At 36.3% G+C, this 71,120-nt stretch overlaps 7 protein-coding genes across 8 annotated transcripts; 4 read left to right on the top strand and 3 right to left on the bottom strand.

Moving 5' to 3' along the window:
* Window positions 1-17,983: 17,983 nt before the first annotated feature.
* On the top strand, window positions 17,984-21,870 carry LOC110904771 (serine/threonine-protein phosphatase PP1 isozyme 3). 2 transcript variants are annotated; one of them, XM_022150626.2, is made up of 4 exons: window positions 17,984-18,324; window positions 19,558-20,117; window positions 20,194-20,416; window positions 21,627-21,870. In XM_022150626.2, the coding sequence occupies exons 1-3, from the start codon at window positions 18,147-18,149 to the stop codon at window positions 20,380-20,382; spliced, it is 927 nt and encodes a 308-aa protein (XP_022006318.1). In that variant the 5' UTR covers window positions 17,984-18,146; the 3' UTR covers window positions 20,383-20,416; window positions 21,627-21,870. The 2 variants fall into 2 exon arrangements, with proteins under 2 accessions (XP_022006318.1, XP_022006319.1); XM_022150627.2 differs by having other exon boundaries at window positions 21,622-21,870.
* Window positions 21,871-26,072: 4,202 nt separating this feature from the next.
* LOC110904770 (probable glycosyltransferase At3g07620) lies at window positions 26,073-27,345 on the bottom strand. Its single transcript, XM_022150625.2, has one exon. It carries the CDS (start codon window positions 27,284-27,286, stop codon window positions 26,231-26,233), a length of 1,056 nt encoding a protein of 351 aa, XP_022006317.1. The 5' UTR covers window positions 27,287-27,345; the 3' UTR covers window positions 26,073-26,230.
* Window positions 27,346-29,943: 2,598 nt separating this feature from the next.
* On the bottom strand, window positions 29,944-31,071 carry LOC110906229 (ubiquitin fusion degradation protein 1 homolog). Its single transcript, XM_022151435.2, has one exon. It carries the CDS (start codon window positions 31,005-31,007, stop codon window positions 30,072-30,074), a length of 936 nt encoding a protein of 311 aa, XP_022007127.1. The 5' UTR covers window positions 31,008-31,071; the 3' UTR covers window positions 29,944-30,071.
* Window positions 31,072-41,471: 10,400 nt separating this feature from the next.
* On the top strand, window positions 41,472-42,741 carry LOC118486762 (ubiquitin fusion degradation protein 1 homolog). Its single transcript, XM_035983496.1, has one exon. It carries the CDS (start codon window positions 41,631-41,633, stop codon window positions 42,564-42,566), a length of 936 nt encoding a protein of 311 aa, XP_035839389.1. The 5' UTR covers window positions 41,472-41,630; the 3' UTR covers window positions 42,567-42,741.
* A 3,245-nt stretch (window positions 42,742-45,986) lies between these two features.
* LOC118486761 (delta-1-pyrroline-5-carboxylate synthase-like) lies at window positions 45,987-51,847 on the top strand. The gene is made up of 19 exons (XM_035983495.1): window positions 45,987-46,184; window positions 47,084-47,155; window positions 47,300-47,403; window positions 47,475-47,577; window positions 47,693-48,132; window positions 48,226-48,376; window positions 48,448-48,612; window positions 48,694-48,771; window positions 49,185-49,274; window positions 49,386-49,472; window positions 49,550-49,636; window positions 49,730-49,826; window positions 49,920-50,023; window positions 50,553-50,628; window positions 50,704-50,854; window positions 50,930-50,998; window positions 51,082-51,148; window positions 51,248-51,318; window positions 51,414-51,847. The coding sequence occupies exons 1-19, from the start codon at window positions 46,125-46,127 to the stop codon at window positions 51,493-51,495; spliced, it is 2,154 nt and encodes a 717-aa protein (XP_035839388.1). The 5' UTR covers window positions 45,987-46,124; the 3' UTR covers window positions 51,496-51,847.
* Window positions 51,848-53,335: 1,488 nt separating this feature from the next.
* On the top strand, window positions 53,336-55,350 carry LOC110886498 (CASP-like protein 5B1). The gene is made up of 3 exons (XM_022134312.2): window positions 53,336-53,636; window positions 54,494-54,626; window positions 54,804-55,350. The coding sequence occupies exons 1-3, from the start codon at window positions 53,506-53,508 to the stop codon at window positions 55,002-55,004; spliced, it is 465 nt and encodes a 154-aa protein (XP_021990004.1). The 5' UTR covers window positions 53,336-53,505; the 3' UTR covers window positions 55,005-55,350.
* Window positions 55,351-55,665: 315 nt separating this feature from the next.
* On the bottom strand, window positions 55,666-60,003 carry LOC110886497 (mannose-1-phosphate guanylyltransferase 1). Its single transcript, XM_022134310.2, has 5 exons — window positions 59,790-60,003; window positions 57,908-58,033; window positions 57,751-57,813; window positions 56,991-57,230; window positions 55,666-56,498 (listed from the first exon to the last, which is right to left on the bottom strand). The coding sequence occupies exons 2-5, from the start codon at window positions 58,016-58,018 to the stop codon at window positions 55,827-55,829; spliced, it is 1,086 nt and encodes a 361-aa protein (XP_021990002.1). The 5' UTR covers window positions 58,019-58,033; window positions 59,790-60,003; the 3' UTR covers window positions 55,666-55,826.
* Window positions 60,004-71,120: the final 11,117 nt, after the last annotated feature.

Genomic DNA, 71,120 nt, shown 5'->3' with positions numbered 1-71,120 from the left:
TTACCGCATGAGGGAAGGGTTTGCCGCATGAGGGAAGGGTGCCGCCATCTTTTTTCACCGTATGAAGGGGATTAAAATCGGTGGATGTTCACCGATTGTGAAAAGAGAGGAAGAGTGTGGCCCACTAACTTTTCAACCAATAATATGTTTTTCTTTTTTAAATGGTTTTCCCTCACCTCATGAGGGGTGCACCCCGTACGTTTTTTAGACAAGAGGAAAGTTATAGAGGGGAAATGACATGGCAACGTATGATTGGGTTAAAAAAAGTTTCCCCTCACCTCATTAGGGGGTGCCCCCTTCACCCTCAGTTGGACTGTTGAACAGGTCTCATCAAACCTCTTTGTTCATTCATCATTTGAACCGGTTGGATCGGTGGACCAATGAATCGGACCAGATGGTCAGATTAGATATCCATTTTCTATAACTTTTTATAAATATTATTTCCATCAAAATCTCATCTTCTTATTATTTAGTACTCGAAACTTCATATTATGTTTATTAAAGTTTTCATATTTAACTAAAATTAAAAATTATCTACGTATACTAATTCATATATGAGTAGTGTTTTTTTTTTTTTTTTTTTGTGTGTGGTTTTTTTATAGTAAGCTTTAAGATTTTTTTTATTTATAATAAAATTTTGGTTTTTTATTATTTTACTACAAAAGTTAAATGAGTTTATTTTATTTATTTTTGTTAGTTTGTTTTACGTTTTTTCTCAAATTTGATAATTGTTCAGTTGCTACTTAGCACGGTGTTTAATGGTCACATTTGGTCCTTCGAGTTTTTTTTATTACCTCGATTTTTTAATACATCTCGCTACAAATTTAACTTTGTCTACGTTTTACGTCACATGAGCCACTTGGTGTTAGAAATTCGTGTTTTTTTTACGTTTTTTTCCGGTTTTGGTCGTCGTACGGTGACTACTTAGCATAATTTTACACCCTCTCACCGCAACGCGGGGGACAATGACTAGTTCACACCAAAGCATAAAGTAATTTCATATTCAATTGTTTTTTTACTAGATATATGTATATAATTTTAATTTTTATATTATATATGACATAATTCGGTAACTAATATGGTTCAGTTGTGTCCGTCCTGTTAGATGTCGTTTTGAAAGCATTGTTAGAATGGTTATTCCCAACTTTATTTTATTAAATATTTATTAGACAACAAATGTGTGAACAACCAAAAATAAATTAACTCGACAAAGCCCAAAAGCAAATGGAAACCTTGATGATGACCATCGTACAAAGACCTTAGTGGCCGTCAATGTTGGTCTTTATATGTATTTTATACATGCGTTTTCAAATAGCATTTCGATGGTGAAATGATACATGCCGACATTAGTTAGGAATTAATACTCTTGATGTATGTTCCGTTTATGTCCGGTTTCTATCTTGCTAGTTTCGATTGTATTATAACAAAAAGTTAGGAATTAATGTACGTCAACTATTCGATCATTTGACGACATATCAGAAGCAGAATAGTCGACTAGAATAGAATACATGCATGCATGCATGTTTGATTCCTTGATCTATGAGCATATATGTTTACATCAACAGAGAATATGAATATAGTGATAAAGACTATACATACATCGGTAAATCATTTGTTCCCACACCAAAGTCGTGTAATATTGTTAACGTTTAAAAGCACAAAATCTCTTTATATTATAGTTGTTTCTAAGACAGCACATTTAGTCATTAGACCATGCGCAGTGGTTGGGGTGAATAATGTCTCACCCTTGGGCATTGTCCGCCACATGTCGTCCTAGTCAGCAAAGGCGTTTTTCTAAAATGGATATAGTGGGGATATAGGCATTATGTTAAAAGGTGTGTAAATAATTAAAAAAATAAAAGAAAATAAAAAAAACCATGAAAAAATTGATTGGCCAAAGAAGGAGGGGTTAGATGTGATTGGTCAATTAAATCCCCCATCCGGCATGCTTTATTCTACGCTCCAAACAATTTTTCGCAAAAAAGCGCCCACGGGGCCGAGCTTGGGCGTGGTTGGGCATAAAAACACCCGAATTAGAACGAGTACGGGTGGTCTTAGTATCAAAGAGCTTCCTATCCCAGTGGTAAGAGGCCTGGGTTTTTCAATGTGGATTTTCTAGGTTATACACACGCCGGAAAATCCAAGGTTTCGCCGGAGTTTCCAAATCGAAGAGGCGAGGAAGAAACTATTTGGGCGGTGGTTCAATTTCGAAGTTTTGTGCTTTCACATGTTCAGCCCTTGAGGCCTTTGATATGTTTAGCTGTTGCACCCCTTCTAACAAGCCTAAAGGAAATATATAATTAATAACAAAAATACTCCCCCTAGTTATTAAAGGGTAGTTTGGTCATTTTAGCAAATTCAAACGTTAATACCTAATTTTGCAACAAAAAAACTCTTAGTTCCTGACATTGAAATTTGACAGAAACCATAAGTACCAACGGTGTATTTTTTTCTAACAAAAAAAAAAGTCTATCTATTAGGTGTCGTTTATCGCTTTAACCGGTCCAACTAAAAACTGGACAAACTAAATAAACTCAAGCGGTGCTAACAAATAACAATATTGGATGGGAATCATTATTGGAGCACAATCAACCTACAAATAGAAATTGAAAATGGGGACACCATGCTTAAAATTACAAGGTTATAAATAAAAGTGTTATATTGTTGTTCTTTATTCTCTATGTCTGCCTATGAGTATCATAATTTAAAAGAATACTTTGTTCAAAAGCATATGTATAATACTATAACTAAGGTTTAGTAACAGAGACTTAAAGAGCGAATATGTGTGCAGGGGCGGATTTAGCATGGTTCCATGGGTTCCCAGGAACCCATTTGATTCGAAGAAATGGAAAAAATTAGTGACTTTGAAAATCTCTACACTTCTGGTTTTTTTTTTTCGTACCTTGAAATAAAGCCAACAAAGGAGGATGATGGAGGAAGGGTTGAATGCAAATTTCAATTTGCAAAGCTGTTCCTTAAGTTTGTTTTAATTTTCGATAAAACACCTTAGTATTTGGTTTAAATTTTAATATACCCAAAAGTTTGTTTGTATTTTAACAATAACCTTAAACTATTTATAAATTTAATATATATTAGATTCGAAAATATTTTAATGATTTAAAGTTTGGAGTAAATTGCAATTTTACCCCCTGAGGTTTAAGCCAATTGGCACTCTGACCCCCTCCATGGAAATAATTGCAATCCACCCCCCCCCCCCTCAACATTGATGTTATGTCGCAATATTACCCCCTACTGTCTAATTCTGTTTAAAGTCAACATAAGTTATTAACGGTCAAATGGTATAATCGTCTTTTCCACACTTGTTTTATATCTTACTCAACATAACACCCTAATATATCATATTCGCTGCAATCTTACCCCCACCTATTAAGCTCTCCTTCATTTCTTCTCCGGCGACATAACGATGAACAGTACGGAGATGGCGAAGGTTTTACAGTCGTTGGTGGTTGTCGGAGAAAGTGTACAGTGGTGATGAAGGTGATTCAGGTTGTAGGTGTGAGGAAGACGACCGGAGATGGTGATAGGCGATGGTGATTATGGTGAACGACGACGAACAACGGTGACTGGAGATGATGAACGATGGATGGAGGTGGTCGTCGATGATGACAGTGATAATGGATATTGACGATGATGAAGGTGAACGTTGAACCGTGATGGTTGGAGATGGTGATGAGATTGTGAGTCGAAACCGGTAATGAAAATGATTGCGACTCGAAAACTATGTCGAAATCGATGGTAACAACCTCGGTGAATCGAAACCACAATCGGTATCGTCGGAGATGATGAAGGTTGATGGAGAAGATTATAGATATATTTAAGGTGATTACGATTGACGGTGATATTGCTGTGGTGTTCAGTGGTTCGAGAACGGAGATGATGACAATGATCAAACTCGAAACCGAAAACTTAACTCGGAACCTCAACTCGAAATCAGAAGATGATGAAGTGAAACAGAGGTGGTTATGATACCAACGATGCAGTTGATAATGATGATCAGACGATGGTGGTTGCCGGAATGGTGAAGATGATCGGAGTGGTTGAGTAAATTCCATTATTTTCGAATTTCCATTATTTCCGGGATATTGTTCACTGTTTTGAGTCAAATCATTGGGGGGTAATATTGCAAAGTAAAACAAACCATAAGGGGTAACAAGAAAGGTGATCGATGTCGTAAGGTCGGTCAAAAATAAAGTTAAAAGTGTCCTATTCACCTTTTACTAGTAAAGGGCAAGTAGGGTGTCGAATCCACGGGGAATCAGTGGAAAGTATGAAAGTTCGTTGCTTTAATTACCATCTACGTCTAAACTAATTGCTTTTTGCAGTTTTTTGAATGATTGTGAAAACAAAATAAATTAGATTTGTAAACAATTGTGAGAAGATGGACCAATCTCCGGGTTTTCAGGTTGTGTAGAAACACGGGTAACCTAATTACTACCAATTGGAAATCACATAGACATGATTTGCTAACTACTTGTTTTGATAAATAATTAACAGATAATATATTTGATTGCAATGATCCACGATCGAAACCGAAAGATTGATGCAACTGAATAGTAACCTAGATAATTACCAATCCTAGATTTCATAAACATGAACAAGTTCAATGGTTAAAGGTTGAAGACAATGACAACTTAGAATTTAATCCCAATTGTTGATGAAAAAAACCAAATAACTGATGAACAAGTATGCAAATGATAATCCAACAATGTTTAATCAAAAACAAATAAACAATAAAGATAAACTAACCGAATGATTAGTCAAATCTCAATCCAAAAGTTTGTAAAACTAAGTCAACCCGGTTCCTAACACAAACCCTAGTCCCGGAGATGATCACGGGTGGTTTAGCCGCTCATGTTCTTGATTTGATCTTCAATCTTGATGAGGAATTGCATGATTGATGATTGGATTGAGGTTTGGAACTCTAAAATTCGTCCTTGGGAAGTGGAAAACGGCTAGGGTTAATGATAATTTCGTTTGGGGAATGTTTGTGCTTAAATATGGTGGGAAAACAAGAAATTCGCGAGTCATATCTGGCAGTCAGCGCCCAGTGCGCTGAAATCAGCGCCTAGTGCGCTGAACTATGATTTCCTTCTGTGGTGCGCTGAAATCAGCACCTAGTGGCGCCGATTGCTACCGAACTTCCCGTTTTTCATATTTTGGCCTTCAAACTTGTGTGTATGCTTCCAATACTCCATAATGTTTCCGAAAACCTTCCGTCAAGCTCCAAAAGCCATCCGTTATGCTCCGAGTACCTGTAAATCAAAATCAACCCAAAGTAAACCGTTTCCATACACAAAATCATATAAAGCCTCATAATTAAACACTTTAAAACACGATTAAACACCCTCACATCACATCCCCACACTTACCCTTTGATTGTCCTCAAGCAAACCAATACGGAACTACGCACCATAGTAACAACACCTCTAAGCTGCTTAACCAGTTCAACAATTTAAGTCCCAAGTCATACCCGTCCCATAGACTAACACAATCGAGATTGACAGTCCGACAAGCAATTGATGCAATTTCTAAAACTTAAGACTTGTTTACTCAGAACTAACATGCTTAGGATTACAACACATGCTACACGCCCCTCACAATAAACTCTCCTCTCGGTTTAAAAACTGAACTAGCGTGTAATGTGCTAGTATGTATAACACTCAAACCCAATCATGAAATTCTGTAAATTATAAGCTTGTATGACAATCACACCTCCACTGTATCATATAACACGGCACATATCAAAAGGACTTTCGGTTTTGGGCTTTGGCTACGGGTAGGAGATTTTTTTGCTTATATTTATATTTTTATGTGGCGAACAAACAAACGACCAAACCGTGACAACTTTATTTGCAAACATCATGGGTTGGTTTCTACCCAAGAACATAAACAATAATAAGAAAACTTTCTTTTTTTTTTTCTCTTTTTTTTTTCTTTTTTTTCTTTGTTTTCTCTTTTTTCTTCTTTTTTTTTCTTTGTTTTCTCTTTTTTTTTCTTTTTCAGTTGTTCATAATTTGTCGTTCACGGTCGGTATCAAACAATTCACATTAGGTGGACAAACGAAAAGGTAACTAGGCTCAACAGGGCTACTAAGGGTGATAACTAGGTAAACATAAAACGAACAAACAGGTGTACGGGATATCCTAATGCCTTTATCATTTACGTGCACATGTTAAACCACAGTCTCAGCATGCATCAAATCATACAAGTTCTAACACAGAATAACATGCGGCCTGCTCTCAACAAATGAATTCAATATGTAAAGCATTCTATCATTCTACAGGCTCAAAATCTCACCAAAGAAAAGGTAAAAGGTTGCCGACACGTAGCATATGCAATCTAAAGCATGTTACCCCTAAATAGACATCTTTTTTCAATTTTTTTATCCTAAAAACACCTGTCGGACCTACTCTCATGAAACTTAAAGGAACGACCATGACAAAGGACTATGTTAGTTTACTACCGGTAAGGAACCCATTAGTGATTGAAACATTCGGTTTTCATATCCATTTAGTTCACTTAAAGCGATGAAATTTTTCAAAATTTTCAATTTTTTCAATTTTTCATCGTTTTCAATCACTTTCAACCTCTGTCAAGCTCTCGTCCCAAACCTTTCCCTTCCCGGGTTTCCATATCCCCACACTTGGGCGACATTGTCCCCAATGTATAGTGTTTTTAAAACAAACCCGGGAATACTAACTAACAAACCTCATGAGCGACCATTCCTAACACAAAAGACATAAACACATTCCCTAATACATAAATTGTTTAACACCACCAAGAACATGAATAAAAATGAAATAATAAAAGTGGAACAAACTCCCCTGGTTTAAAGCGTAGAATCGTCATGTGTCATGTTCCACCACGACCGTATAGCATTTCATTCGCGGCCGTGTCTAACAAGTACTCGGGTCAATCTCTACAATTAGTGTTCAAATCATCCCCGTCCAAATGGAGATTGAGTATGGACAGTTTTGACTGAACTTTAATTCGTGCATTGTCCACCACTGCAACTAGAACGTGTTGGGACTTCACCAAACATCCCCACACTTGGACCATTGCATCCGTAGAGATTAATAACCTGATAACCTGCAAAAATAATCATGCAAAAACAAAACAAATACACACTACTCTACATCCTCGGGCTGCCTCCCGAGAGCGCTAAGTTTATAGGTCTTCAGCCAGACCGTACCTGATATACCCTCATGGTGGTCGAGTGGGATGTTTGCGTCCCATGGCCTCTAAGTAGGTACCCCGCCAATGCTCTACTAAGTCGTCCACTGTATTCCATATTGGACCGAATAACTTTAACCTCCGTTTTGCATTATCATATTCAGGCGGTTTCTTTTTCTTCTTCTTCCCTCGTGGCTTCCCTTTTTCTGTCTTGAACTCCTCATGAGCCACACTTTCCTTTTTTCTCACCGCTTTGCGTTCTGCCACTTCAAACCTGTCAACCATAAAACACTCATGTTTGGTATGAATCTCCTTTGCAGGAGAAACATTTTCTTCACCACTTTCAGCTTTTGAGTGTTCACCTGTAATAAGAGGATCAGTAGCATTTGAAAACACATTTAACCGCAATTCGCGGTCACCAAACTTCATACTAACCGTTCCATCAACACAACTGATAATCGCATGAGCAGTCGCTAAGAACGGTCTACCCAGAATGACTGGAGAATGCATGTTCTTTGAACTTGTGGCACAATCCAGCACTAAGAAGTCAACTGGGTAGTAACAATCTTCTACCTTCACAATTACATCTCTTACAATCCCCCTCGGACACATGGGAGTCTGATCAGCCAACACCACGGTGGTGTTGACTTTTTGTAGCGGACCAAAATCATATTGGTCATACAGACTCCCTGGTAGAATACTAACACACGCTCCAAGATCCAACAACGCCCGTTCTATTTTAAATTCACCCACTTGCACGGAAATAATGGGTGCTCCTGGATCTTGGAGTTTTGGGGGAAGGGTACCCAACAAAACAGCATTCACATTTGCAGTCAAATCAAGTTTTTTAGGAAACTTGTGAAGCCGTTTTTGGGTACTTAACTCTTTCAGAAACTCAACTTGATCGGGACTCTCTTTAATCGCATCAAGTAAGGGTAGATTAATTTTAGCTTGTTTAAAGCTTTCCCACCTTTCATCCCTTGGTGGGTCCCGATCATGTTGAGAGTCCGATCTATTACCAACATCCTCCACCACCTCCTCAACTAATTGTGATGGTGGAGTAATTGTGACACTACCAAATTCAGAAGTTGGAAGAATACTTACCGCGTTGATGTGCACATTTCTTACATTTTTCAAGCTAGATGACTGATGTGTTGGGTTGACTGTGGTAGTGCTTGGCAACTTACCTGGATCTCTTCTCAGCTGAGCTAGATCTTCTGCTAGCTGCCCCAACTGCTTCTGCATTGCTTCAGACGTTTTGTCCCGAACTTCATTCTCTTTCTGGACGTCCTTCATGAACTTCATAATAGCATCCAATTTGTCATCACTCGTTCCACCACTAGCACTTGAGGAGTTCCCTTGCTGAGTACCCGGATTATATGGGCCCTGATTTTGGTAATTACCTTGCGAGTAATTACCTTGACGACTCTGATACTGCTGGCCTCCTTGCATAGGTACCTGAAAATTAGGGTTCATTTGATTAGCAAAATTACCGTAATTAAAATTGGGGTGGTTTCGCAAACCTGGATGATATGTATTCGATTTCATATCATACTGCTTTCGTTCACCGAATACTTGGTTCACTTCTTCTTTTGGACCCATCCTTGCGAGACACTCTCCAACCTGGTGTCCTAACTCACCACAATCTGTACATACGGCGAATGCATTAGCTGCCCTAACTTCAGTTCCCTTTCCCAACTTAATCTGAGTTACCTGTCGCTCTAATAGCAAATTCTGTTGTTTTAATTTCTCAACCCGTTCTTCAGCTTCATAATCAACTGATCTCGCTGATGCTGATCTTGCTCTCCTGCTAGACTGTGCCTGTCTCTTAGAAGTAGCACTCTGTCTCTCCAAATATGCCCAATCTGCAGCTTCTGTATTCGTGAGAAACGTCCCATTACTGATAGCTATGAGATCTCTTACATCATCAGGAAGTAGCCCATCGTAGAACGCTTTAATCAATTCCCATGTCTGAATGCTATGATGGGGGCATTTACTAAGCAACTCCTTAAACCTTGTGAACGCCTCATGGAACGCTTCCCCTGAATGTTGCTGGAATGCTCTGATTGCATCCCGAGCTTCACTGGTTCTATTCATGGTGTAGTATTCCTCCAAAAACACCAGCTGCATCTCTTGCCAAGTGTATATACTACCTGGAGGTAATGTCGCGAACCATTGTCGAGCTTTGTCTTTCAAGGTGAACTGAAACAACATCAACTTAACTTCATCCTTTGTAAACCCCGAAACCCCAATTGTTTGGCAAATTGAATCAAAACTTGCAATGTGCAAGTATGGTTCTTCGGTCCTTTTTCCATGAAACTCGGGCAAATGGCCTAAGTATTGAGGCCTTACCTCAAAAGGTCGGTTATTATTTCCCACTGGTGTAACTATAGCTGACGAGTTCGGTACTACAACTGGTCGACAGTGACCTTCAACGCCTTGAATGGGTGCCCCTTGAACGACTTGTGGGACACCATCCACAAACTGTATCTGATCGCCCCCAACCCGATTAATAGCTCTTTGATTCCCCGCATTGAATCGTGGGACTCCATGTTGAACTAGATTTTGTGGAATCGGGCGCGGGATGTGATTTCTTTGGTTGACTTGTTGTTGTACTGGGTGTCCTTGATTCACGTTGTACCCCTCATCGTATCTGTAATCCGCGTACCTCCCATCATACTGATTCTGATAATCATATTCTTCCCAACCAGATTCCCAAGTATGCACACTGCCTTCTCTGTGTTGAAAACCCTCATCATACCCGTGTTGATACTGTGGTTGGTTGAGACGAATAATTTCCCCATGTCGAAGATTCAGATTTCCCGGTTGGTTTTGTGGGCCTGGGTTGAATTGTGGAAATGGTTGTGGTGGTGGTTGATTCTGGTTTTGGTTATTGGGCTGGTTTTGGTTTTGAGGGATTGGTGGATCTGGAATGGGCGGGATTGGTTCGTTTTGTGGAGCTTGGTTTTGTGGCTCTTGGTCAGCCATCTCGTTAGCTGCTTGTTCAAGGTCTTGAGCAACTGTTGACGACTGAGCTTTAGCTTTTATTGCTGAACGTAGAAGAACGCGATTCTGTCGAGCAGTCTTTTCTATCTCTAAATCAAACAAAAGCGGTGATGATTTCTTGGAAAACCTGGTATGCATGCAACACGAGAATCACCTGCACACAGATAAACAAGAAACCGAGCGTAATACTGAACGAAACAAATAAAAGACAAACAAAAAGAAATATTTTTGGATTTTTTGGGTTTTTTTTTCTAATTTTTTTTTTCGAAAAACAACTAACTAAACTAAGCGCACCGATTCCCCGGCAACGGCGCCATTTTGATCGATGTCGTAAGGTCGGTCAAAAATAAAGTTAAAAGTGTCCTATTCACCTTTTACTAGTAAAGGGCAAGTAGGGTGTCGAATCCACGGGGAATCAGTGGAAAGTATGAAAGTTCGTTGCTTTAATTACCATCTACGTCTAAACTAATTGCTTTTTGCAGTTTTTTGAATGATTGTGAAAACAAAATAAATTAGATTTGTAAACAATTGTGAGAAGAGGGACCAATCTCCGGGTTTTCAGGTTGTGTAGAAACACGGGTAACCTAATTACTACCAATTGGAAATCACATAGACATGATTTGCTAACTACTTGTTTTGATAAATAATTAACAGATAATATATTTGATTGCAATGATCCACGATCGAAACCGAAAGATTGATGCAACTGAATAGTAACCTAGATAATTACCAATCCTAGATTTCATAAACATGAACAAGTTCAATGGTTAAAGGTTGAAGACAATGACAACTTAGAATTTAATCCCAATTGTTGATGAAAAAAACCAAATAACTGATGAACAAGTATGCAAATGATAATCCAACAATGTTTAATCAAAAACAAATAAACAATAAAGATAAACTAACCGAATGATTAGTCAAATCTCAATCCAAAAGTTTGTAAAACTAAGTCAACCCGGTTCCTAACACAAACCCTAGTCCCGGAGATGATCACGGGTGGTTTAGCCGCTCATGTTCTTGATTTGATCTTCAATCTTGATGAGGAATTGCATGATTGATGATTGGATTGAGGTTTGGAACTCTAAAATTCGTCCTTGGGAAGTGGAAAACGGCTAGGGTTAATGATAATTTCGTTTGGGGAATGTTTGTGCTTAAATATGGTGGGAAAACAAGAAATTCGCGAGTCATATCTGGCAGTCAGCGCCCAGTGCGCTGAAATCAGCGCCTAGTGCGCTGAACTATGATTTCCTTCTGTGGTGCGCTGAAATCAGCACCTAGTGGCGCCGATTGCTACCGAACTTCCCGTTTTTCATATTTTGGCCTTCAAACTTGTGTGTATGCTTCCAATACTCCATAATGTTTCCGAAAACCTTCCGTCAAGCTCCAAAAGCCATCCGTTATGCTCCGAGTACCTGTAAATCAAAATCAACCCAAAGTAAACCGTTTCCATACACAAAATCATATAAAGCCTCATAATTAAACACTTTAAAACACGATTAAACACCCTCACATCAAAAGGGTAATATAGTCATTTCACACCGGGGGTGATATTGCATAGTAGAACAAACCATAGGGGGTAATATGAAAGGGTAACATAGTCATTTTACGTTCCTTTTAACAGATCTCTTAACTTATATGACGGCAGGGGGTAAAATTGCGACATAACATCAACGTTGGGGGGGTAAATTGCAATTATTTCCATGGAGGGGGTCAGAGTGCCAATTGGCGTAAACCCATGAGGTAAAATTGCAGTTTACTCTAAAGTTTAATTTAAACTGAAATAGTTTAGCTTTGAAAAAATATATAAAAAAATGAGACGACACCGCATATTATAGGGAAAACTAGGGAAAGTAAATTAGGGAAAAAGTTAATGTGTCGTCGACACGTACAATATGGTACAACTCCTTCCACCCTTATAATTTGGTGATGCAATACTTATAAGTTTTTGTTGGTGTTTAGTAAATTTCCAAGCTTAATCTAAAGTAACATGTAACTTTGATGGCTGATCGTCCATATGGTTATTAAGTTAATTTGAATGTTATTAGAAAACATGTTGCATGGTGACTAGTTTGAGATTTGTTATGTTCTACTTTTTTATATGTATAGATCGAAGTTTAAAAATGCTGACAACTTAGAAGTTTAAATTAAGGTATATATTGAAATTCCCATCCACTTTGTACATTACAATTGTTAGACTGGTATTAGTTAACTGTCCGTATAGAAGTTATTATTGGATCATACTACAGTCCTAGTATTGGAGCTTTATTATTTTCTTTTAACGATGATACCCGGAGACCTTTTGGGATGAGGACGCCAATACCAAGAAATCCTCTAAGCAAAACCTCTAAACTCCTTCCTATATATGCATTGTTCCTAAGTTTCATTAAATGAGGAAAAAGAAAAGATTTGAAAGGAAATTATTTTTAGTTGTGTTCCAGAGTTTCATTAAAGGAGAGAAGAGAACAGAAAATGAGAGGTTTTTTTTGCCTAAACTTAATCTTTCCAATTTGAAAAAAAAATTGAAAGAAAAAAAAAAAGAAAATGAAAGAATCCTTTCTTTCTCCCCTTAACTTAACTCGGGAACACATCGTTACTTAAAAACTTAAAATAAGATCCTATGACCTTTCACTAAAAGACAAAAAACCAGCCGAAACTCATTTTGACTTGGAGCTTTAGTTCAATTGCAACATTTTATATTTGCTTCTATAAAATGATTTGATTTTAATAATAAAAAAACAGCTTTTTTGATTTTTATAAAATGAAAGTGGTTCAAAAACCACGTCATTTGTGACTTTTTGCTTTGAACGATCTTGAGGAATTTATGCTCACAGAAGATCTACTCGTTTGGTTTCTGGAATTAATTCCAATTTCTAATGCGAAGTCTACTTTACTTTTTAGGCCGTCACTTCCTATTTTATATACACACTACTTTGCTTGATCCAAGGTATTATAGCATATCTTTGCCATTCCAGTTTGACAAAAAATTATTCATTTGGTGAAAATGTTTAATTATTTCGGCTCAAAAGTTTATTCAATACCCATTATAATTATATTACAGAGTTAAATACCATTTTAGTTTTTGTGGTTGAGTCATTTTGTCGATTTAGTCTAAAGGTTTTATTTTTCATCTGTGGGACTAAAAAGGTTTCACTTTTACCATTTTTTTGTGTTTTATACCTCAATCAGTGTTCAGTTAATCGGTTCGGTTTATCCAGTTAGATTGTTGGATTTTAGTTTAGTTTATTTTCGTTAATAACCTAAACCAAACTTAGACTAAAATTTTTGCTTAGAAATACCTGAAATGAAGGTATAAATACATGAAATTGAGGTATAAAGCATGAAATAAATGAAATAGAGGTACATATAACATGAAATATATGTAAATATGAATGATTTGGTTCGGTAGATTTCAGTTAGTTAACCGAGGGTACAAAAAGGGTGATAGCTTATTTTCGGTCAATTTGATGTCAATTTCACATGTTTTCGGTTCGATTTCAGCTAAAGTTTGCTTATTGCTCACCCTACACATTGTTAATCATGTAACATGTTATTTTTTTGTTAAATTAAGAGTAAATTACAAGTTTTGTCCTTTATGTTTACATCAAATTGCAGGCGCTGTCCTTTTCGCCAAAAGTTTACAGGCGGTGTCCTTTAACCTTTTAAAATCTTGCACGTTTTGTCCTTCAGACCAAACCTAGTTAGAAATCTCAGTTAAAAACTGTCATGTGCAAGGCACATGAGGGTAAAATGGTAATTTTCCTCCAACACTTTCCCTTCTTCTTCTTCAATGATTTAAACCTAAAAATCCCCTTCACAACTTCATCCAGTTGGCTGCTACTCAAAACTCTCTCCCCATCTCTGCAATCACCCACCACGGCTATCACCACCGTCTTCCACCTTCAGCCACCACCCCGATTTTACCTACCTCCGCCTTCCACCATCGCCCTCTGCCATCACCGTCACTCACCACCACCCTCCGTTCACCACCACAAACACCACCATCATCGTCGGCCACCAACCACCATCACCTTCTCCGATTCTCCATTTTACGTCACCCATCACAATCACGGCCACTGAGAACCACCTCTCCACCGCCGTAACTGCCGTCCGAGTCCTCCGATCACCACCATTGATTAACTTCATCCATCATCCACCCTCGATTTAACCCACCACCATCACTTACACCACCAACACCATTCATTACCATCCCACAGTCCGCGGTTGGAAGACTCCAACAAGTTCAGATTCACCTCGATCTTCATTTCGGCATTTAGTGTAATGATATTATGGATCGTGTGTGAGGATATATATTTGCAATTGTTTCATGATATTTTTGTGAATTTTTTGGATCTGTTTGTGTTTATTCGATTCCTGATCTGTTTGTATTAGGTTTTAATAAGTTTGATGACTGAATATTCACAGGGCATTTGTGGTTAATTGATTGCGTAGAATTTAAGAGGATGTTGTTGTTGCTGTTAAATCGAGTCTAGAGATGTACTGATTGTTTTACATGATCTGTGAATTTATTGTTCATGGACCACTGGATATGAAATTTAGGTTTTGTTTGTTTTTTTGTTGGTGTTGAAGACTTGTAACATTTGTGGTTAATTGATTGCGTAGAATTTGAGACGGTGTAGCTGTTGAATCAAATCTATGTTATGTTTATGTTTGGGTTTAAGATTGATGATGATTGATGATAATGTTGTTGCTGCTGCTCTTATTGTTGTCCCATTTAAGAATTTGCAGATCATCAATCTTGAAGAAAGAGGGAATAAATGGGAAATTGAAAGGGTTGAGATGGAAATTACCATTTTACTCTCATGTGCATTGCACATGACAGTTTTTAACTGAGATTTCTAACCAGGTTTGGCCTAAAGTACAAAACGTGCAAGATTTTGAAAGGTTAAGGACACCGCTTGTAAACTTTTGGCCAAAAGGACAGTGCCTGCGATTTGATGTAAACATAAAGAACAAAACTTGTAATTTACTGTGTTTTTTTGGGGGGTGGGGGGGAGGGGGTTAGTGTAATTTTGATAATTACCCTACAGTTTTGATAATTACCCTACACGACCAAAATTACTCTACATGAACATTTACAATGGTTTAGGTTTTTTTAGGTTTTTGGGGGGTTGGGGGGTGGGGGGTGGGGGGGTTGTGTAATTTTGATAATTACCCTACAATTTTGATAATTACCCTACACGACCAAAATTACTCTACATGAACATTTACAAAATTACTCTACAGAAGCTCAAAATTACTCTATTAGAGTAATTTTGAAGTTGCTGATAATTACCTAAATGACACCGCCACTTTTTGTTTTTTCCCTCAATTCGTAGGTTTCGTATGTTTAGTTTATTTTTACAAGAACTTAACGCTATACAATATTGTCATGTTGATATAGTAGTAGTGATTAAAATTGAGTGGACCCTTTATTTCTGGGCCTTGTGACTATCAGCCCATCCTATTTTCTATTATATTCCTAACACTATAATAGTAATGTAAAACCAACATCGTGTAAGAATATAATCATACCATACATTAACCTTTTAGTAATCATGTTAAATAAGAAAAGCATTTACAATATAGTAAACATAAAATGTAAGTTTATTTGCTTAATAAATAATCATCTATAAGTTTATTAAGCCTTATATGACTAAGGTTGTTTAAACAACGAGTTGATGCCAGCTCTACTCAAACCAAAACTAATGTTACAATTAAGTCTAACTATTATATTTTAATAAACTATAACTGATTTAACTATATCTAATACTATTCGTAGTTGGAGTGGGAGAAAATCATACGCTTAGACAGACCGGAGCACCCAACAATTCATATATTGGTAATAAAATGAACATATAATCTCGAAAAAAAAAAGCAAAATTCATAACAACTTAAACAATAAGAAAACTATGTGGTGAACAATGACATGGATGAGTTTAAGTTCACAACGACGACAATAAGAAGCACAACAACAAAGCTATAGTGATACTAGTTATAACTGCAACGACAGGGGCTAAAATTAGTGAAGACTTGATGACAACAAGAGATATTAATGAACCCTACTCTATGGTAGCGTTCGTTTCATGGAATGGAATGGAATGTAATTAGGAAGTTTTTCTTTGTAAAATTGATCTTGGTTGGTGGAGGGAGGAATTTGAAATCCTTCACTCTAATGAAATTTGTGACTATTTCAACATTCCTTAGAAATCCTTCACTCTAATGAAGGAATGGAATGGAATGGAATGTTGAAATAGTCACAAATTTCATTGATTAAAGAAATTCATGGGATTTCAAATTCCTTCCTCCCCCAACCAAGATCAATTTTACAAAGAAAAACTTCCTAATTCCATTCCATTCCATTCCATGAAACGAACGCTACCTATATACTCGTAAAAGTCGTCAAATCACTTGTGAAAGAGAGAGAGGACGAAAGTAAAGAAGAAGACAAACATCTATAACTTCTAAATATTTCCATATAACCTTTTTGTTCTTAATATTTCCATATAACCTTTTTGTTTTTATTTGTTTTAATAGAACTTCTAAATGTTCTACTTAAACTTTTTAATTTTAATATTTTTTTCTCACTACTGGTATCCAAGCGATAACTCAGATGTTTTGTTTTTATTTGTTTTAATAGAGTTTCTTAATTTTTTACGCTCCATTTGCGGTGTGCACATATCATGTATATATATATCGGCCCTCGAGGGACAAAATTGAAATTGTACAAATTTTAATGTTATTTTATTACTTTCGTGAAAATAACGTTAAAAGCGGCAGATCATGCATCGTATAGTTGGCGTTAATAACCGAAAGACAAAAGGATACATGCACTAATCGACCTTTATCCCGATTGCTGAGTTTTATGTGTCTTATATCCAATGTTTGATGCAAAACTACTATAAAGCCAGAGGTTCCAGAAGCAGTCTCTATATTCTTTGGTGTAGAGGTAAGATTGTCTACACCTTGTCCTCAACCTATCTTAGCTTTGTTATTGATGAGATTTATTGAGTATGATGATAATGATGATCATTTGCGAAGCTTGACCCCCTGTTTTTTTTCCGAAACCGGAGGGGGGGGGGGGGGCGAAAACGTATATACCTAAAAAATTCTATACGAAGTTACTGTTCATAACACTACGCATCGAAAAGTTCGGAGGGCGGGCGCCCCCTCCCGCCCCAAGTAAGTTGCGCCCCTGATGATGATGATGATGATCTACTCAGGTGTGATATTATTGTAAACATTAATTTAAGTCTTAAAAGCTATATAGTTGTAACTATAATTTGATTAGGTGTGATACTTTTGTAAACATCATTTTACATTTTAAACATTAACTTCATATTAAATCAACATTTCCACCGCGATGCGTGAATTTACATGTATTTAACGCTTCTGGTGCAACCCACGAGTACATTTACTAGATGATAATTTAAGTATTAACCTACGCTGCGTGAATTTACGTGTATTTATCGCTTCGGCTGCAACCCGGGAGTACATTTACTAGTTGTTAAATTTAAGTATTTTTTTAACGACAAGGAACGACGTGTCAACCACCGTGACACCAGGCGCTATGGCCAAGGTCGACTACTCGATCGCCGCCAGCCCCTTGGCTCTCCTCAGATGCACCAAAACCCGACCTCCACCCGCCCCAAGGCACGACAATGAAATAACCGGTAAAACGTCGTCTTTCATTCAAGTTGAACTGACGCCACTCGTATTCGTTCTTCACCTAAATGCCGCGGAAAATAACGAGGAATGTGAGAATCGAACCCACACTCCATTGTGACGCACCCAAATTTGGTAGGCGATCGTTTGCAGCCGTTTGTCTTTAGCATGCCCTATCCATCCCCTACTCTAGTCTTCCTCCGATTCTTGTTTCTCAAAAATATCTAAATTTCATCATCCATTTGACCATCGATAAAAGAGGGGTTTGATTTGTTGATTCTTCGATGGACCCAGTAGCCGTTGACAAGATAATCGAACGGCTAATCGAAGTCCGATCCACTAAATCAGGGAAGTTGGTTCAGTTGACCGAGGCTGAAATCAAGCAGCTCTGTGTCGCCTCTCGCGAAATCTTTATCAACCAGCCCAATCTTCTTGAACTTGAAGCCCCTATCAAGATTTGCGGTACTTTCACCAGCTTTATTCAATTCATTTTACCTATTTATTTCGTCTTCTTTGATATTATTTGGAAATCTGTGGCGATGACTTATAAAACAACATTTACTCCCCATCAAGGCCATATATATATTGCACATTACTGTTTATGCTAGTTGCAATACCTAATTTTATGATTTCATGGGTTGTATTGTGGAAGATATTTGTGTTTTAAGGTTACAATTGTAGCAATAATATTGCAATGGTTCTAATACTGTCTTGATTGTTAATGCCTTTAGTTATGATCCTATTTTGATTCATTTTACCCATAGTTATTAAAGGCGCACTCAGGGCGATTTGTTGGGCCCGGGGCTTTATTTGCGCCTAGGCGCGCCTGGGCGCTCGCTTTAATAACTATGACCTGAAGCATAGTTACTAAAGGAGCGAGACGCACTCAGGGTGATTTGTTGGGCCCGGGGCTTTATTTGCGCCTAGGCGCGCCTGAGCACTCGCTTTAATAACTATGATTTACCAAAGAACTACATGCTTGTGATTGTGTCCCCATTTAGAATTATGAGCTAAAACCTAATAGGCCCAATGCGATGCTTACATGTAGCGGAGTATTTAGTTACTTTGTTAAGTTCATGCCCATTTGTCTAGCATTTATTTAAGCTAATTGCAGAAGAAAAAGATACCCCTTTGTAAACGGCCAGGATATCTCCCCAACTTCGACAGCTGATGACATATTGAAGTCTGAAATCAACGAATTTTTGCACACTAAACAACTTTCGTTAGTCTGGTCACATGATCAAGATCGGGCGTGAGAATAAGTATCTGAGTATATGAGAGTGATGCGACAATAATGGGATATATGATCATGTAAAAAGGTCCGGTACCAATTGATATGTATTTACACATTTTGTAGCGGTAGATGGTAGTGACATGATGCGTGTTCCCCTTGCGTAAAGATGATGTAATGAAGTTTTTGTGTGGGTCGCTATCTGATGATCCTTAGTTTGTTATATGGGCTCTGGTTGGATATCAAAAGACGCTTGGTTTGTTATTAGATGATCCTTTTTTATTCGGATCGAACCATTGGGGATGTCACCTCTGTCTATCCGGACCGATTCTAATAATTCAGTGTTACTCCTTCACTTATACTGATTTTTGGCTGTATTTTGCAAGTTTGTTTCTGTTTAGATGATTTTTACCATAATATCTTTGGTTTATATCTTTAACGCTTTATTAAACTTGACATTTTAGGGGATATTCATGGACAATACAGTGACCTATTAAGGCTTTTTGAATACGGAGGCTTTCCTCCTCAATGCAATTATCTTTTTCTTGGAGATTATGTAGATCGCGGTAAACAGAGTTTGGAAACCATATGCCTTTTGCTTGCTTATAAAATCAAGTATCCCGAAAACTTTTTTCTTCTCAGAGGAAACCATGAATGTGCTTCCATAAATAGGATATACGGGTTTTACGATGAATGCAAACGCCGATTCAATGTGAAGATATGGAAAGCTTTTACCGAATGTTTTAATTGTCTACCCGTTGCTGCTCTTGTTGATGACAAGATCTTGTGCATGCACGGTGGTTTATCACCCGATCTTACCAATTTGGATCAAATTAGAAACTTGCAACGGCCTACTGCTATTCCCGATACGGGCCTACTTTGTGATCTGTTATGGTCCGATCCGAGCAAAGATGTGAAAGGATGGGGAATGAATGATCGAGGTGTTTCTTACACTTTTGGTGCTGATAAGGTTTCCGAGTTTCTAACCAAACATGATTTGGATCTCGTTTGTCGTGCTCACCAGGTTAGTTTTATATTTCACGTATACATATATGTAGATGTTCATTTATATTTAATTTTGTGTATGCATCGCTTTGCAGGTTGTGGAAGATGGTTATGAATTCTTTGCTGACAGGCAGCTAGTAACTATATTCTCGGCTCCAAATTACTGTGGTGAATTTGATAATGCTGGCGCAATGATGAGTGTCGACGAGAATCTGCTGTGTTCGTTCCAAATTCTGAAACCGGTCGATAAGAAAAATAAGTTCATGATGTCTACAAAAATGTAACCGTGGTGTTATTTTGACTGCCTATCCTCCCAAGGTCAGATTAATCTCGTTTCATATTTTACGTCAACGTAGAAATGATTCTTTTCTGTGCTAGAATACAAAAAAAATATATTGTTCGATGGTGAACGGTTTCTACCCCTTAAGTGTGGTTTCGTAGATCTTTCTAGAAAGAAAGAGAAAAACAACATTGTTTTGTGTTGGCTTGTGTGTTTGAAGGTAGTTTGTTTCTAATTTCCTATCCTAAAGGCTAAAGGTGTCCATGAATTGATTTGCATCGTTTTCTTTCATGGGACCAGCAAGTTAAAATGATCATTATATTTAGGGCTGCAAACGAACCAAACGTTTGGCGAACAGTTCGTGAACCGTTCAGCGGGAAGTTCGTTTGTGTTCGTTCGTTTATTAAACAAACGAACACGAACAAGAAATTTCGTTCGTTTAGTTAAATGAACAAACATGAACAGATGGCGTGTTTGTTCGTTTATGTTCGTGAACGTTCGGTAACGTGTCCGTTTATGTTTGATAGTTCATTAGTGTTTTTAGTTTTTATATCTATTTAAATACTTCAAAATTCTGACAAATTAAATATTTAATAAGTGTCAGTGTATTATATATTCTGTTCATGAAACGATTGTTTGTGTTCGTTTATTTCCATTTGTGTTCATGAACATTAGTTTTTGCTCATTTGTGTTCGTCGACGTTCGTTTTTGTTCGTTGCCTAAAATTAACAAACAAACACGAACAAGTTCATTTCCTTAACAAACGAACACGAACATAAAATCTCGTTCGATAAGTGTTCGTGAACGGTTTGCGAACACATATATTTCTTAACAAACGAACACGAACAAGGTCTTGTTCGTGTTCGTTTGGTTTGTTTACAGCCCTAATTATATTTGACTATATAAATGTATTTAAATTTTAAAAAAGAGAACGCTAAAGGTTTGAAAACATAGTCCACTTTTTTTCTTCATGGAGTGTACAAACTTGTATTGTTATGTTATTTGTATGTACTTATAAGTGTGGCATAAGTTGGTTATGTTACATAACCTGTGGAGAAATCACACATTTGCTGTAGTGTTTGGATTGTAAAACAGATTATATGAAAGAAGCCTAGGATACTTCAATGCCATGTGTCCTCTAGAAAATTTACAAACTTATTAAGAATTAGTAACACTAATTGTATATACAGGCTCATTTTCGTATAAGTGTTTGATTTTGTATCATATAATCTTCTTCTCGTAGGGAAGAAAAGACAGGCGTTGGATGAGGGGACATCTTTTTTGTTTTTAGTACTGCTTATTTCAATCATTTTAGAGGCTTCAGCAACTGAAGAATGTGGACTTCAACTCAACTGTTATTGGATTGAATATGTGTATATATATTTAGCTGGGTAAGTTTAGTAATCTGAGCACCCGTATTCCTGTTTTTTTTTTTTTTTTTCTGTTCTACAACATGAATGCTGATGGATTAGATTTTACTTTCAAGAAATTATTGGTAACTAGTTTTTGCCCCGCCCGCGTTGTGGGGCAGTAAGCCGAATATTTCTATCTCACAACATGTATGTCTGTACAGAGGGCAAAATCGTAATTATATTTTGAACTAGATGCGAAATCATAATTTTAAACTGAGAGCAAAATCATAATTTTGAGCTAGGGGGAAAACATAATTTTATTTTGAACTGTGGGCGAAAACGTAATTTTGAGCTAAGGGCAGAAGTGTACTTTTGAGGTAGAGGAAAAAACATTTTATTTTGAGCTGGAGGCAAAACATAATTTTAAACGGAAGGCGAAACCGTAATTTTAAACTGGGAACAAAATTAAAAATGAGTTTTTGAACCGAGGGCAAAAGCATAATTTTAAATGAAGGACAAAAGCGTAATTTTAAACTGGAAATAAAATTAAACAAAAAATGGGTTGGTCCAATAGGGAAGTGCGAGGCAAGCTGCCTGACACTATTCCCTAAACTTGTAAATGTATATGTAGGTAATGTTCAGATGAAATTATTAGTCGCAACTACTTCGGTCCTGTCGGTAGGAAATAAATGAAACATGGTTTAACCTCTGTGCATAGGTGTCAATAGCCGGTAGAACTTGCCGCCTAATAGGCTGCTATTTAAATCCTTCCCAAACCAACCTGACCTAAAGTTTTTTAAGGTATGGCTATGCTTCTCTTTCGGTTGGGTCCGTGTTCATCTTGCAAACCCGAGTTTAAAGCTGTGCCCGATTCTTTGATTGACTTGCTGAAGAGTCGGTTCAGACTTGTTTTTTTCTCCGCAACCGATGGCATATGCCGTAATCACCTTTGTTTTACTGTAGAGATGCCTTAACTAGGCCCGGCCTAACGCGCTTAAGCCAACACATTGATTCTAGCCCGATTTATACTTATGAGTTATGGGTCAATATGTATAAGGTTTAACCCGTTGGGTTGGGCCCTTAGAGAGCTTTCCTCCTGTATCAACATTGCCAAAATAAACAGACAAAATGAATCTGGAAAAATTGCTTATAATTTTTATATTATTATTATTATTATCATAAAATAATACAGGATTATGTCTCTTAAAGGAAAGGTCTCAAATTTCAATCTTGGACAAAGGTGAATAATTTAGAATTATTAGTATAATATAGTACTAGGGAAAAGATAGAACTCATTGCATTTTAGAATTCCGCAGTGCAAAGAACATGGTCATGTTAAAAGGGAAGCATAATCATGTTGGAACAAAGGTATGACCACGTTAAAATTCATTGCATTTTAGAATCTGCAGTGCAAAGAACATGATCATACTAAGACAGAGGCATGATCATGTTGGAACTAAGGCATACCCATGTTAAAACTACATTGCTTTTTAAAACCTATGTTAAAACTCAATTGCTTTTTAGAACCTGCAGTGCAAAATATTGATTTTGTGTTTCATTGCGTCTTACAACCTGGAGTACAAAGAACATGATCATGCCAAAATAGAAGCATGGTCATGTTGAACAAAAGCATGGCCATGTTAAAACATAAACATGGACATGTTAGAACTTCATTGCTTTTTAGAATCTGTAGTGTAAAATCTTGATTTTGGGTTTCATTGCGTTTTAGAACTGGAGTGTAAAAGAACATCAAAGAACATGGTCATGTTAAAAGGGAAGCATGATCATGTTGGAACAAAGACATGACCATGTTAAAACATAAACATGACCATGTTAAAACTCATTGCGTTTTAGAACCTAGATGTTGGAACAAAGGCATGACCATGTTAAAACAAAGGCGTGACCATGTTAAAACAAAAAACATGACCATGTTAAAACAAAGGCATGATCATGTGAAATCCATTACGTTTTAGGTATGTTTTCTTTAGAATTTGAGTGCAAAGAACATGATCATGTTAAAACATAAACATGATCATGTTAGAATAGAGGCATGACCATGTTAAAACATAATCCCGACTATATGAAACCCGATTGTGTTTTAGAACCTGGTTATAGTGTGTTGTTCTATCCATTGCGTTTTATGCATCTGGGTTTTCGTTTTTTTTTTTCCAAAAGTATATCAATAGTGTGCTCGTTTTAAAGATAAAAAAACGCTCGTTTTTATGGTGCAATTTTTATTAAAAAAATATTGTCGTATGAAAAAGTTAGTAACTTTTTAAAAACGATGAGGAATTGGAGGAGAGAGAAACTATTGACTTGGATAGATTAGAATAACCTCAAACTAACTGACGCATCTCTTTTTTTATTCAATTTCACCTATTTAATCTTAGCTATTAATTATTTAATAGATGATAAGTTTACTTATTAGCATTCCTATTGAGCTGATCCAGTACTAAGTGTTGTCATTAAAAAAAACAAAAATTACAGTTTTCTCTTTCTAAATATTTTTGTAAGTTAAAAAAAAATATTTTTATAAGTTAGATGTTTCTTATTCAAAAGTCAGTGTCATTAAATGATTGAGCGAACCTACAGCAAACGATGCACGTACAAAACATTAATAGCCGTCTTTTTTTTTTTTTAAACGGCAATAGCCGTCTTAAATGGTACCTACATCTTTTATTAGTGTAGTTAATGTTTACCTAAATATTTTCGGATAGAATTTTCGAATAAATATTTTTCTATAGTATTTTTCCTGAACGGCATTTTTCTATAGTATTAGAGCATTCACATCCGTTCCACTAAATTGTGTGAGTGGGGTTTTTATAATATGAAGGGTATAAAAAGTGGTTGTGAGTGGAGGAGAGAGAAAATGTTACTGTTCATCTGCATATTTGAAAAGACACTGTTCACCCGCTATAATTTTTTAATATATTTTAAAAGTGGTTGTGAGTGAAGGAGAGGGAAAAGATAATGATAAAGGTATAAAAATATATTATTTAATTGAAAAGGAGAGAGAAAATGTAGTGTATTTTAGTGTAATTTAGGGTGAAAAAAAATGGTGGAATGGATGTGAATGCTCTTAAAAGGATAACTTTTTTTAACGGCCAACAAATACTATAAAAACCTGATCATTCGGGCAAATCAATTGGTGAAAGATCACTCAAGCCCTACGTACACAAACAATGCTTGTCAACATACCCAATCACCATTTCAGAGGAAAACCCACCTGAAACAAATTGCAATTAAATTGCCTCAAATGGAACTCCAACCTATTACTCCATATTGGCATTAAAAGATACTAGTTTTCCAATATTAAGTTATGAATCATGATAGAAGTATATTTAAACACATAGGTTGAAATTAATTTAGGCCACAGGTTAATGCCCTCTCTAATGGATATTTTCTACCACATCAATATCTATAACGTCCCTTAAAAAGTGTGTAATGGTTAACCCCCCTTAATATCCACATTTCATTATTACTTTCCAATTTTATTATCCTCATTGGATATTGTACTACAAATATCTCTACCTCTTCATACCTATATAAAGCCCACATAAGTGGCATTAGGGATATTATCAAATCACTTGTTATCCTCACTCATTGGACATTATACTAGAAATATTTCTTCCTTTTCATACCCATATAAAGCCCACATGAGTGGTGTTAGGGGTATTATCAAATCATTTTTTTTTTAACATTAAACACACTTTATATATATATATATATATATATATATATATATATATATATATATATATATATATATATATATATATATATATATATATATAAAGAGCCAGCAAGGGGCTGGAAACCAAACAAAACCGGAACAAACACAAAACAAATTACATAATATCGATAATATTAAAAGCCTTCCAATTTTCCCAGCTAATCGGCTTCAGCTTCGAACGGTTGCATATCCAAAGGTAGGCATCTTCTTTAATGTGGTCCACCATCTTATTGAACAGGATGAAAGTATCTTCGAAAACCTTTTCGTTCCTAGCCCACCATATTCTCCAAACAGTCGCAATCGATATCATGTACACCGTTTTTTTCCACACTTTGTACTCCTGGATTTTTTCCACGCAATCGATTATCAAATCACTTCACACTCCTATAATACCATTACCCTTGGTGTTAGTGTATATGTGTTTACTTTAAAAGTCAACTCATTAATTTCCGTCTAGTGTTTAATTAATCAATTTTAAGATGGATTAAATTTTCCAACTTAAAATTCTATATTTAATCGACTAACAATAACTTCACTAAGATCATTAAAAATGGCATCAAATCCGGTATTTTTTTATGATAATACATTAATACCCATGTGACAATTAACTTATCATTATAAACAAACAAAATGGTATTTATATAATGTCTAAAACCCAAAAAATAAGTACTACATGCAATAACCACTCAGTCACGTCTCTACTGTCGTTTAGTTTTATTTCTTCTTATACGAAATCCAAAAATAGAAAAAAAAAAAAAAAAAAAAAACTACTGCTCAACCCATCTAGCATATCTAACCGTATGCCGTCTCAACCACAACTGATAAACAACCATATGGAACGCATCATGCGCCTGCGGTTCCGCGTTCCACACCAAATGCTGTGTCGCCGCCACACCAGATTCCACCAACCGCTCATACCGACTTTTCTCTATTCCATCCAACACCCGTTTCAAACCCTTAACACCACCGTTTACCCCCACAAACACCGCCATCTCTGACCAGTCAACCACATCCATCAACGGCAGATCCTGTATCGGACGGTCCGTAATCACCACCGGCACACACCCTGACGCCATCGCCTCCACCATCCACGTCATATCCGATCCATACACAAACAAACAAAACCTACTATTTTTATATTTCTCCTTTTTGTTCTCCTTTTTGCTCACCGGCTCATATTCTACAATAAATTCAGGATGATCACTAATTTCTTCGATTAAATTTGACGGAGTTTGACCGGCCGTTAGTTTCATGTAACCTAAATAAGTGACATTAACGCCGTTAACGTCGTTAACAGACGGAGTTATTAGTTGAAACGAGTGCATCGGAGGTAGGGTGATGTCCTTATGCGGAATAAACAAACCGGATGGCGTGGGAAAACAGGAGATCTGAACGGAATTCTTCTTCAATTCGACGACGTTTCGGTCAGAGGACGAGTCAACACCGGCGGCTGAGAGGTAAAAGTGATCGGCACCGAGTGTACGGTTCCAGAAGGGGAAATTGATGCGGATGTTTCTGATGTGACGCGCGAGGCTGCGCGTGGAGGTGGAGGAAGGGAAGGGGAGGAAGAAGAGGTGGGCGTGGTTAGGGTCTTGGGTGAGGAAAGGGGAGTGGAGGAGAGAGGTGTAGAAGTGGGACTGTTGGGGGGTGGTGAAAAGGGTGGGTGTGGTGGATGGTGGTGGCGCGTAGATGAAGATTTTGAAGGAGTTGAGCATGTTGTTGTAGTTTGGGAAGAGGGTTTTGGGGGAGAGGTAGAGGGAGGTGGTGGTGGCATGGGTGGTGATGGTGAGGAGAGAGAGGAGGAAGATGGTGAAGGAAGCCATGAAAGGGAGGAGAGGGTTTGGGGGAGTTTATGATGAACGTGGTAGGTTTGGAATGGAAAATGGAAGTGTCGTACTTTGCATACCAATTTAATTTTATTAATTTTTTCATCGTGACTAAATAAGTAAATATGGTATATTGCTATGTATTTGTCTTTAAGAAAAACTAAAAAGAAAATGAGAGATAGTTGAAGATAATTAGTATTTGATTGTTAACTAGAATTTATACCTGCGTGTTGCGGCGGCAGGTGGTGACGTAAATAACTCGATTATTTGATTGCGAGCTGGTTTATTATACAAAGTCTCTAACCCATACACTTATTGTAGCTTTCGTAGGTGGTGAAAAAACCAAGCATTTTTCTTTACAAAATCCATTAATGTTATGTAATATCAATAAAAATTTAAAGTCCAAATGTGTTTTTATTAATACTAATATACTATGCTTTCAAAATCACCTTATAAAATAAATATTGCTCCTCCCTTCTCAATGCTTCTTCTTCAACTTCATAATCTCTTCCTGAGCTTTTGTTTCTCTTTGAAACCATCTCCTCATCGTCATCTCCGCAAAATTAAACAACTTATCTAATCTTGATTGTTCAAGTAAATGGGCCAAACAAAAACTCTTAGCTCGATAAATGACCCTCATTTGACCCTTTACCTAACCCGCGAAACACCCATTTGATCCAAGTCCATGCGATAAAGAAAATACGAGGTTCCCAAGCGATGAAGAAGATGCAAGTTTCAACCGAAAAAAATGTAATCATACCTTTGATTCCATTTCCGCTTCTCAGTGGCTTTCCCTTCAATCTTCCGATCATCAAACACTCTGCTTTTTTCAACATTATTGTTATATCATGAATGTTGTTTAAATGCAAGGGTGTAGCTTTCAAAGGGCCAGGAGGGGCGTCCGACCCCCTGAACTTTTCGCTCGGTAGTGTTATGTATGTACGTTTCGTGTAGAATTTTTTAGGTATATACATTTTCGAACCCCCCCCCCCCCCCGGTTTTATAAAAATAATTTACTTATATAGAATTTTTATGTTCGGTGACTTCCGACCCCCTGGTGGAAATTTTCAAGCTTCGCCACTGTTTAAATGATTAACACACCATAACAATCAACAGAAGCAAATATTACTCACTCACCACTAAGAGCACGTTCTAAAGCAATATCACTCACACGCCACTAAGAGCTCTAAAGCATCATCATCTCTAAAGAATTTTTGCAATTCATTTGCTTGACTGCATCATCAAATTTTAAATTAAAAGCAAAGTAATTTACCAAAAAGTGTAAGAATTTTACGGGTAGAATCACCGCATCATGCGATGCTTGCCTAGCCTCTGATGTGACCAATGTGTCAAGTCTGCTTAAAGCCCCAAATGCAAATTTATCAAGACAAATTGTCAAGCAGTCGGTGTCACACCCCAACCGATGGTGGAAACATCAGAACAGGACGAAATAGATTGCAAGAGACTTCATAACACTAAATGTGACAAGTATTTAATAAACAATATTTCATTTCATTGCTAACATCAAGTACATTGTTCCTAAATCAGAACCGGTTCGGAACCGAAGGTATTCACTTCCACTTGAACACCAATTTAGAACTCGGACTGGTTTGAGAAAAACTGGTTTTGATTTCCGTTGTTCAAAAACGAATCGGTTTCCGCTACTCGTACCATAATGCATGATGATGCAACCATATAAGGTGCCTCATAACAAATAACAATTACTATGTGTAAATTGAAATTTCTTTTCAAGGCTTTTGTGGATGATGTAACCATGTAATGGGCTGTCTATTTTTCGTTAGTTGGGCCTCATAATAGATATCTATCCGTGAATTGTCTACTATATGTAATTTGTAAAGTGAATTTTCTTTTCCAGGCCCAAAGCAGTGCCACATTGCTATTTGCTTACTGTTCATCCACATTCCACATACTTAAACACATGGTTGTAAAAATCGCTAGTCGCTAATCAGCTGTTGGGGTGGGGACTAGCGATTAATCAGGATTAGCCGGGGATTAATCGGATATAATCGCGATTAATTGTAATTAATCGAGATTAATCAGCGATTAATCGAGTATTAATTAGCGCTTAGTCACGATTATTATATGTTTAAGTATAATACTTCAGTCCCAAACTTTGAAACAAATATATACACTTATAGTTGTTTTTCTTCAATTTAACACAGTATGACTAGCGAGAAAAATACATGAAATCAAATTTCACACAAAATATTATATTAGGGACCAAAAATTAATTGGTTCATTTGAGTAATAATTGGAATAATGTGACTTGTTAATGATCATAGAGAGGGAGAACAGAATGCAAAAAATACGACTATATTGACTTGAACATTCCCAATTACAAATGTGATATGTACAAGATACTTATAGGTGCTGAACTGGCGGGTATAACATCACCAAGCGATACGAACTTTGGGTCTTAAATAACCACCAAAACTTAGGTTAACTTATAATTATACAAATTACATAACAATACTTTAGAATATAACATAATGATGTTATAAATACTTGAGTTACAAAAAGTCTTGATTAATTCCAATAGTTCCCACACATCTATGCATAATGGGAAAAGATAAAACAATTTTGATCCGATTTAATTCACAATTAGATAAAAGTCTAATTAGATAACATAATGGTAATCATACAACCAAACGTTGTTATATTGTGAATGTAAAGTTAAATTGAAAAGTCATCACAAAACACAACATGAGTCCCAAAACCAACAAGAAGAAACAAACATCAAAAAAACTATCCGATCCGTAACTTATAGTAACCGGTAACTCTTCCCTGTAAATGCGTTAAACCCTTCTTCGTTCATCCTCGCATCTACATGAATGTTCGAGTGATCATCCGCCACTGCTGCCGCCAACGGTTGTCCATCAACCCGCCTCGCCACTCCACTAAACGGCTTAAACTGTGTCTCGTGTTTCTTCTCCAGCTTTTCATCAACAACAGTGTTTGATTCCGTCATCTTTATTTTCTTCATCACCCGACCACCCAATCGCCTCCCAACGCCTGGAAACAGTTTACAATCCTTCTTCGTTGTAGGATCTTCATCATCTTTGGTTGTTTTCTTTTCAGGTTCTTTATAATCCAACGGTTGTGCAAAGTCCACCACACAATCGGTTTCAAACAATAAGATCGCGGGTGATGGCTTGGTCTCCACAATATCAATCATATACTTGTCACCCCCGTGGTTGATCACAATAGTGTCACCAGTGGTAAGACAAACGTAATCCCTAAACGCTTTTTCGAGCAAAGATTTATGATCCGAAAGGGTAGTAAACTTAGTAGCATGTGGTTGTATTTTAATGTACTCTCCTTTAGGGAGGCTGGTGTTCTTGATGTTAACCAGTTCACCTTCTTGTAAATGCATGTTGTTCATCATCCACGTGGGCATGAACACGAACCCCTCGTCCGCAGTGAATTCTACGACACCGCAGTGGGAGTGGTGGCCCGTGGCTGTGTTTTCGATGCGGAAGAGCATGGGGTAAGAGATGGAGAGGGAGGCGAGTTGGTTGAGGGCGGAAGCGGGCATTATGATCTTGTTGCCGGTTTCGTGGATGGTTTTGGCGATGTGGGAAAGGGGGTAAGAGATGTAGTATTGGTCGAAATCTGTGGGGATGGTGGAGGAAGAGAAGGTGTTTCCGGTGTGAGTTTGATAGGGTTCCATGTCGTCCCAGGTGTCCCAGTTTTCCATGAAGACGAGTAGTTGTTACAGGTTACTTTGTTAGCAATGGTAGGGTTTGAGGATTGAGAATTGAGACTTGAAAGTTGAGAGGGTGTGAGATTTATAGGGGAAGGATTGAAGAAACTTGGACGAAAAGCAATGGATTTCGAGTAGTATTGAGAATCAAAATTATCGAGATAAATCCGGTCCATTCACTTGCACTATTTTATATAAGTTTTTTTTGAATTTATTAATTCTAGATTCGAATAAAAACCGAATTCAATATAGAATTCAAAAACGAAATTTAAATTTAGAACTTCAACTTGATTAGAATTTAGGTTAATTCGAATTGATCAAAAGAAAGAATAACGTAAGAAACTTTGATTTCCAAGTACAACAACCAGAAAACTAATTCTTAACACCTTCTTAAACAATCTTAACCGTAATAGGAAAGATTATCATCATTTAATCCAAAAGTGTGGCCTCAAAATCTAATATGAAATCAAGATTTTTCAAAGAATATAATGTAAAGTTGATGACTACCCCAATTATTAGCTCTAAGAAAATTGACCGGTTAACGTTATATACGTATCTAACACAAACAATTATAAGTTGAAATCCAATCCAGATGGTTTCTTCAAATCGCGACTGAAATTGTGTTGGGGAATTTCAGTTTGCCAGATGATCAGAGAAGCGTGTAATTACTCTCAGATCAAATTATTTCGATGGTTCACCCGAAAAATTCAATCGGATACAACTCTGATTTTATGAGAAATTGAACCAGGGTATGTTAGTGTGTGTGAATTTTCGAACCAGGAAGAAGAATATAATCAAAACTGTCTACGAATTTTGGTTTTGGGGTTGTAACTGCCTAATGGCAGTTACCTCTAATTTTCAGACAAAAAATTGCCAAAACTGCCATTTTTTCAACATTTTGAAAATGGGACAAATTCCAGAAAATAATTGTTTTTTTATGCAGTTTCATTAAGGCAATTTTTTTTGATGCAGTTTCAATCGGATACAATTCAACCCCAGCCAGGGGCTCTGCCCCTTGGACCCTGCTCCCAGGGGCGCTGCCCCCTTGGAACCCCCGTAGAGTACGGGCTCCACCCGTACATTTCGAATTATAATAACTCAAACAAGCGTGCACTCCCGCACCTCCTAACTTGCTTGATGTGTAGTATAATTCGCTTTGATCACCAAGTCAATCCCCGATTACACTAAAATATCTAACATTCCTCCCCCATTTTAGCGTAATCCTTGATTAACTTAAAAAAAATCACAACAATCAAACTTATGCATAAATGAAATATCGTGACGATTGAATTTCACATTAGTATATTACACATTCCAAATATTCAAATATAGGGGTGTCGCTAAGGATTGAACCCTTTCTATTCAGTGAATACATGAAGATAATATACACACAAGTTTACATACTCTAATGTTCTTTCTTGACACTATTTTTACTAGCCTGTGTCCCATCCTTCAATGAACATATCAAAGCCAAGTCCTAGCTTCTTGAAGCGGCTAAACTTCATGCTCATATAGGTAGCTCTTTATTCTTGCACCTGCATATGCAATTTTTCAAAGAACTATTAAGAAGAAAACCTTCAACCTCCTTTAACTTGCAGGTCTGAACACATACCTTGGGATGATGCTACTAATGTGTTCCAATTTCTAGATGTTAAGCTTTCCACATTGAATTCAGCACCTAACGTCATATTAGGTGGGAATTGGGTATCTTAACACGAGAAATCTCAGGTGGACTTTAATCACATCCCTACAGCCGCCTTGTGCACAAGATCTCTACATAACTCTTTGGTTAAGTGGTCGGCTAAATTCTGTTGAGTTCTCACAAACTCCACCGATATCACCCCATGCACGATGAGCTCACGAATCATGCTGTGTCTAACACCTAAGTGTCTAGACTTCCCATTATACACTTGCCTATATGCCTTAGCCAAGGTAGCAGCACTATCACATCTAATAGATATTGGTGATATAGGTTTAGGCCGCATTGGAATCTCATAAATCAAGTTTCTTAGCCACTCAGCTTCTTTGCCAGCTGCGGCTAATGCTACAAACTCAGACTCCATTGTTGAATCAGTTATGCAAGTCTGTTTCTTAGATGCCCAAGATATGGCACCTCCTCCAAGCAGAAAAGTCCATCCACTCGTGGAAGAATAATCTTCCTTGTTTTTAATCCAACTTGCATTCGAATAACCTTCTAAAACCAAAGGAAATCTAGTATAGGTCAAACCATATTTCATGGTTCCTTTCAAGTACCTAAATACTCGATTCATTGCTTGCCAATGACTTGCACCTGGATTGCTAGTATACCTACTAAGCTTTCCAACAGCATAAGCTATATCCGGTCTAGTGCTAATCATGGCGTACATGAGAGATCCAATGGCCCTTGAATATTCAAGTTGGCTTACAGCTACACCTTCATTAGGTGAGAGCTTAAAAGCAGGATCCATTGTAGTGCTAATCGGAGAACTACCATGAAAATTAAACTTTTTCAATATCTTCTCAATATAATGAGATTGAGAGATAGATATGCCATTGTTCTCCCATTTGATCCTTATACCAAGGATCACTTCCGCCTCCCCCAAGTCTTTCATATCAAAACAAGATGACAAAAATTTCTTTGTTTTATCAACTTGATCCTGGTCAGTACCGAAGATCAACATGTCATCTACATATAGACAAATTATGACTCATTTCCTAGAATCATCAAATTTGCTATATACACACTTGTCTGCTTGGTTTAATATAAAACTATTAGACAAAACCACTTCATCAAACTTTTGATGCCACTGTTTTGGTGCTTGCTTTAAGCCATATAATGACTTAACTAGCTTACACACCTTATGCTCATTGCCAGGCATAACAAACCCCTCTGGTTGTTTCATATATATCTCCTCATCCAAATCACCATTCAGGAAAGCGGTTTTCACATCCATTTGGTGAATTACAAGATTGTGTATTGCAGCCAAGGCAACCAACAATCTAATAGTGGATATTCTTGATACAGGAGCATATATATCAAAGTAGTCAATTCCTTCCTTTTGTCTAAAGCCTTGGATAACCAATCGGGCTTTAAACTTTTCAATTGAACCATCTACTTTCATCTTCTTCTTGAAGATCCATTTACAACCAAGTGGTTTACACCCAGGGGGTAGATCAGACAGTTTCCAAGTGTTATTCTGCATAATAGAGTCCATCTCATCGTTTATAGCTTCTTTCCAGAAAGCTACATCCCGAGATGCCATGGCTTCACTATAGGTCTTAGGATCTTCCTCAATATTGAAGCAATATTGATATTGAATTTTAATTTCATCTCTAGATCCTTCAACCAAATATAGCTGAAAATCATCACCAAATGATTTAGCTTTTCTTGCTCTACCACTCCTCCTAAGTTCCGGAGGAGTATCAATCACTTGATCAGCCACATGAGAGTTACTAGAGCTTGGAACCATGTCTCTAGGCCTAGGTATTGAAGAGAATCTATTCTCATCATACTCTGCAGTTCTTGCCTCAATAACCGTATGCACTGACACGTAGTCATTTGGTTCTATAACATAGAACCTGTGAGCAAATGAATGCTCCGCATACCCAATGAAAATGCAGTCTATACTTCTTTCCCCTATGTTCTTTATTTTAGGATCGGTGAGCCTCACCACGGCTCTACAACCCCAAACTCTCAGCTTATGCAGCTCAGGTGGTTTTTTATACCAAAGCTCAAAAGGGGTGTTCTTGTTCCTTTTATTTGGAACCTATTTTAGCAAATAGCAAGCTGTCAACATAGCCTCACCCCAAAAGCCCTCACTTAGGCCCGAATAGGACAACATGGTATTAACCATTTCCTTTAAAGTCTTATTTTTCCTTTCCGCCACACCATTTTGTTCCAGTGTGTAAGCAGCTGTGGTATGGTGTATTATTCCAGTAGATTGGAAATACACCGGATCAAAATACTCACCACCTCTGTCCGTATGTAGGGTTTTGATCAACCCACTCCGATGAAGCTCTACTTCTTGTTTATAAATCTTAAACTTTTCAAGAGCTTCATCCTTAGCATGCAACAAATAAACGTAACAAAATCTAGTAGCATCATCTATAAATGTTACTACATATTTTTTATTACCTAGAGATGGTGTAGCATGAAAATCACATAGATCACTATGTATCAAATCTAACACTTTAGTTTCCCTATGAACATGTTGCATGAAAGGCTTTTTGGTTATCTTATTCAACTTGCAAACATGACATTTATCATTGTTTATGTTAATAGGCGGAATTAAGCTCATTTTAGACATTTCTTTAACTCTTTTATAATGTACATGTCCTAGTCTAGCATGCCATAATTCCGATTCAGTCAAGTTGTTTCTACTACTAGTTGAAGCTATGCAGTTTGCATTACTAGTTGAAGGTACATCATTAACATTACTAGTTGAAGCAACACAAACAGATTCATTCATAAACGAGACATCAACATTCAACATAAACATACCATCACATAGATAACTGAAACCAACAAAGGTACCATGTCTTGACAAGATATACTTGTCACTTTCCAATACTTGTTTGTACCCACAATTATTCAACACAATGCCACTTAACAAATTCTTTCGAATTCCGGGCACATACAAAACATTGTTAAAAAGTAAACATTTTCCAGAAGTAAAAAACAAGATTCACAGTTCCTATTCCCTTGATTGGTTCAGTTGCAACGTTCCCCATCTTGATGATAGATCTGTCTTCGATTGGTTGAAAGTTTTTAAACCAATGAAGATCCTTGCATACATGACTTGTTGCACCTGAATCAACCCACCAAGCAATGTCATCATCCTGCACATAAAATGCCTCAGAAATTAGTGACACATAATTCTGAACCGAATTATTAAATTGTACTAAATTATGACCTTGCTTGCCCGGGTCCTTGGACCCGCTAGAACCAGCCTCATTCTGGTTCTTTGAACCGGACTTCTTGTTATTCTTCATCATCTGACAATCTCTCTTAAAGTGACCAACCTTACCACATTTCCAGCAAGGGTAATTCGGCTTTTTGTTTGAACCCGAATTGTTGTTTCCTTGAAACTTGCGTTTCCATTTGAACTTACTGTTTCCTTTGGATGATTCACCCGTTTCAACCATGTTCACAGAACTTGATCCAGCCCGTTTCTTATCATCATTGACCAACACATTTTCCTGTGCTCTCAAGCCTTCTTCAATTCTGAAGTGGCTTCCAAGTTCAACCAAAGTTAACTCTCCTTTCTGATGTTTCAGATTATGTTTAACATCTATCCAGGAAGGAGGTAACTTGTCAATGATACTCGAAACAGAGATGGATTCATCCATCTTCATATCATGTTGGGCAAACTGCCCCAAAATTCGTAACAATTCATGATACTGTTCCATCATAAGCCTTTCATCAACCATTCTGTAATTATTGAAATTACTGACAAGAAACTTCTTACTAGAAGAATCTTCTGCCATGTATTCGGCTTCCAACGTGTCCCACAGTAACTTTGTAGTTTCAACATTTTGATAAACATCAAATAAGGGGTCAGACATACCGTTCAGGATGTGGCCAAGACATATATAATTGTCGTTCTCCCACTTCGACCTCTTCCTGATTTGCTCCAGATTTCCCTCCTCCTGTATCTCCGGGATTGGAGTAGTCAACACGTACACAACCTTCAATGAAGTCAGAAGAAAATGCATCTTCTTCTGCCATCTTCGGAAGTCCACCCCTTCGAACTTCTCCAGTTTGTCAACCTTGTTTGTCATATCTTTCATCGATCCGCTTGCCATCTTCACAGAAACTAATTTGATCTTTGTTGGGGAATTTCAGTTTGCCGGATGATTAGAGAGGCGTATAATCACCCTTAGATCAAATTATTTCGGTGGTTCACCTGAAAAATTCAATCGGATACAACTCTGATTTTATGAGAAATTGAACCAGGGTATGTTAGTGTGTGTGAATTTTCGAACCAGGAAGAAGAATGTAATCAAAACTGTCTACGAATTTTGGTTTTGGGGTTGTAACTTCCTAATGGCAGTTACCTCTAATTTTCAGACAAAAAATTGCCAAATAATTGCATAATGTCCAAAAATTCGAATCTTAACACCAATCAGTCTTTGTTGCCTTTCTTTGGGGTCGTCTCAAGCTTCGTGGAAGCTCAAAGTTGATTATAAAACTTTCACCCTTTTCGTAAAAGAAAAGTTTTTTTTTGGATGTTGTAATTCCTATATCATTTTTTATGCAAAATTTTGTTTATACCACAAACCCAGCGGTGCTGATAATCCCAAAGCCTAAATTACCTAAATAACTTTTATTTTTATTTTTTTAGAGTTATAGGCTCTAGAGGAATGGTTATTTTAAACCCTTGCTTTTTTAACTCCTTTTTGAGCCGACCGTGTCGGGATCATCATTTTAGTCTCAACTTGACTTGTAGGGTTCATGTGTATGCTTTAAGAAAACAACTATATATAGTATAAACAACATCCTTCAATACGTTCTTTGGCTTATGGTAGTCCTATTGACCAGAGTTTCCTCTGGCTTCGCACCACTCAGGATTAGTTCACCATCTTTTGGGTCCCGACAAGCATTCTCACACTCGAACCCTTCTCAGAAGATCAAGGTCGGTCGGTGGCTTTTCAACCAAGCGCGATGACCAATTGTACGAATCACCTGGGTTATAGATTCTAGAGGAGTGGTTACTTAAAACCCTTGCTTTTTTAACTCCCCTTTTAGTCGACCGTATCTGGATGGTCATTTAGTCTCAACTTGACTTGTAGGGTTCATGTGTATGCTTTGAGAAAGCAACTCTATATAGTATAAACAATATCCTTCAATATGTTCTTTGGCTAGGTCACCCGGGGTAGTCAGTGATGAGCTGCCATCACGCGTGAATTTTAGGCTTTTCGTTAACTGAGGGAAACTTCACAAGCTGGGGGTGAAGAGCACTTCGTGCACTAGGCAAAAGAATGAGTAGCCTTTTTTTCTTCTTCTTTTTAGATAGAAACTGTGACATTGAAAAGTCCCCCAAACGTTTGCACTTATGTATACAACCTCCTAAATGGCTAATCAAGGAAGGCTTTTTTTGGAGAGTTTTAAATACGAAGTGTTTTTTTTTTTTTTGTTAATTAACTCTATTTTACTATGAATTGTTATTAGGGTTATTGGATTTTATCACTTCTAACTTTTGGCTATTGGTCACTGCCACCCCCAACTAGGGGTGAGCAAAAATAGGGTCGGACCGAAATTAACCGAGAACCGACCCTAAAAAGAACCGATACCGACCCGGACCTAAGCTAGTAGTACACAGTTCGGTTCCTTGTATGTTTGTTAAATCGGTCTCGGGTCGGTTCCGGGTATAGACGAGTAAAAACCGAGTTGAACCTAGGAACCGATTTTGATTGACATTTCATTTAAGTATGGGCTAAAAGCCCAGCAGCAGCCTTTGATATTATAACGTAGCCTAACAAAACAAATGCTGTATGATTCATAACAAAACAGGACGGCTGATCATTCATATCATCTACGATCATTCATTCATCAATCGTTGGCTGATCTTTGACGAGATACGTGATTTGATAACCTGTCACTAGAGAATACACAAGCCATATTAATCCATAATTGATTTACAAAGTATATACAAGGAAAACAAATCGATCGTATCATATAGTTTGCAATTTCTCACGATTTTAGCATGTCTTCTTAGATGGTTCTAAACAGGATTAATTCAAACATCAATGTTTGGGACGAATTTGAGAAGTTTTCCGATGAGGACGGGAAGGCTAAGGCAAGATGCAAGCATTACTCGACGGTTGTCAATGCGGACAAGGAAAAAATCGGAAAAGTGGCAATGATAAGGCATCTCGAAAGATGTGAGAAAAACTGATGATTAGCGAATGGTGGTGGTTCGGTGGATGAATGTTAAACATAATTTGAAGATCTGTACTTTTTGTTTTTTAATTGAAATATACTTTGGAATAAAAATAATTTGAAGATCTGTACTTTTTGTTTTTCTTGGTCTGACATCTGATGTTGTTGCCTGTTGGTTTTTAATAACCTCGTAGCAAGACTTTCTTATTCAGTGTCCCAGTTAGTTTTTAATAACCTCGTAGCAAGACTTTCTTGTTCAGCAACACCAATATAAGAAACCAAGTACATGACACCTGGAATAAAACCATCGCACAGAGTGTTATTTATGAGCAGTTTCTGGGTACAATGACACCTGGAATAAAACCAAATCGAATGGGCTTTGGCCTGTTATTCTATTGGACTGAGTTTTCACTTTTATACTAAATTCAATACAATATGGACTGTTATATTAAAAGATCAACCTAGTGACCTACAGATACAGGAACAACAATTGAATTTGTATTTTATAGTTATCTATTTAAAACACAAGATTAGTTAGTTATACAATAATCTTGTGTTTGTATTTTATACCTATCTAATATCTATAAAAAACAAACACTGAGATTAGTTTATACTTATCTAATATTTCATATTAATCTTATTCTGGAGTAATATTTTATTTTTAACAAAATAATATCTTTTTTAAAAAAATTCCCTGCGTACCAGTGGTTAACAAAATAATATCTATTTAAAAATTCTGGTTCTATTTTCGTTATATCTATAATCAGAACATTACCAGCAGGCTGCAGCTTCACTGTGCGTACAGAAACCACTTGTTCACAGAACCTGCAGATTGACAGAGTTCGATGACATTGGAAAAGGTAATTTTGACATACACCGAAATACATCCTTGTTTGTTGTTTACGTTGTAATTATCATTATATTTGTTTTCATGTAGAAATTTATGATAAAGTTGAACCGGATCACATGAACATCGATGTCGATTAACGGATAGCTGGAGTTGGATACGGAAAAACGAGAAAGGACTTAAACTTCTTAAAGTAGTATCGGTTTCAGTTCGTTTGCTTTGGATTTGTTGGATTTTGTTTGGATTTTTACATGTTTTTCGTTGTTATGTTTGACGTTAATATTTTTTTTTTGAATTTTTGGATGTTTAAGTTATCAAATTTTGGATGTTTAAGCATCAAATACTTGCAAATTCCTATCAGTTTTCAGTTATTATAGCAAACATATTAGTTATGGTACTTATTTCACTTCGACATTCTATCGAACACCTTGTGTACGAAAAAGTGCAACCTTAGATACTAACCTATTCAATGGATAATAATCAACATCAACCCACCAATTTGATGATAGCTATCAAACACTACAACAGTGGTTTCATACCAATCAAACAATTAACAGTAATACCAGAATTATAAGTGACTAGAACATACCTTCAAATTTGTGATATAATCCATCAATTTTGGAATCTGAAATAGTGATTGCAATTGTGATATAATCCACTGTGGGATGAATCTTCATACGTGTGTAACTGAAATTACATCTTCCATTTATCAATTGCACTTGAATAGTTGAAATGAAAATCGGGTTCGGGTAGGGGGTAGGAACCGAGAGGACCGAGACACTGAGAACCGATACCCTATTATTTAAAGTAGGTCCACTGATCGGTTAGTATTTTTATGCAGGATCGGGTATCGGGTCGGGTAAAAGGCGGGTTGGGTCGGGTATTAAAGTTTGCTCACCCCTACCCCCAACTATCACTTTGATGCCCGCCACCCCAACTTAACATTTAGTGTGTTCTGTCACCACGTCGTTAAATGATCACTAACTTTTGATCCTGTTACTATACATTTGGGGTGTCCTAAGATCCCTAAAACCTTCCTAAGATCCATATGACACCCCTAAAATTACAGTAACGGGATCTAAAGTTAGTGATCAGTTAACGATGTGGTGAGAGAACACAATAAGTGTTAAGTTGGGGGTGACGGACGTCAAAGTGATAGTTGAGGGTGGCAGCGGCCAATAGCCAATAGTTTAGGGTGATAAAATCCAATAACCCTTGTTATTATTGTAGTCGATTTTGGTCAAACGAACTAAAAGTACCCCAAATGATTGTTCGACGGTATGTTTTCTCTATAAAGATTATGCATATGTTTTGCCTACCGTTTACTTTTGCATTAAAATGACACCATTTCATGTTTTAGTACTCTATCAGTTTTATTTTCTATCGTTTTGTGGTTGTAAACTGTTGACGTTCGTTTTTCTCTTATAAATTAAAAATGATGTTTTTGTTTGTAAAATTGTTTAAATTTGTGTACACTTCATATAGGTTAATATAGGTTAGCTTTGTTCGTTATATTGTTTAACGTAACCCGCCATATGAGTATTAAACTAGTTAACCTAAATTCTAGCAAGTTGAAGTTCTAAATTTAAATTTCGTTTTTGAATTCTATTTTGAATTAGGTTATTATTCGAATCTAGAATTAATAAATTCGTTTTTGAATTCTATTTTGAATTCGGTTATTATTCGAATCTACAATTAATAATTCAAAAAAAAAAAAAAAAAAAAAAAACTTATGTAAAATAGTGCAAGTGAACGGACCGGATTTATCTCGATTGTTTTGATTCTCAATACTACTGGAAATCCATTGCTTTTCGTCCAAGTTTCTTCAATCCTTCCCCTATAAATCTCACACCCTCTCAACTCTCAATGCAAACCCTTGACAAGTAACAAGTAACAACTACTCGTCTTCATGGATAACTGGGACACCTGGGACGACATCGAAGCCTATCAAACTCACACCGGAAACACCTTCTCATCCTCCATCACCCCCACAGATTTCGACCAATACTACATCTCTTACCCACTTTCCCACATCTCCAAAACCATCCACGAAACCGGCAACAAGATCATAATGCCCGCTTCCGCCCTCAACCAACTCGCCTCCCTCTCCATCTCTTACCCGATGCTCTTCCGCATCGAAAACACAGCCGTGGGCCTCCACTCCCACTGCGGTGTCATAGAGTTCACCGCGGACGAGGGGTTCGTGTTCATGCCCACGTGGATGATGAACAACCTGCATTTACAAGAAGGTGAACTGGTTAATATCAAGAACACCAGCCTTCCTAAAGGAGAGTACATTAAAATACAACCACATGCTACTAAGTTTACTACCCTTTCGGATCATAAATCTTTGCTCGAGAAAGCGTTTAGGGATTACGTTTGTCTTACCACTGGTGACACTATTGTGATCAACCACGGGGGTGACAAGTATATGATTGATATTGTGGAGACCAAGCCATCTCCCGCGATCTTATTGTTTGAAACCGATTGTGTGGTGGACTTTGCACAACCGTTGGATTATAAAGAGCCTGAAAAGAAAACAACCAAAGATGATGAAGATCCTACAACGAAGAAGGATTGTAAACTGTTTCCAGGCGTTGGGAGGCGATTGGGTGGTCGGGTGATGAAGAAAATAAAGATGACCGAATCAAACATGGTGGTTGATGAAAAGCTGGAGAAGAAGCACGAGACACTGTTTAAGCCGTTTAGCGGAGTGGCGAGGCGGGTTGATGGACAACCGTTGGCGGCAGCAGTGGCTGATGATCACCCGAACATTCATGTTGATGCGAGGATGAACGAAGAAGGGTTTAACGCATTTACAGGGAAGAGTTACCGGTTACTATAAGTAACGAATCGGATAGTTTTTTTTTTGTTGTTTGTTTCTTCTTGTTGGTTTTGGGACTCATGTTGTGTTTTGTGATGACTTTTCAATTTAACTTTACATTCACAATTTAACAACGTTGGGTTGTATGATTACCATTATGTTATCTACTTAGACTTTTATCTAACTGTGAGTTAAATCGGATCAAAATTATTTTATCTTTTCACATTATGAGAGCCTATAATGGTATGCATAGACCTCTGTGGTAACTATTGGAATTAATCAAGTATTAACATCATTATGTTTTACCCTAAAGTATTATTATGTAATTAGTATAATTATAAGTTAACCTAAGTTTTGCTTTACCCAAAGTTTTACTTTACCCAAAGTTTAGCACTTATAAGTACCTTGTACATATCACATTTGTAATTGGGAATGTTCAAGCCAATTAAATTTTGATCCTTCAGTCATTATTCCAATTACTCAAACTAACCAAAAAAATATTTGGCCCCTAATATAGTATTTAATCTGTGTTAAATATGATTTAATGTATTTTACTCGCTAGTCATACTGTGTTGAATTGAAGAAGAACAATTATAACTGTATATTTGTTTCAGTAACGTATTTTACTCGCTAGGAACACATTTGTGATTATATTTAAGTTTGTTGATGAACGGTAAGCAAATAGCAATAGTGGTGCACAAATCGGGTTTTTTGAAAATCCGGTTCTGGGTATGGAACCGGGTTCGGGTAGGATCGGGTTTTTTTTTTAAAACCGGGTCGGGTCCGGGTCCGGGTTTTCTACCAAAAATGTATACCCTATATACCCGGGTACGGGTCGGGTTTTATAAAACCCGGGTATTATAATACCCTATTTCCGGGTTCGGGTCCGGTTCAGGTAGGGTTCGGGTATGCATCAGGTTGGGAAAAAACCCGCACCGGGTATTAAAAAAACCCGAACGTGTATTAATGCTTCTTTATATGTTTTAGTGGATGGTGCCTATTGAAATTTTAATGACATTTCTAAATTTAATTTCGATAGTGCTAGATCGAAGGAATAGTCCTGATTTGAATCCTTTTGGATTACATAAACAACAATATATTTTATTTGCTACTCCCTTCTGCAGTAAATAATCTCCAATCACTCTCTGTTTTAAATGTCTTCAAACTTTCAAAGACTGGTGTACAGTAAGTGGAGTAGGGGACAAAAAAATTCAATCAACTTTGTGAGTGATATTCCCCCAAAGCTTAAAAGCTCTCACGAAGCCCATAAGCTTAAACAGAAGTGGAATGTCCATAATTAGGTGTGTGTAATCATATTTTCAAATATACATCTACTTAAAACTAGAGGTAGCTAAATAACCGGGTATAAAAAAACCCAGTTCCGGGTATTTATAAAACCCGGTTCCGGGTTTTTATAAAAACCGGTTCCGGGTATTTATAAAAACCGGGTTTCGGGTATAAACCAGGTATAAAAAAAACCCGGTTCCGGGTTCGGGTTTTAGATCAAATATGAATACCCGGTCCCTACCCTATGGGTAGGGTCGGGTTCGGGCTCGGTTATAGAAAACCCGGTTTTTATAATACCCGGTTCCGGGTTTTTTTCCGGGTCCAGGTTCGGGTTTTTTGTGCACCACTAAATAGCAATATGGCACTGCTTTGGGTCTGGAAAAGAGAATTTATTTTACAAATTTCATATAGTACACAAATCGCGAATTGATATTTGTTATGAGGCCCAACTAACAAAAAAAACAGCCCATTACATGGTTACATCGTTACTCTTTTTATTTGCTAAAGCATGATTTGAGAGTATACGGCTAAGCGAATAACGTTATGAGATATGAACAAATATAACATTATAACCATCATACTAACATGCATTATTGTGTTAGCTTATGGTTATTAGAAGCTACAATCTCAAATTTGTAGCACTTGATAACATATGAATACATAAAATAGGTTTGATCATACCAATTGAGGATTTAACCAAAGCAATATATTATTTTCTTTTCATTCTTTTTCTCTTATTTGCCATCCCTTCGCATAACACTATCCAATGTAAATGAGTAGAAGTGAAGCCAAGTCCGTCTATGGTTGAGCTCATCTCATCTAATTTAAGAGCGCATGAACTCAAGTTTGGCCTTGTCTCGAGCTCTATTTTTAAGGCTTGAGAACGGCTCTTGAATACTTTTTTCAATCTCGAGTTTGACTCGAACCAACTTGTTTATTACTCGCTAGGTGCTAGTCGGTCGGTGAGGTACTGACTAGCGATTAACCGGATTGGGATTTTTATATGTAATTTTTAGTTAATTGCCCGGATGGTCCCTGTGGTTTTACGTTTTTTCATGTTTAATCCCCACCTTTTGAAAATAGCAGGTATGCTCCCTATGGTTTGTTATTTTGTTACTCGGATAGTCCCCTGAGTAGATGTCAGTTAGTTTGAAATAGCAGGTATGCTCCCTATGGTTTGTCATTTTGTTACTCGGATAGTCCCCTGAGTAAAGGGGACTATCCGAGTAACAAAATGACAAACCATAGGAAGCATACCTGCTATTTCCAGAAGGTGGGGACTAAACATAAAAAAAACGTGAAACCACAGGGACCATCCGGGCAATTAACTCTTTCTTTTATATAAACAACATTTGTTTTCTTTATATTGGTGTTATTTACAACGTAAATAATCACCATAGAAATTACTTAGTTAAATAGTCTGTGTGTGGATTCTATTATCATCAATCGTGACTTCGCCCAGAACGTGCAAACCTCATAATTCCACAAATCGTCATTTTAACGTCACATTAGATACCCAAACTACTCTAAAAAACGCTCGCTTTCCATACAATGTACAAACCTCTACAAACTCCAAATCATCACATACTTTTACTTAGGTAATAGGTAATACTAATATGTTGCGTCTCCAGTTCTTTCACATCTCCCAACAACTACGGCTGCCATGAACTATATGATGTATGATCGCCTATCATGTTCCATTATTCCTAAATTTATTATGACATATGAGCCATCACCAAAATTTAAGTAACGGTTACCATTTTTATGGAAAAAGGAAAGTTGTTAGAAAGAACATTTTAAGACCAACAAGTAACTATGTAAAAAGAAACAACTTGAGCGAAAGTTATGTTTTTTTATATAAAAAAAGTATTTATCTTTATCATATAATTTTTTTCTAATTTATTTTTAAAATGTTAATAAATAAAAATATTAATTGATACGTTTAATGTTGTCAAAAGGCTCTACTCCGGTACTCCTCACCCCTAGTATAAAACCAAAACCCTTGTATTCTTAATCAAAGATACAACATCAATGCAAACGTGTCACAATCTGGAGGCGTAGACCATGATAACGGCATCTGTGTGAATCACACCCTATTATAATCTCCCATCTCTAAAAGTATACGTCACAAAGAGCCTTGTGTCTGTTGATGACTATACATACATACATACAGCAGCCCTCTCTCTATATACACGCGGATAGATCGATTTGCAGATACTCAAAACCCTACACATTCCTCTCTCTGCTTTCAGGTGCTAATTACTGACACACAGAGACCTTAACCTCTTAATAATGGCTGCGATTGATCCAACTCGCGGCTTTCTCAAGGATGTTAAACGTATCGTAATCAAGGTGACTCTTAATTTCGCATTGATATCGGTTTCATTGATTCTGTTTTAGACTTTTAATCTCTGAATCGCATGCTGTGTGTTTTTCAGATTGCATCTATCAATTTGATTAGTAATTTTGGTGTTTGTGTGTGTATGTGTGCGAATTGAGAAGTCATGCAAGGGTTTTGACCGTGTTAATCAGAATTTGTGCCAGTTTATCAATGTGGATAATTTAATCTGTTAAGTGTTAGGTTATACTTATATTAATCAGTGACCTTTTCTCTGTTAACTTTTTTTTTTTTGATAATGGTAGCCACGTAGGTAAACGTGTGAGGAGGTTATCTTTTTTGTTTGTGGACCCTAATTGAAGGTTGCACAGGTAGATTTTAATGGGGAAAATGGAATGAAATTACCATGATTTGTGTCATATGGTCCTAACAGTTATCAGAAGAAGAATCTTTCTAAAGGAAGCTTGGCATAAATATAACATCATATAATTCATTAATAAGAGTCAAAATACCAAGTGTTTGTGGAAAGAATATAACATTACTCTTTATGTAGTTCTTAGTATTGTGCAAGGTTGGAGAACTCGCTAGTCGCTAGTCGGCCGGTGAGGTGGGGACTAGCGACTACTCGGGATTAAGCGGATCGGGGTTTTTATGTGATAAATGTGGTATATGATAAATATGGAAAATCTACTGTAATACTGATTATTATCATGATATCGGACCCTATACGTTTTATGAAAAGTAGGTGCCACGTGCGTGTGCTTATCAGGATATGTCCATAAATTATAATGATTACAAAGATTTATTTACGATGAGTTTTAAAATTTATCAAAGTTTGTCACCTGAGAGGATATGGCCATAAATTAGTTTGTTATGTGCATGAATATATGCACTGATCAGTTTATTTTTAAAGGTTGGGACAGCTGTTGTCACCCGAGAAGACGGAAGACTTGCACTTGGAAGACTAGGAGCTCTCTGTGAGCAGGTGTTTTAATCAAAACTCATTCTTCTACTATTTGAGTATTTCGAATTTTCTATGCTGTCTTTCTTTTTTTCCCTAAATCTTCTATAAAACTATTTGCGGATTGTCATGTATACTTGTTATGATCAACTTATGTCTTAAATGCAGATTCAAACACTAAACACTCAAGGATTCGAGGTCATCTTGGTCTCATCCGGTGCTGTCGGTGCAGGCAGACAGCGTCTTAGATATAGGAAACTGGTCCACAGCAGGTAGTTACACGATGTAACAACTGCAACATAAACTTTAATTTGAAGTGACTAATAGATGTTTATTCTTGAAGCTTTGCTGACCTCCAAAAACCACAAGTCGAGCTTGATGGAAAGGCATGTGCAGCCGTTGGACAAAATGGTCTCATGGCACTTTATGATACATTGTTCAGTCAGGTGATTTCACTTCCTGTATTTCTATGTGCTTTTTCTTTATATTATTTACAACATGATTAATTTCCTTAGTTTTTAATTTTATGTTGAAATGAGACGTTTCCTGTTTTGTTTGCAGTTGGATGTGACATCAGCTCAGCTTCTTGTGACTGATAACGACTTCAGAAGCCCAGAATTTAGGAAGCAACTTACTGAAACAGTGGATTCATTATTGTCTTATAAGGTTATTCCGGTGTTTAACGAGAATGACGCTGTTAGTACCCGCCGAGCTCCATATGAGGATTCTTCTGGAATTTTCTGGGATAATGACAGTTTGGCAGCTCTATTAGCATTGGAGCTCAAAGCAGACCTTCTTGTGCTGCTAAGTGACGTAGACGGTCTCTACAGTGGCCCCCCTAGTGATCCTCAATCAAAGCTAATTCATACATATGTAAAGGAAAAGCTTGAGAATACAATTACTTTCGGTGACAAGTCAAGGCTAGGACGAGGTGGAATGACAGCTAAAGTCAAAGCCGCCGTTTACGCGTCACAGGCTGGCATCCCTGTCATTATAACCAGGTATATGCATATGATATGATCCTAGTTTTTATTTTTTAATAATTTTATTGTTTTTATAAGTTAAAACCAACTTTTGTATCAAAATGCTTGAAGTGGGTTTGCTGGGGACAATATTGTAAAAGTACTCCAAGGACAACACATCGGTACATTGTTTCATCAGGATGCTCACACATGGGTCTCGAATGGAGAATTAAATGCACGTGACATGGCAGGAGCTGCAAGAGAAAGTTCTAGACGCCTTCAGGTATTATCATCACAAAACATAAAATTAAAAAAATACGTTCTGTTGAATTACTGATACTTTTATGAATGCAGGCCATGCCTGTGAAAGATAGAAGTAAGATTTTACTGGATATTGCGGATGCGCTGGAAGCAAATGAAAAAGTAATTGTGTATGAAAATGAAGCTGATGTGATTAACGCAAAGGATGCTGGATATGAAGCAGCGCTAGTCTCTCGTTTGGCTCTCAAGTCTGGGAAGGCAAGTCATTTTCCTTCTCTTCGACTTTCTCTTCTATTTTTTTTAATTTATTTTACAACATGCACACATCATATGTTACAGATATCTAGTCTTGCAAAATCCATACGTGTGCTTGCAAATATGGAGGAACCGATCGGACAAGTATTAAAGAGAACAGAGGTAGGGAATTGGCATTTTAATTCTTTTATTATTAATTTATGAGTAAAATGCCATTTTCGTCCCTGAGGTTTGGCCAGCTTTGCGACTTTCGTTCAAAGGTTTGTTTTTCTGCATCTGGATTCAAAAGGTTTGGAATCTTGCCATTTTCATCTGGCTCATTAACTCCGTCCATTTTTCTCCATTAAGTCAGGGGTATTTCTGTCTTTTTTGTTAACTTAAAGGGTTAGTCGGTCTTTTTCAATTTATGTAACGGAAATACCCCTGACTTAACGGAGAAATATGGATGGAGTTAACGAGCTGGATGAAAACAAACCTTTGGATGAAAGTCTCAAAACTGGCCAAACCTCAGGGACGAAAATGGCAATTTACTTTTAGTTTATTTTTTGTTCTCTAAATTCTGTTGTTTCATCCAGCTGTCAGACGGATTGATCTTAGATAAGACATCATCTCCTTTGGGTGTACTTCTTGTTATCTTTGAGTCTCGGCCAGAGGCGCTAGTTCAGGTATATACATGGCTTACCTAATTGTGTGATTATATTTAAATACGCATCTCACTTGAAACAAGCGTTTTTCCCATCTTTAAAAGTCACGGATTTTTTTTACAATGTGAACAGATAGCATCGTTGGCCATACGAACCGGAAATGGGCTCTTATTAAAAGGCGGAAAGGAAGCAAGACGGTCCAATGCAATCTTGCACAAGGTCACTTTTCTTTAGTTAAATAATCAATATATATTTATTTGATTTTCTCTTATTTCGCTCTTTTCTCCCAATTTTAGATTATTACGTCAGCCATACCAGAAAAGGTCGGTGAAGGACTAATTGGACTAGTCACTTCTAGAGATGAGATTCCTGCGTTGCTTAAGGTTTGTTGTATAATGTATATGAAGCGGGATGTATATTGTATAATATAAACCTTCCCCTTACTCTTCATTTAAGTATCTGGTAATAATTTGCAGCTTGATGATGTTATCGATCTTGTGATTCCAAGAGGAAGCAATAAACTTGTCTCTCAAATCAAGTCTTCAACAAAAATTCCCGTTCTAGGTCATGCAGGTAAAGATGAAACAGTCAATGTTCATAATTTTTTCATAGGTACCAAAAAGGCGGGATGATGTAGCTAATCTTGTTTTTTTAAACATGTTCCAGATGGGATATGTCATGTGTTTGTTGACAAATCTGCTGATATGGAAATGGCAAAGAACATAGTGGTGGATGCAAAAACAGACTACCCTGCAGCCTGTAATGCTATGGTATTTTTCTTTGGAAAAATTACAAATTTTGTCCTTTATCTTAATACCATTTATCAGGCGTGTCATTTTTAACGAATTTTGACAAGTTTTGCTCTTTACAAGGAATTTTGTTGCACGTTTTGTCCTTTAGGCTTAACCAAGTTAGATTTTCTTGTTAAATCTTATCACCCAAGGGTATTTTAGTCTTTTTACCCATTTATTTCAAGAGTCAACCCTAAAATATTTTGTTTTATTCTTTTAAATAATATTAATAAATGGGTAAAAAGACTAAAATACCCTTGGGTGACAAGATTTAACAAGAAAATCTAACTGGGTTAAGCTTAAAGGACAAAACGTGCAACAAAATTCCTTGTAAAGGGCAAAACTTGTCAAATTTCGTTAAAAAGGACACCGCCTGATAAGTGGTATGAAGATAAAGGACAAAACTTGTAATTTTTCCTTTTTCTTTTATAAAAATTGTAACCCTGTATTAGTAATAGAATGTTATATGATTCTATGAACATGAAGTTTCCGATATGTTTACTACCAGGAAACACTACTTGTTCATAAAGATCTGATGGAGAATGGTGGTGTTAATGAGCTTCTTATCGAGCTTCAAACTAAAGGTATGAAATTTCAAATTTTATAACCATACATACACACATATTCAAAGGTATATCATATGAATGTGTTTGTTGTAGGTGTTAGCATTAATGGTGGTCCAAGGGCTAGCCCCATGCTTAATCTTCCAGCAGCACCTTCATTTCATCACGAGTATAGTTCACTGACTTGCACCATTGAAATCGTGGATGATGTTCATGCAGCCATTGATCATATCCACAAGCATGGAAGGTAATTCTTTTTTTTTTTTATGATTTTCTTAACATGGTGCTTATAGAGCTCTTTTATAATGGCTGAAACTTGCAGTGCGCATACTGATTGTATTGTTACACAAGACCGTGAGATCGCAGACATCTTTCTGCGTCAAGTCGACAGGTTCATTTGCAGTGCTGCTGTGTTTTCGTATTTTTATTGGGAATTTAAATATTTATATTTATATTGGTTGTTTTCATTTTCAGTGCTGCTGTGTTTCACAATGCAAGCACGAGATTTAGTGACGGGTTTCGCTTTGGTCTTGGTGCGGAGGTAAATACTTACATTTTGTCTTTAGAATAACATATTGCTATATAATTAGTTTTTCCACACTAGTCGATAATACATGGTAATTGTTGGATCACTTAACAGGTTGGTATAAGCACCAGCAGGATCCATGCTCGTGGTCCAGTAGGAGTTGAAGGATTGCTTACAACACGCTGGTATATTATAGTTAGAAATACGTTACATCCACTCTAATGTTCTCACTTTTGACGAAATTAAGGATGTAATGCTCTTTTTTTTTTTTTGGTTTTAGGATTGCAAGAGGAAGTGGACAAGTGGTAGATAATGATAAAGGGGTCGTTTATACTCACCGAGATCTCACTCACCAAGCCTAAAGTGTGTGTTCGAGTGGTGAGTCAAACAATTGTCAACCAGTGGTCCTGAATGAAATATTTTCCCTCAAAAGGAAAAAAAAGCCGACAAGAAAGATCTTGAGTGCACCATTGAGTGTTGTAGTAATTACATTTAGCGGCTTTTATTGCGATCGTGAGTTAAGTGGACCGGGCTGTGAACTAAACGATTGGTTGGTGATTTATTATAGTTATAATATAATTAGAGAGGGAACAAAGTGGCTTTTGGTTAGTTGGGGTTGTTTAATTGCTTTTCGCGATTTGTGTTAAAAGAGTACCCTGTTATGTTTCTTTGGTTTCATTCTTCTCCTTATGAAAGCAAACTTTATATTGTTTTTTTTTTTTTTTTTTTTGAATAACAAACAAACATACCCCTTAACTACTCTTATAATCTAAAACAAACCATTACAGTATTACCCACCTTTTGAGACTTGAACCTGCACAACTTTGATGACTTGGTAAGGGTACGCATGATGCCACTAGGCCATTGGCAAGTAAACTTTATATGGTTTTCTCACTTTGTGATCTGGGTTTAAAGATGCCAACTGGCAAATAAGAAGTTTCTTTTTGGTCTGTCTTAAGTGAACCATTTTTAAAAGCTTAAAACCTCAAATGGATGATGGCAATTTTGTCAACTAAGATTACTGGAGGGCTTAAACATAAATTGATGCTTATTTGATACATCACGTTTGATTAGGCTAGTTGGCTTAAATAAACATGTTACTTTTATAGGTATAAAAGTATTTACATATTATAAATTACAATTTTTTTAATGGTGAACACTAATCTACTCTTAAGATCCATATAATGCTCACTTTTATGGAACTTAAACCCACACCACTTTAATAGAAATAAAGTTATGTGTTGTGCGTTGGCGCCCATGGCAACTCACAACATGTGTGTGTGTGTGGTGGGGGGTGGGGGGGGGATTCACATCCTTTTCATTGGGTTAACTAGCGTCATGGAGTCCATCGTATTCCATATTTCCACCAATCACAACTAGGTACATATTTATTTATTGTATTTTATTTAATTTATTGGTTAACCCACAACACCTAATTATTGGATAGTATAGTTATTGCTCTTCTGCCTATATGATCCTAAGATGACTTACTAGCTATTGAGTGAGTTTATTATTCCACAACAGATATTCTAACCAAATAATGCCACTAGGCCAAGAGCCAAGAGACCATCAACATATAAACATACATAATGATATTATTTTTCTATAAATAAATATATAAACATAATACAATCATGAAATATCTCAGCTTTCTAGAATTGTTACACACATTTTCAATATGGAGATTGTAAGGCTAGAGGGTGTGGTTTAAAGCCCTAGAGGCTTTATTACGTCACGTAAGTGCCACGTAGACGACACATAAGCATGAGGCTTTATCGCTAACTTACACGGTGTGGAATAACGCCCCTTATAAAGCCCCTTTTAACCATATTAAAAAAAGATAAATAAAAAAACTGATTGGTTGACTTTTGGTGGGGCCCCTTCATTTGTTTTTCGCGCACTCACTAACCCCGTGGCGAAACACAAGGATGGCGCCCCCTTCAACAGAGGCGGTGTGGTCGATGGCGTCCCAAAACTCTATGGTGGCTGATGTGGCGAAGTGACGTTAAGCCAAATCCCGGCCTAAACAATCAAATGAAAAAAATGCTATAAATTACAATTGATTGCCAAAGTGGGATTTCAACTCACCCAAAAAGACAAATACGGTAGACTTTTCTCTGTATTATAGGTTATCTACAGTCTACACCAAAACCACAAACTAGAAATCGTTTTCATGGTGGGTTATTTAATTTACAAGTTAAAAGCATGTCTTGAAAAACTTTGTGTAAAGTTGGTGACATAATTGCTTTGCATATTCTTTAGGAAGGAAGATGGCGACACATTGGGGGTCTACAATTAGGGGAATGTTCTAACACACCCCAAATTAATTTTCACCACAATCAATCAAGATCCATTTTCACCCATCCACAAATATGAAATCTCTGTTTGGTAGTCCAGGCAAGATCAGCGGCCTCCTGTTGAGGACCTGCCAGTGCTTATTTGCTGCTTCTTCTCTCTCTGTCATGGCCTCTGCTTCTGGATTCTCCACTTCTACTTCCTTCTGGTATATGGGTTTTTTTTTTTTTTTTTTTTTTTTTTTTTTTTTTTTTGTATAGTTAGATGTGTAGGCTGATAGCAAACTTTAAAGGGATGAACTTTATATGATTTACTTGTCCCAAAAATTAACTAAATTTGTATATGGTATATGGATTTTTTTTTTTTTTTTTTTTATATAACTTAGAAAGTTAGAATCTTTATGTGATTAACTTTGGCTTTCCTGAGTATTCATCTCAAAGTGAAGTTTTGGAGTTCTCTTTGATTGTTGTTCACTCCTTTTAAGTATAAACAACATGACTGATGATATTGATAGAGGGCGAGATAACGGTTAACGAGTTAGACGAGTAAGGTTGCTTTTTATAGTCTTTCCTATAAATAACTTCGGTATGATTGGAAAGTTTGAAAGAATATAATTAGAAATAGAATCAATGCATTTATATCCCAAAACAACAAATTACAAACAAACGGCTGGAAAACAGGCAACAAGCTGCGCCCATTTTTCGCTCAGTAGTGTTATATATGTAGTTTTTCATATAGAAATTTTTGGGTATATATGTTTTCGACCCTCCGGTTCTATAGAATTTTTTGGGTATATACGTTTTCGACCCCCCGGTTCTATAGAATTTTTTGGGTATATACGTTTTCGACCCCCCCCCCCCCCCGGGTCGAAAACGTCAAGCTGTGCCGCAACCCACTAAAATAGACTTTGGTCTTATTTTACCCGTTTGGGATAAAAGTAAGTACGTAAAACAAATTGACGTATTTGTAAGTAAACAAATAAAAATCGCTATTTCTACGTGAGTGTATATGTTGCTTATATGTATAGGTGTAAAGGCTATAACTTTTAAGCTGGTTTATTTTCAGCTTTCTAATTGCAGCAATGGGGCTTCAAGTGTTGTGGAGTTTTGGACTTGCTTGCCTTGATATTCATGCTTTACGGTTAAAGAAAGATTTGCACAATCATATCTTCTTGAGCCTTCTTGTTGTTGGTGACTGGGTTAGCATTTTCACTTTTCATGTTTCATATAACTCGTTTAGTCTTTACCACCATAATAATAACTTATATCATCTTTTGGACGATATTTATAGTTTATTCTTTAGTAGTTTGGTCTTTAAATATTGTAGAAAAATTTCTTTTAAAATTGTGACGTTGGTTATTATGATATGTAAACAGGTGACAGCGATTCTATCACTTGCAGCTGCTTGCTCGTCAGCTGGAGTCATGGTTGTGTTCATAAAAGACACGAACATCTGCAGATCACAAGCCGCATTGTCGTGTAATACGTTCCAGATCTCTATAGCTTTGGCTTTCATGGCATGGTTTCTTCTTGCTGTTTCTTCCTATGTCATGTTTTGGTTGTTGGCCACCATCTGATTTTGAATGTGCAAATTTCGTCATCCGTAAATATTGTGTTGTTGAGTGTAGAGCGTTCTTTTTTAGTGTAAATTTGAATCGTTGGTGCGCCAAACATGACATTTTGTGACCATAGTCATGGACCTGTCCTCAAAATCTAAAATTCTTTAGGGTGTTGTTTGTTTTTTCTGAGGTAAAACGTCTGTAGTCTGCGAACCACATCTGCAGACATCTGTAGCAGAAGTGCAGGACCTACCCTTTTTCTCATGTAATATTGGTGTAATTTTCTGAAATTTATATACTATTCGACTTTTCCTTTTGTAAGATAAATAATAATAATGTATACGTGTACTGCTGTAAATGTAAATTTGTATCGTTCGTTGTGGGTTTGTTAGGTAGTGGGTAGATGTGCGAAGATGAGGATGATGGAGACAATTGGTATATCGCTTCTAAGTGAATCAAGGTTACTGACTTGTGATATCGGGGCCACACAGGTGCTGTCGTAAACGACAGAGTTGGGCAGAGACAAAGTGGCATTGAAGGGGAGAAATGACGAGAGGTTGAGAGAATTGAGGCTGCCGGAGGGGAGGCAGAAGAATGCTTAAAGGGGTTGGAGTCGACGGTTTAGGTCAGCAACATGGGTGGTAAGGTAGTTCGTTTGACATGAGAGGGGACGTTGTAGTGTGCGGGCAAAGAAATCTATGTTTCTAATGTCTAACGAGGTCTTTTATAACTTTTACACTCTTATAAAAACAAAAGATACTTAAAGAAACATAAATACAAACACATTACACAAACTAAACCTCTGAAAACATCAGCTAGAAACATATATCGACACAGTCTTCACATCACTATCTCCGGCTTCAAGATGCTTGCTTTGATCTCCTTATGTGGCAGAACCACGCCCCCATTACTGTACACCTCATCACAAACGTGCACATCTTCTCCAAGAATCGTCATGTTCTCAGCCCGGGCCCACTGACCAACAGTCGAGTGCCAACCGATAATACTGCTTGAGATGCACGCGTGTTTCTTGATACGAACCCCACGCATCACAGTACACCTGGACAGCCTGACACCCGACTCAACCACGCAGCCCGGCCCAATTGCGACATCAGGCCCAATCAAACATCCTTCACCGATCTTAGCACTTTCATCAACCAGAACGTTACCCACAATATGTGGTCCAGTAGCCAGTTTAGACGGCTCATTCTTTCTTAAAGAGTCCAGGTAGAGCCTTAAGCCCGTGATGTAATCTTTGGGCTGTCCGATATCCATCCAGAACCCGGGTAGGACCATTGCATATAGCAGTTTCTCAGATGCGATTTTTGGGAAAGTCTCTTTCTCGATTGAAGTGGGCTTCAGTTCGATACGGTCAAGAACCGAAGGGTTCAGTAGATAAATCCCAGCGTTAATCTTGTTACCCACAAACACTTTCGGTTTCTCAACAAACCTTTCAACTTGCCCGGTTGATTCTTCCATAACCACCACACCATATTTTGAAGGTTCATCCACCTATTCACGTAACTCAAGATCAATGAAATTCAAAAAAATTTAAAAAAAAGAGTAAGATGCCATTTGCGGCCCTCAGGTTTGGCCAGTTTTGTGACTTTCGTTCAAAGGTTTGTTTTTCCGCATCTGGATCCAAAAGGTTTGAAATCCTGCCATGTTCATCCGGCTCGTTAACTCCATCCATTTTTCTCCGTTAAGTCAGGAGTATTTCTGTCTCTTTTGTTAACTTAAAGGGCAATTCGGTCTTTTTCAGGGGATTTCGGTCTTCTTACATAAAGTGAAAAAGACCAAATTGCCCTTTAAGTTAACACAAAAAACAGAAATACCCCTGAGTTAACTGAGAAAAACGGATGGTGTTAACGAGCCGGATGAAAATGTCAAGATTTCAAACCTTTGGACGAAAGTCGCAAAACTGGCCAAAGCTCAGGAACGAAAATAGCATTTTACTCAAGAAAAAATATATCCAGAAATGGTTACAGAATTAACTCACACTACCTTTGTCACCATTATAGAAGCTTCACCACCATGGGACTTATGGAATGCAATCATCTGTTTCAGGGGATATTCACTGATAACATCACTGTTAAGAACGAAAAACGGTTCTCCGGATTCATCAATTAGCTTGTCTCTGGCTAAGGCCAGGGGGCCCGCAGTTCCAAGCGGCTCAGTCTCTTGTGAACATGAGATTTTTATCCCAAGCTTAGTCTCAAAATCCTTCAAAAAGTTGAGCATCACCTGAAAAAAAAAACAAGATAATATAAAATTTGTATGAATTATATTATTTAAAAAAAAACAAGGAGTAAAATGCCATTTTCGTCCCTGAGGTTTGGCCAGTTTTGCGACTTTCGTCCAAAGGTTAGTTTTTTCGCATCTTGATCCAAAAGGTATGAAATCTTGCCATTTTCATCCGACTCGTTAACTCCATCCATTAATCTCCATTAAGTCAAGGGTATATTCGTCTTTTTTGTTAACTTAAAGGGCAATTTGGTCTTTTTCACTTTATCACTTTATGTACAAGCATTTAGTATAACATGAAAAAGACCGAATTGCGCTTTAAGTTAAAAAAAAAGACAAAAATACCCCTAACTTAACGGAGAAAAATAGATGGAGTTCACGAGCCGGATGAAAAGGGGCAAGATTTCAGACCTTTTGGATCTAGATGCGGAAAAACAAACCTTTGGACGAAAGTTGCAAAACTAGCCAAACCTCAGGGACGAAAATCGTATTTTACCCAAAAATAAAACTCAAACTTTACCTCTGGCTGATAGTTGATAGCCAGAACCACTTCAGTAACTCCTATAGCCTTCAGAGCCTCAATCTGAAACAAATCTCACATATAAGATTAAATAATACAATCTCTTTGATACAAGCTTAATTAAAAAAAGGTGTTTATGAATTATGAATATTCTCACCTGGTGAAGGATCATGGGCTTGTTGCCGAAATCAACAAGTGGTTTTGGGACACTGAGAGTTAACGGTCTCAATCGAGTTCCGAATCCTCCAACAAGAATAAGTGCCTTCATATTGCTAAGCTTTTTCTGTAGAAGAAGAATGATCAGAAATGAAAAGAAAGAAAGCAATGTGAGCACATACATGGAATGCCATCCAAATCCTTCAATATAAAGTGCTAAACGAAGAAAGATGATTATTTACGCAACTATGATAAAAGTTCTATATTCAGTTAAAAGTACAAATCTGTCGGTGGGGCGATTGACGGGTGTATATCAAAATCGACACGCGTTCATAACATTCAACGAAGATGAGGATAAGGAGTTGGAAATCATTAATCGTCCGTGGGTGAATTAGGAAATAAATGTTGAGGACTTAATGCCAAAAATAATGTGAAACCGAAGATTATGAAACGCATTATCACGTGAATAAGATAGCATTGCTTTAACCAACAAGCGTACCCAGTATAATCCCACGTATAGCAAGCTATTGGTAGGGTCTGGCATAAACATTTTGCGTTTATTATGGCTTTAATGTAGACTTCAATTAGGTGGCAAGAAACATTTACTTTTTATTTATCTTATTCACTATCATTTCAATTGTGATATGGGCACATTATTAAACATTCGGGGAGCTTTATATCATGTATCACATTCATGAACTTGTATCAAGCATCTAGACACTCAAAGAAGACACTTCTTCACACATAACTGAACAAAAGCAGGCTGTACAAGCCACTTCAGAACATCAGAAATGAAACTAAAAAAAGAGTGAATTTCAAGAATTGTCCTTTATCTTTATACCCATTTTCAAGCGTTGTCCTTTATGTTCAAAGTTGACGAGTTTTGTCCTTTATGTTTTCGTATCATACACGTTTTGTCCTTTAGGCCTAACCCAGTTAGTTTTTTCAGTTAGATTTGGTCATATGCTTTGCACATGAGGGCATTTTTGTCACTTCAAAGGTAAGTTCAACGGCAGCTCAAAGCTTCTGCAACCTTTGAATTGACAAAAATGCCCTCATGTGCAAAGCACATGAGAAAATTTAACTGAAAAAACTAACTGGGTTAGGCCTAAAGGACAAAACGTGTATGATATGAAAACATAAAGGACAAAACTCGTCAATATTGAACATAAAAGACAGCGCCTGAAAATGAGTATAAAGATAAAGGACAATCCTTGAAATTCACTCATACTCCTAAAAAACAGTGACATTGTTCAACATTAATCATGAAAGATGAAGAGCTAAATTGCTGCTTTCAAGAGCCAAAGGAATCTCTAAACCGGATACGTCTAATACTTGTATGCTACATCACAAAACGAAGGCAGTGCGGTTTTAAGTTTCGCACAAATTCCTTTTCAGTTCTTTCTTGTTTAAGATTTAGCCCCAAACCAAAGCTCAACAAGATGTCATTCAGACACTTAACACATCTTAAAACTGTCACAAAATTTACAAAATAGTCAATTAATAAACTTCAGAGCTAAGATCAAACACCTTATGTGCAGCATTAAAAGAGTTCATGTTGTGATCTTAGATCTTCTCTAAGGTTATAGTGGCATGATCATTTCAAGATTCTAGACCTGATCTTAATGTAATTCATAACAACCAACTCAATAATTCACCAGATCCGTTCCTAAATCGAATCAAAAGCTTATCAATTTCACAAAAAATGCAATGAAACGCATCAAAATTCGGAATTAAAAATTAAAAACAAGATGATTTGCATTGATTGCACCTGCATTGTTCAATTCCCATACAACCGACACTTTTTATAAGGTGAATTAAACAGACACCCAGCATCAAGATCATGAAAAAAACCAAGATTCAAACAAAAGAAGATGAATTACCTTTGGGGAAGAGATAATGCTCTGTTTAGAATAGGTTGAAAGAAAATTGAACCCTAATTTGCCTCTGTTTCTCTTGAATTGAAGAGAAAGAGATGCAGAGGGTTGGCTTGGAGCCCCAAACGATTGGTTGTTAGGGGCTTTTACACGTGAACAAAAACCTTCACGAATGATTGATGTGCACAGAGAGAGGCTTTGCTGTATCTATCTGGTATATTTTCATTTTCCATTTACATTTACACATACATATTTATACTCTTTATAACGTAAGGTTTTCTTGTAATCGAAATAAAAGAAATTATGTTGTAATCTGCCTTAAAGATGTTATTTTGTGTCGATCGAGAATTATAGAAACAAATATCAGTATCAGTTTTGATAATACTGATATCGGTACTGATGTTATTGGGTTGGAATTGGTTCTGTTTGTCACAGTATTGGTACGGTATTGTTATTCATATAGTTTACAATACCATATAGGGCTGAGCAGTATACGGTTCAGAACCGCCAGAACCGTGGAACCAAACCGGAACCGCTAGATCCAAACCGTATTTTTGTATATAGGGTCCGGTTCCGGTTCTTAAATTTGGGTAAAAACGGTTCCCGGTTCGGTTCCGGTTAAAGAACCACTAGAACCAGTTGGGATTATAAATATTTAAAACCCTATTTTATTAATGGGGTTTTCAACATCATACGACCATCCTAATTCTTATTCCCTCCTCTTATATTCATTCAACAATCTCATCTTTCATCTTCTAATTCTTCTCCATCTCTCAACCCTAACCCTAATTGCTATCATACAAGTTCATCTCCATCAACACCCTGTAAATACAGGTACAGTATTCTACATGACATTTTTTTATGATTGCATATATTTTCTTTCTAGATGTTTGCTTTCTACATACAATTTTCTGTATGTGAAAATAAAAGTTGAACAAAAATAATCAAATCAATGTTGATCAAATTGTAAACATGTATATAAATAGTGTATCGCTTGGTAAATACAGTAGATGCATTACTGATCAATCTATTCACGTGAACCAAGTACAGTAGATGCATTATTCGTTTATTTTTTTAATTGCTAACACTTGGTTTCATTTAGATGTTTTTGAGAAGATTGAGAGGATGAAGATTGAAGATGTTTGTTTTAATTGTTAACACGATGGTTGTAATAGTTTTATTTAGAGTTTGTTTTATGGCTTGAAATTTTTATTGTTGCTTTGCTACTTTTATTTTGGTTGGTTTGAACTTTGAATGTAGCAACTCTTAATTAATGTTTTAAATGGTTTGATTTGTTTTTATTGAATTGTTAATTTTACGATTTAATTGTCAACCGGTTCCCGCGGGAACCGTTTACACGAGAACCGTTTAACCGGTTCGGAACCGAACCGGAACCGTTATAATACGGTTCGGTTCCGGTTCTTAAATTTAGCAATTAACGGTTCCGGTTCAGTTCCGGTTTGGTTCGGTTCAGTCCGGTTCTGAACCATTGCACCCTCTGATAAAAAATCCTAAATCTGTTACTGGTTAACCCTTACATAACTAATCATCACAGTAAATTACTAACGATCTTTCACGATTATTGTTTTGGTGATATGAATAACATAGTATTATATCTTATTACACTAAGTTAAAAATCATATACACACATTATCATTTATTACACTAAGTTAAAAACCATGCTGACACGTTCAAGTATGACAATAAAGATTATTGACGTAGAAATAAATAGCGTAATGGATATTATAAGGTCGTGAACCGGTTTGATAACGTCCTTAACACCACTCCATTGCCATAAGAGAGAGACATTTCTAGTATAATGTCAAATGAATAGAAAAAAAAATGAAAAAAATATTTATTGAAAGGGGGTTAAGAGGCAATAATTATTACACATTTTTTAAAAGTGCATTAAGGTACTCATATGACAGAAAATGTTTCTGAGGGGACATTAACCGTTACAAATAGCGTAATAATTATTTCACGCCGCTTCAAACAGATGGTGTAATAATTATTTAACGCCCTTCTAAAGTCTAACAAGATTTAATTTATTAAGGCCTTGTGTAGTGGGGCGCCATCTCACCTCATAAAGCCCCATAAGGCCCTTGAACACCATTACGGGGGGCTTTATGAGGGCGCTATAAATGAAAATGGGGGGCTTTTGATTGTTTCCATTTTCCACTTTGGTCCCTGCATTTTACACTTTGGTCCCTGCATTAAAACACTTTGGTCCCTGCATTTTACACTTTGGTTATGATGAGGTAGGGGCTTTATGACTACGGGCTCTAGTGACATAACGCCCCATAAAGCCCCTGTGTGACGTGGCACGACACGTGTCGCATAACGCCCACAAAAGGGCTTTATGACTACACATGGCCTAAGACACAAATTTCTCAAAACTTTAATTCTTCCTTAATTGACGTAACTAGTCAAATATTCAATTTAAATACAGTTTACTATTGAAAAAACTAGGGGAATACCCGTGCGATGCACGACATGCATAATAGTTATTGTTTTTTCCTGGAACGACGACTGATATAGATAGTGCGTGACACGGTACGGAAGTGCGAATATATTATAGATTTTTAAAACAAAAACCGGGTTTTTTTAAAGTTAGCCGTTTGACCATGGTTATTTTGACCAAAGTCCACTCCTCATCGGCGCTTTGTGGTAGCACCACCAGTCAAAAAAGGCCCAAAACACCCGAGGGTACAGTATTCCCCCACGTTTTTAAGACGCTTTGAGAGAGGTTTACGCCCCACCACATGTGGTCTCACAAAACTTCAAATCTATGGACGTGTGGTTTCTCAATCCTCTTCAGAAGACGTCACAGTTTTCAATTTTTTTTATTTTTTCTTTTTCATTGTGTTTTAAATGGTGTAAAATAGATGTTATATATATATATATACACATATTATACTACATACACATACACATATAAATTTAGTTTTAACATCTAAAAGTCAAATTGCAGGTTTTGTTCCCTTTTATAGATCAGAAAGCAGTTTATAAACCAACAAAATTAACAAATCCTAACAGTTCTTCAAGTGTTTAGTTATATAATCTATATATTTCTTTACTAAAATTTATTACAATTAACCCAATACTTAATAAATAGGGTATGCAGGACTTAAAAAGTGTTATCTGGACACGTATGTCACTCCAGCTTGCCAATCTTGTGTACCGACTCCAGGGTAACATTTTCAGATGCCTGCAACACATCTGGTTATAAAAGTAAAAAATAAACAAAAATGATGTTTTAGATTTTTACCCTGGTCTCAAACTTAATGTAGTTGTTTAGTCCATTTAAATAAATTTTATTTTTAGTTGACGCATAGGTACAATGTAGTCCTCTATTTGTGACAATTGTCATTGTGCTTATAGTCATGTGATGTTGTTTTAATACCCGTTAACCAACTCGTTTCGCCTCTATTTCTCAGTTATTTAAAGAAGCAACATATACATCAGAAGTAAATTTCTAAAGATAATGGTGAACCATCAATGGTACAATAAACTTACCTCAAGACTACCATTTGCTAAACTGGTAGTGTATCTCAGAGTCCAGAAATCCCGTGCTAGAGCTATTTCAATTAATATATGGAAAAAAGGAAGAGCCGCATTGATTAAACATGGTCATAAAGGCTCGTACTATTTCATTAAAGTTAATTGTAATATTAAGTATTAGTTATCTAATAACCAATCAATCCTTTAAGGTGAATTGTTATGAAAAGTCTATAAACCCTAACTTAAACATTAATATATGGAGAAAAAGAAGAGGCTCATCGATTAAACATGGTCATAAAGGCTGGTACTATTTCATTAAAGTTAATTGTAATGCATTTAAAGCAACCATAAATTTTGATTTTAAATATAAGATATAGCTAAACTTAGAAATTGTTTACTGAAAGTTGAAGTTGAAATAAATCATATTCAGATAATTATTTTTTATATGCAAATTCAAACAGACCTATCAAAATATGTAGGAAAACTCCATGCAAGTCTAACTCCGTCACGCTTAAATTCATGTAACCTGAATGTGGTTCATTACTTATTTAACCCATTTATTTAAATAGGCAGGCGAGTAGTAATCGGGTTGGTGGGTTGTAAAACTGTGTTAATTTTACCAGCATGGTGGAAGTCAATATTCTACCAGTATCATTACATCTAACTTTTTAAAAGTAAACAAATGGTTTGATAATATGAAAACTATTTCAAATGAATATTAGTAATGTATAAATTTAAACGAACATTCAAATGAAAATAAAGAATGGTTACAAACGAACGCAAATAAGAGAGAGGACAGACATAAACGAAAGTCAATCATCGATTATAAATGAACGAAAATAAACGAACATAACATTGAACCTCCAATTCGTTTACGGGTTGCACCTACTTCTGTTTAAAGCAAGATGTATAGATTATGCAACGTACCTTAACCACGCGTGTGTGTGTATGTGAATATATGTTTTTAACTTGATCCGCATACATAGTTTTGAGCCAATAGAAAGCGAACCGGGGACTAAATAAAAAATGGAACCCAACTAAAAGCGAAAACCAAGGAAACTGAAACCAAACCTAAACGAACCAAAAAACAAACCAGACCGAAATGAACCTATACAAACTGAATAATTTTACCGAAACAAATAAACTGAGACAAATAATGTTGCTGAAATGAAAACCGAACCTGAACCAAAAACAAATAAAGCGAATCTAACCGGAAAGGAAACTAAATTTACACAAAACTAAAAAAAACTGAAAACGGAACAAAAAACGTAAAAGATCTTACCGAAACGAACTCAAAAAACTTAGATCGAAACAAAACAACTCCTGGGAAAAATCAAAACCAAAACGATGCAACTAATGAGATGTCGTACGGAGGCGAAACTAATGAGATGTCGTACGGAGACGAAACCGAAACCTCTGGCGGAGGATTTAAAGCTTTTCCGGCGAACCTCCGATGACTCGCCTTCTCTTTCTTCTGGTTAGGTTTACGGCCGCGGCAGTTAACCTGTTCACTACTGGTAAAGTTTTCTTCAATAGCTTCAATTACTTGATGAATTAGCTCTCGGTTAACAGACGTGTCCCACCGGAACCAGTAGTTCGTGTAATAATCGAAGCAATCGCAGTCGAATACCGGAGATTTGTGTGCGGCCGGAGCTTTCTTCTTATTGTTATTATCAGATGATCTAGGGTTTGTGGAATTATTTTTGTGGAATTATTTTTGACACAAATGATTAAAGTAATGTAACTTGTGATTATTAAACTGGAATTGTTTTTGACCCAAATGATTAAAGTAATGTGACTTGTGATTATTAAGTAAATTAAATGAAATTAATAGGATTCTTATAGGCTGGTGCATTTAAAAGGAATTTTTACATATATCCCCTTATTAAAAACCCTTATTACATATTTGTCCAATCTTTAAAATCAATTACATATTTCCCCCTTTCTTTATGAAATTACCCTTTTACCCTTTTTCTTAATTTCTTATCTCTTAACTTCAAAATCAATCTAGTACTTTATATGTTGTGATAAAATCTTTAAAATATTTCTTTGAAAAAAAAAACGGTCATACCCATTTTATAAAACAAGTGACCTTTTTACATATCTAGTTACTGGTTAAGTTTAAGTTTACATATTTTTTACAACCGACCCGTTATACATTTAAATTTTAGTTAACTACACTAACAATTTACGTTAAAATATTGATTATCTAAAATATCTTATATAAAAAAAAACATATTGTTATACAATATACGTTTGTTTTTTTCAAGTTGTAATCAATTTTTCTTTAGCCTAAATCTCAGTTCGATCATCAACATTTTAATTGTTTTGAAGCAGGAGCTAAATTTCCATTTTTTTGTGTAATGCTATTTCAGAAATCTAATTGTCATGTTTTAAACATTCAAAATAATATTGAAAAAACTGTTTTACAGCAAAACTAAATTTTTAAACCATGGTCGCATGACTGTTTTCCTTAAAAAAAATAATGCTTAAGAGCTATGACGTATTATATATAAGCAAAAATTTCAATTTTCACATAACAGAGGCAGAAGCTTATAAAAAAATAGGCAGGGCTTATAAAAAAATGAATTCATATCATTAGGTTAATATCTTATTTGTAAACAATAATATTACACATTAAATCATAAAATATGTAAGTAATGGTATTAGAAAAGGGAAAAATGTAATAATCATTTAATAAGTTCATTAAGGGTAAAATAGTAATTCAATAGGAGTGATTTTAATAAAATGGGTAAATATGTAATATGTATGGTTTAAAAGGGGGAAATATGTAATTGATTTTATGGGTTGGGTATATATGTAATAAATGATCTTAGATGGGGATATATGTAAATGACCTCATTTAAAACAACCATAAATTTTGGTTTTAAAATAGAACATATAACTAAACTTTAGAATATATATAGATATATATGTCAAACGCATTCATGTAAAAGCTGTATTCTATTTGTAAGTAAGCATTCAACACTTGCAATTTATTTATCATTATAAATATAAATTTATAATTATGATTTGTTGAAAAATGATTCACATTGAAGACAGGCACATAGATTTGCTTGTGTGTAAAAGGTTAACGGGTTGTTTCATTCTTACGAATGAAAACGTTGCTTCACATGCAGGCATGTCCCAAGATCAGCAGGACCCGCAAGCTCTGTTCCCGGCCTTTAAACTACGTATTTTATAATTTGTCTACTTATTCTTTTATTTATTGGCGGATTTAGGATCTTTACTTTGAATCTTTGATGGAGTGATTGGGGGATGTGAGGGGCGACCGATAATTTAATGTATCAATAATAATAATAATAATAATAACAAACGTTAATTTGTTTTTTAATGGAAGACAACTCGATGATTATATCATGAGTCGTCCCGGATTTCATGGGAATAGTTACCAACCATCTCCAACTTGTTCTATTTTATAGCCAATTGCTAGTTATATATGTTTAGACGATGGGTGTTGCTAAATGCACTTTCTTTTTTTTAATTTTACTGGTTGCACTCCTCCCTTGAAGTTTGTAAATAATTTTTGAAGATTTGTATTAGGAAATATCCCTAAATCAACCCTTGTATTTTCTAATTTTTAAAGATTTGTATTAGGAAATATCCCTATTTTTTTCTAGGGGTTTATATCAAACACATTACAGTGTCATACAAAAACTTGCCAGCAAAAGTATGTACCACTAAATGTCAGTTTCATGGCTAGTTGTGCAACATCAAGATCTAAAATAAGTTGTGACCGAAAAACAAAACTACCAGTGAAGAGCATCATCAAACCACCACTTAAGGTTACCATGCCCTATGTTAGGGCACAAACAAGGAATCCTTACCTTGATCAGCAACGTTGAACATGCATTGAACATGTTCTTAAAGAACATCTAAAATTCATGAAAATTCGCAAAAAAAAAGACCAAAAGATTCCCATTTAAATGGTGAAACGAAACTAAACAAAATATTTATGCTAGATATAGTTCACAATGCATAGCATATAAGTATATAACTCTATAAGACCTTAAAGCGATTTGTTGACTAATAAGTTAAACTTAAAAGAACTTTTGTAACTTTGTCCACTTGTCCAGCAAAAGTATGATTAGCTGCTAGCTATAGGTGTAAGAAAATAGAAAAGGGATTGAACAAAGAATATAAGGATTTATTTTCAAAAGATAGAAAATAAAAGGGTGGAATTTAATAAATTATAAAACTGATATTTTTAGAACTGGAGGTATAAACAGTAAAAGGTGGAGGTGCATTTAGCCACACCCTTAGTATATATTTTGGGAAAAGATCAAATAGGAAGTTTATTTTGGCTAGGAAGTGTAGGAAACAATAGGATTATGATATGTGGTAAAATTTAAAATAAAGAGGAATGGTATTTTAGTCAATCATATCATTTTCTTCTTCCTTCTTCTTCCCAGTAACATCAAAACCCACCATCTTCAACCATTTCTTCACTTTCTATCTCAATAATCACTACATTATAGTGCGATTTTCGTCACCAATCAATGATTCAAACACCCGATCAACGTGTTCTTCAGTTTTTTTGAAGAAAACTCAGTTTAATTTCATACAAAATCTCGTTTTTTCTGGTGATTTTGAAGATAATCACTCGATTTGTTCGATTCGATCTCTGATAAGTGTTTCAATAATTCAAATTTCGTCAATCGTTGAAGAAACCGACTTCGATGCATGTAAGAAATTCTTTAATTTCATTTTTATTATCTGGGTTTTTGATTTAGTCATTGCGTTTTACGATCTTAGCAAGGGTCCGGGGGCGGCAGCCCCTGGCGGGGTCCAAGGGGCAGAGCCCCTGGCTGGGGTTGAGCTGGTTCATACAGATTCACAGACAGGTCAGCTTGTGTCCATTGCGTTTTAGAAATAAGAGAGTTTTATGTGTTTTATGGCCATTGCGTTTTAGAAAAAACACATTTTTGAAGTGTTTTTAGTTGATTACGTTTTAGCCTTTTAGGTTAACACATTTTTATTTGTTTTCAGTCCATTGCGTTTTAGAAAATACACTTTCTTTTGTGTTTTTAGGCCATTGCGTTTTAGAAATAAGACATTTTTATGTGTTTTTTTGGCTATTGCGTTTTAGATAAACACATTTTTGAAGTGTTTTTAGTTATTGCGTTTTAGGTAAAACACATTTTTGAAGTGTTTTTAGTTATTGCGTTTTAGGTAAAAACACATTTTTATGCTTTTTCAGTCTATTGCGTTTTAGAAAACAGTCATTTTAAGTGTTTTCTGGCCATTGCGTTTTAGAAATAAAACATTTCTTTGTGTTTTTTGTGCATTGCGTTTTAGGTAAAACACATTTTTATGTGTTTTCAGTCCATTGCGTTTTAGAAAGCACACTTTCTTTTGTGTTTTTAGGCTACTGCGTTTTACAAATAAGACATTTCTTTGTGTTTTCTGGTCATTGCGTTTTACAAATAAGTCATTTTTTTGTGTTTTTTGTGCATTGCGTTTTAGAAAAATGTCATTCTTTTAGTTTTTTTTTCATTGCGTTTTACGTAACTGGGGTTTTTCTATTGCATTTTACGCAACTGGGTTTTAATTTTTTTTAAATATAGCAATAGTATACTCGTTTTAAAGATAAAAAAAACGCTCGTTTTTTTGGTGCAATTTTTATAAAAATAATGTCGTATGAAAGAGTTATTAACGTTTAAAAAAGGGGGAAATTGGAGGAGAGAGAAACTATTGGCTTGCATTGACTAGAATGCCCTTAAACAAACTCACGCGCCTCTTTTCTTCCCTTCAATTTCCCTGATTTAATCTTAGCCCTTGATTAACTAAATGGATGGTCAAGATGTAACACCTCGAAAATTCACGTCCTATAATGTGTAGACACGTGTCAAGTGTTTAAACGTGTGAAAGAAATATTATAGAAGGAGTAAAGTTGACAATCGTGGAAAGTATGTGAATATACGTATTCTAAATGTCAACCGTGAATAAATATAATGTACATCAACCCTACATGGTGCTCGTACCTTCGAACGAATAAATCATGGATCATACGAAGCTAAATGTGAGAGATTACAAACTACAGGGGCTAAATGTGTCAACATGTTTAAATTATACCTCTGAGTGACCTTTTGATAAACCCGAAGCTTTGTAACGGTTAATCATGCTCACTAGAATACACGGTTTAAATTTCGTAAAGTTTCGTTAACGTATGAGAAAGTTATGATCGAATTCGTGTGCGAAGGGTTAAAGCGTAAACGTTGAAAGTTAGGACTTTTCGGTAACAATAAAGTTAACCGGGGACTTAACAAAGTGGGTATATGTTTAAAGCCCTTATAAGTCAATTATGAGGGTTCCTAATGCAAGAAACAAGTGCCTAATCGAATTTTGAAGAGCCAAGGATTAAATAGCAAAAGATCTAAAAATCAGATTTGGTCAGATGAGGCCTAGCGCGACGCGAGGGGGGCGTGGCGTCACGCGAGGGGTGCCCAGCTCCGAATTAAATAGGTTGTTGCCTGATGAGTGCAATCTGATCGATTTTATCCGATTTTTCACATCTCTCTTGACCCCTAGACACCCCCTAAGCACTAGGAACATGTGTTGATCAATTGTGGTGGGTTGTAGACTCATGTGTCAAAGATTTGTGGTGGATTAAACACTATATAAAGGCCATGATATGCACCAATGTTCTTCACACCTTCCTCTTGCAATCTGATCATTTCTGGAGCTCCAAGACACTCTCAAGTGATCACTAATCAAGCTTAGGACTATTGTAAGTTTGCTAATCCTTCTTTAATAATGTTTAGCTTAGTTATTTAGCTAAAAGTCGAACCGTCGTAATTATGGTTTGACTTCGAGATTAGTCAACAATGGCTCAGTCATATCTCGAATTAAAAGTAGTTATAAGTTGGTATTTATGTGGGTAATAAACCCTTAAGAGGGTTCCCCCTGATCACCACTCTAACTAGGTCAAAAGTCGGGTCAAACGTGTAATTAAAAAGTCAACAGAAAGTTTAAAATGCGATTTGTGCATGATTAACAATGTAGAACACTTATAACCTGTTTTAACACTCACCTAACATGATAATAAGTATATTAACTAGTCTAAGCTTGTTTGATCCGACAATTTACTGTTTAGACCCGGTTCAGAACCGAAAGTCGCATAGTTTGACTTATACTTTGACTTTCAGTTCTGATCCGTCATGGTATGTTTTAAAAATACCTTAGAGCTTCATTTGGACCAGGTTTCATGCAAGTATAACCCTCTGTGATTATACACCGCGGATCATTAGTTATCCAATTAATATGCATGATTCCGTAATTGCCCATATGTTGACCATTATGCCCTTATTGCCTTAAAACGTGATTTTTGGAAATGTAAAAGAGTAGAAACTTTAATTACTGATATATAAACGTGTATGCAAAGTTTGACATCGATTTGAATTGTAGATTAAGAGTTATGCTCATTATCGCAAAATGAATGCTTAATGTTAATAAAATGGCGTAATTAGCGTATAGCCTAGTTAAGCCTACTTTTTGGTATCAAACTTAATACCCACTGATGTAAAATATTATTTTGGGATTTTTAAATATTTTTAAGTAATTTTAGGCTGAGCATAACTAGTAGTCGTAGGCTTAATCCGGTAATTGTCGGTTTTGCCCTTACGGACCATAAAATGAGTTTTACATATCTAAACGACTTCAATCCTTTTGCTACTGATCACATATGATAAATAGATTATTTTAATCCTTCTGGGAATATAAAAATATCAGATTTAAGTATCGAACCCGGAAATGGCCTTTAATCGCCTTATTAAGCGTTTTTAACGCAAAGTATGTAACAAAATTATATTGGAC

Source organism: Helianthus annuus, chromosome 14 (genome assembly GCF_002127325.2).
Source record: "Helianthus annuus cultivar XRQ/B chromosome 14, HanXRQr2.0-SUNRISE, whole genome shotgun sequence".
NCBI classification, from domain to species: domain Eukaryota; kingdom Viridiplantae; phylum Streptophyta; class Magnoliopsida; order Asterales; family Asteraceae; genus Helianthus; species Helianthus annuus.
This window is presented reverse-complemented; position numbering and strand designations above follow the sequence as displayed.

What these genes read in the sequence shown, in the direction of transcription:
- LOC110904771 (XM_022150626.2), top strand. Translation starts at nt 18,147, where the DNA reads ATGGACCCAGTAGCCGTTGACAAGATAATCGAACGGCTAATCGAAGTC. An exon ending in AGCCCCTATCAAGATTTGCG is followed by an intron (nt 18,325 to 19,557) that starts GTACTTTCACCA and finishes TTGACATTTTAG; the next exon opens with GGGATATTCATGGACAATAC. An exon ending in TCGTTTGTCGTGCTCACCAG is followed by an intron (nt 20,118 to 20,193) that starts GTTAGTTTTATA and finishes ATCGCTTTGCAG; the next exon opens with GTTGTGGAAGATGGTTATGA.
- LOC118486761 (XM_035983495.1), top strand. Translation starts at nt 46,125, where the DNA reads ATGGCTGCGATTGATCCAACTCGCGGCTTTCTCAAGGATGTTAAACGT. An exon ending in TTTCTGCGTCAAGTCGACAG is followed by an intron (nt 50,999 to 51,081) that starts GTTCATTTGCAG and finishes TTTCATTTTCAG; the next exon opens with TGCTGCTGTGTTTCACAATG. An exon ending in GCTTTGGTCTTGGTGCGGAG is followed by an intron (nt 51,149 to 51,247) that starts GTAAATACTTAC and finishes ATCACTTAACAG; the next exon opens with GTTGGTATAAGCACCAGCAG.
- LOC110904770 (XM_022150625.2), bottom strand. Translation starts at nt 27,286, where the DNA reads ATGGCTTCCTTCACCATCTTCCTCCTCTCTCTCCTCACCATCACCACC.
- LOC118486762 (XM_035983496.1), top strand. Translation starts at nt 41,631, where the DNA reads ATGGATAACTGGGACACCTGGGACGACATCGAAGCCTATCAAACTCAC.
- LOC110886498 (XM_022134312.2), top strand. Translation starts at nt 53,506, where the DNA reads ATGAAATCTCTGTTTGGTAGTCCAGGCAAGATCAGCGGCCTCCTGTTG. An exon ending in TCCACTTCTACTTCCTTCTG is followed by an intron (nt 53,637 to 54,493) that starts GTATATGGGTTT and finishes GTTTATTTTCAG; the next exon opens with CTTTCTAATTGCAGCAATGG. An exon ending in TTCTTGTTGTTGGTGACTGG is followed by an intron (nt 54,627 to 54,803) that starts GTTAGCATTTTC and finishes ATATGTAAACAG; the next exon opens with GTGACAGCGATTCTATCACT.
- LOC110886497 (XM_022134310.2), bottom strand. Translation starts at nt 58,018, where the DNA reads ATGAAGGCACTTATTCTTGTTGGAGGATTCGGAACTCGATTGAGACCG. An exon ending in AGCCCATGATCCTTCACCAG is followed by an intron (nt 57,814 to 57,907) that starts GTGAGAATATTC and finishes GATTTGTTTCAG; the next exon opens with ATTGAGGCTCTGAAGGCTAT. An exon ending in CTATCAACTATCAGCCAGAG is followed by an intron (nt 57,231 to 57,750) that starts GTAAAGTTTGAG and finishes TTTTTTTTTCAG; the next exon opens with GTGATGCTCAACTTTTTGAA.
- LOC110906229 (XM_022151435.2), bottom strand. Translation starts at nt 31,007, where the DNA reads ATGGAAAACTGGGACACCTGGGACGACATGGAACCCTATCAAACTCAC.